This window comes from Lotus japonicus, chromosome 1 (genome assembly GCF_012489685.1).
Source record: "Lotus japonicus ecotype B-129 chromosome 1, LjGifu_v1.2".
NCBI lineage: Eukaryota > Viridiplantae > Streptophyta > Magnoliopsida > Fabales > Fabaceae > Lotus > Lotus japonicus.
Window position 1 is genome coordinate 52,316,519 of NC_080041.1, and position 72,089 is coordinate 52,388,607.

The following is a 72,089-nucleotide window of genomic DNA, read 5'->3' on the forward strand; positions in this document are numbered from 1 at the left end:
CCAGTAAGACCTAGAAATCCCCTTAAGCTCTTCAAGTCTTTAGGGACTGGCCACAACCACATAACTTCCAATTTCTTTGGATCAGCTGCCACAGTTCCAGCAGATAACACATGTCCTAGATATTCAATCTGGCCCCTTCCAAACACACTCTTCTTACCATTGATTTTAAGATCATGTTGGTCCATCAATTGCAAAACTTGTGTCAAGTGAACAACATGTTCCTCCATGGTCAAACTGTAAATCAAAATATCATCAAAAAAAACTAGAGCACACTTTCTCAAAACTGGTCTCAGCACCTCATTCATCAGAGACTGAAAAGTGGAAGGAGCATTGGTGAGGCCAAAGGGCATCACCAAAAACTCATAGTGGCCCTCATGGGTCCTGAATGCTGTCTTTTCCACATCCTCTGCCTTCATCATAATTTGATGATATCCTGATTTCAGATCAATTTTGGAAAACACTCTAGCTGGACCAATCTCATCTAAGAGTTCATCAATGACTGGAATAGGAAATTTATTAGGGACTGTGATTTTGTTCAAAGCCCTATAGTCTACACAAAATCTCCAGCTACCATCTTTCTTCCTAACCAAAATCACTGGACTTGAATATGGACTAATACTAGGTCTAATGATTCCAGCATTGAGCATTTCAGCCACTAACTTTTCTATTTCATTTTTTTGGTAATGGGGATACCTGTAAGGCCGAATGTTGGGAATGGATGCACCTTCTTTCAGATGAATGGCATGGTCATGTCTTCTCTGAGGGGGCAATTCAGTAGGTGCTGCAAACAGTGCTGGAAAATCTGACAAAACTGCCTTCAACAACTCTGGAGTTTCCTCTGCTTTAGCCACCTCTTTTTCTAACATTTGATATTGAAGCACATATCCCTCTCCCTGCTGTTGAATGGCTTTAACCAATGCATTCATGGAAGCTCTCTTCTTCAGCAATTCAGGCTCCCCTTTGAGGACTACCTTTTTATTTCCCAGTTTGAACTTCAAGGTCAGCTCTTCAAAATTGGCTTTGATGTCCCCCAATCCTGCTAGCCATTCTAGACCAAGCACAACATCCACTCCTCTTAATCCAAACAAAAAGAAATCTTGAGTTACCACAAATCCTTGAATCTGCACACTGAGATTCTTACACACCCCCTTGCTTTTCACTACATGTCCATCCCCTACTTCTACTGTGTAAGCTGGAGTTTCTGTAATCTGTAACTCCATTTCTCTTGCCAAGGACTGAGAAATGAAATTATGTGTTGCTCCACAATCTTCCAGCACCACTATGGCAGTTCCTTTCAATTTTCCCCAAACCTTGAGAGATTTCCTTGAAGAAATTCCCTGTATACTGTTTAGTGACAAGTGCTTTAACTCCATAGCTTCCTCAATTTCTTCAGTGAGAGGCTCTAGTGTCTCAATCTCTTCTTCCTCACCATCATCCCTCAGCAACATTACCCTGAATTGCTTATTCTTACAGATATGGTTTGGTCCAAACTTTTCATCACATCTGAAACACTCCCCCTTTCTCAACTTTTCCTTCATCTCTTCCCCAGTGAGTTTTCTGTAAACTCCTCCCCTGGCTGGCTTACCTCCTACTCTCTCATTAACACTACCACTAGATGATTGCACTGTGTGCCCTGAGTTACACTACCACTACCACTTTTCTGTCCAGTATCAATTTGCACAGATTTCTGAAAAGTTGTGGATCTAAAAGGTGGTTTGAAAGAGGAATTATACCTGCTAGTACTGCCAATTCCAGCCTTGCTCACAGCCAGGTTCTTCTGTTCCACCATCAAGGCTTTCTTGACCATGATTGTTAGGGATTTGGGCTCATAGAGCTTGATTTCTGCTGCAATTTCCTCCTTGAGTCCATTAACAAAAATACCCATGTAATGCTCTTCATCAATTCCCTTGAGCATTCCTGCAAATCTCTCAAATTGTCCTACAAACTCTTCAACACTACCTTCTTGCTTCAAGGCCAGCAAAGCCGCAAATGGACTAGAATTCGAGGTGAGTTGAAATCGTTCCAGCATGGCTTCCTTGAACTTGGTCCAAGTAGTCACCTGGTTGCAGGTTTCCCACCATTGGTACCAGCTCAATGCCTTTCCATCCAAGGCCACCATAATCGCTTGTACCTTCTCTTCCTCAGTCGCTCCCTTCAGTCGGAAGTAGCGTTCCAATTTCTGAATCCAACTGTACGCATCTTCTTCACCCTGGAAAACTGGAATGTCAAGCTTCCTCCAACGCTCTGTTTGTGCATTTGCAGTGCGCTGAAGATTCTCTCGCGCATCAGCTTCGTCTCTTACGCTTCCCGGTTGTCCTCCGTTCACGGTGCGCTCCTCCTCCATTCGTCGGCGTTCTTGCTCGCCGTCGCTGTCGCCGTGCTCGCCGGCTCGCCGGCGCGTCATCGTCTCGACAATCGCTTCCAGATTGCGAAACCTCTGCTCCACGCGTTCATGCTCGATCGCACGCTCTCTCCGTTCTTCGTCGCGAATCCTCCTGTCTTCTTCGCGATTCCTGCGTTCTTCCTCGCGATCGCGATTCAGAACCTCAATGAATCTCTCAATCGCTTCCACTCTGGCTTCCATTCTGCTCGCTACCATAGACAAATCGATACCACAGCTCCTGGATGGAGCTCTGATACCAATTGATGAACACACAGAAATGCTACTGGTTTATTGAAGAAAACAGAGACTCAATCCTCAAGTACTGAGGTTGAATTCTCAGGAATTACACAGAAGAATCAAGAACACTAACAAGAACCCTAGCCTCTGGAATTCGAGATCCAGAATCTCCCAAATCCTAACCAACTGAATAACTGCCTGTAACTTCCCCCTTTCCCTTATTTATACTACTCAGTAGTTCTAACAGAATCACAACTATTAACAGAATTAGCCAGCTGTACTCTAACAGAAACAACTAACCATGCCAGCTGTTTATTAACAGATCAACTAACAATAACAGTCACACTAAGTTGTGACTTTCCTCTTGTTTCTTCTCTCATACACCTTCTTAATTGAAGGTCTATGCTCATCACCTCCTTATGGTATTGGTAACATCCAATTCTGCCAGAAGATAAAATTAACTACTAATTACTAAATCAGTTTGCAAATTGAGTTTGATATGTATGCAATTAAGTAAACTAAAATTATCATTTAAAAGATAGTGTTCTGGAAAGGTTTCATTTACAGATGACATGGGAACCTTGTATTATGCATTTCTTGATTGCCAATAAATGCTTGCTGGCAATATTAACATAAAGTTGCATAGCATTTTCCTTGTTCCATCATAAAGTAAAAAAATTATAAGTATACTTTACAGATTTGAGTTATGATACATCCTCTGGTTGATGACAAGTGACAACTTTGCTATATGTAATGGAATGTTCCTACTCCCTAGCATGTTGGACATAATCACATGAACACGATTGCATGATAGATTACAGTATGCAGCCTTCAGATGAGATGTTACATAATCTAAAAATGTAGAACATTGTTGAAATATGGTTGCAAATTTCTGACTGCCGTGATTATTTCTAGTTGGACTGATCAACAAAGAGCTGCTGCAGCCAAGGAAGGTTGGGGATATAGATTAGTGTTTTCCGCACGCCTGGTAAATAATCCATTCTGTGTTTTCAGTTCTAAATTTTATTTCTCAATCCTGGCATCACAAGTTTGATTGTTTCTGTCATAGCTTGGAATCTTACTTGCCGCCGATGCATTATTTATCGGTGCTCAGCAAATCGGGCACTATCTTCAGGAGATTAGGACCCATTGAGGTACTATGGCTGCCTTGAAGTAATTGATTAATCCTCCTGGATACAATGTTCCTTGTTCTGGATGATCACATAGTGAAAAGTGGCTAAAGAACTCAATTTTGACTCTTGGCTGATGCATACGGCCCATCCTTTACTCAATGTGATTTACCAGCAATGCTTTTTTAGATTTATTTGTCACATTTGTCTCCTCTTAGTGCATGTTTGAGAATCCTTCTAAAATCGATTCTAAAGCTAAAATCAATTTTGTAAAGAAGTTTATGTGAGTAGTTTCTAGATGTCAAGAAAGAGAAACTAATCCGAACATGCTATTAGTCTTTGTCACTGTGGGATTGTAAATGCAAGTTTAGTTCGGCAGTTATTTTAGTTTAGGTTTGTTCCATGTGGCAAGACAGACACGCGTGATTTTGGCCCAATGCTTGTATTTTTCTTTTAGAATTTTGGTTTATAGATAAATTCTGAACTCTGATTAAACAGTTGCCAGCAGATTTGTTTAATGTATTGTTGTCTGTGTGTTTCTGTACATTTGTATCCACTTTGATTTCCTTTATTCCTTTCTTTGAAATTTGTTGTCTTAGGTATTTGCGTCTTTATAATTGTAATTGCATCTTATCACATAAGTACCATAGTTGAGACTCAAATGTTCCCATAAGGACTAATTAATCATTACTAGATTCAGAAAACTGTGTTACCTAATTCAAAATGAGTTATGTAATTTTACTTGAAAGTAAAAGGAAAGAAATTAAACAAAGTCTTCCCCAATTTGGATGATTTCCATGTCGTGATCCAAACTCCTGCTTTTGGTTTCTGATAATTTTAAACCATCGAATATAAAATTAATGGTTTGAATCTCGTATTGGGAGAAATGGGGAGAGAGATTTGGACGGAGAGTATACAAATTCTTTGTTGCATGTTGGGGTTTTAAATTGCAGTCCGCAACAACAATCACCGCTGCTAAGTTAAGGGAATTAGACTCCCTGCATTGGCATTCTGCATCAACACATATCTGCTCACAATTCCGCAATGCAGCCGTAACTGCAATTTAAAACCTTGTTCATGCTATATGCAGCCGTAACTGCAGTTTAGTTCCACATATATGAAATAAGCTCCTTCACCAAACATTTTCATAGAGATTTTAAGCTAGTCAAATAAGCTTTAACCTAGTCAAATAAGCTATAAGCTAGCTGAAATGACATGCCAAACATAGTCATCATCTTTGTAAGTTTTTGCAAAAGAGAGTTGTATCTACTTTACCCCTTACAAACTCATTTTTCAGAAGGAATGAGCTTAGTCTCTCATACCATGCTCTCGGAGCTTGCTTCAGACCATAGAGAGATTTCTTCAACTTGAAGACATGGTCAGGGTTCTTCTCATCTTCAAAACCAGGAGGTTGGTGCACATATACTTCTTCTGAGATGTATCCATTCAGAAAAGCACTTTTAACATCCATCTGATGAAGAATTCTGTTGTGATTCACTGAGAATGAGATCAGCAGTCTGATAGCTTCCAATCTTGCTACTGGAGCAAACGTTTCAGTATAATCTATCCCTTCTTGCTGACTGTAGCCTTGAGCAACTAGCCTTGCTTTGTTTCTGACTACTACTTCTTTCTCATTGAGCTTGTTTCTGTAGACCCATTTGGTTCCAATGATGTGAACATCTTTGGGTTTCTGGACAAGATTCCAGACATCATTCTTGGAGAATTGATTCAGCTCTTCTTGCATAGCCAAAATCCAGTCCTTGTCTTGAAGAGCCTCATCAACAGACTTTGGTTCAATCAAAGACACCAATCCTTTCAGACTAAGTAGAGTCTCTTCAGAGGGTCTGAATGCAGATCTGGTTCTAACTGGTTCATCTTTGCTCCCCAGAATCAACTCTTTAGGGTGTGAGGCAATGATTCTGCTCTTCTTCTGAAGCTATGGATCAAAGGGACCAGCTTCATCTGGATCATCTGCCTCTGGCTCAGCTTGCTCTAGAGCTTTGTCTTTGTCAGAAATAGTTATGCTCATATCTGCAAACTGTAACACCCCGATTCCCAGGTGTCACTTTAGTAACTCAAAAATAAACTTTACGCGGAAAACAGGTATATTTTTTTTTGTTTGATTCTTTTTCTCTTTTTAATAAAGCGGTAGAAAGTAAAGACATAGCCCAACAAACTAAACTAACCGATCTACATCATATAAACATGTACAGCCTCAGCTGCACTCCAACGTCACGCGCCCTCGCAGTGACTCCAAAGTAGTGTGCCCGTAGGCAAATATGTACAAATCCAGAAACGTGAGTGATAAAGTTATAAATACAATCCTCCAAGAGAAAGTCGGCCTCAAAATGGCCTAAGCAAAGACCCCTATGGTCCGACTGACTCACTGTGATCCCTCAGTAAGAGAACCACACAAAAAGCCATGCGTCGGGAACCTACCCTGTCCCAAAAGCAAAACGAATCAGAGCTCTACACAAAATATGACGCCTGCCTAAACCTACCCTCCCAGCACCGCTCAAAGCTCCTCCTCCTCATCCTCGTCGCTCGGCGAGTACCTGTCAACGTCGGTGTCGGAGTCAGAGTCCACCGTGATCATCTCGGTATCCAAGTCCACGACCTCCTTCCTAACTGTCCTGCGAACAACCCTAGTCGAGCCCATCTCAACATCTACCTCCTCAGAAAGGACATCCTCCTCCACCACACGAACCGGGGGTTCCACACGGTAGCCGCGTGATGGAGTAAACGGAAAACAGCGAGAGGCAGATGGAACAACAGGCTCCCTCTTCGGCTCCACGAGCCTCGGGGACGACGCAACGTCGGTAGGATCGACAGTAGTAGCAGGAAGTGGCGCGACAGGTGTGTCAACATCAGCCTCGATCTCGGATGGGTCCTCCTCGTCCGATGAAGATGAGGGTGGTGCAGGTGGTCCTCGGCCAGTACCCGGTCCACAGCGGACTGAAGGTGGCAAGTTGAAGCTCAGCTCCATGCGTCGTAGAACTCCCCTCGTCAGACGTCCACGCTCGTCAGTACGGTCCTCCATGACCCTTCCCCGGTACGTCGCCCGATGATCCACAGGATCGATCACCCAAGCGGTGGGGGCATGTCGGTCAACCAGCTCAAACCTGATCCCCCCCCCCCCCGAGGGAGAGACCATCAAAAACCAGTCCGCCATCGACATCTGGCAGCAAGCCGACCGCCCAAACACAAACATGAAACCAAAGCCAAGGCGCTAGGGTCAACTCACGGAATAGAGTAATTATACAGACAACATGTGATTGGGGGATATATATATGTTTATATATATATATAGATATATTCCTAGCATGTTATCGGCTCTAACAATAATTCGATAATTCAAACAGCATACAATTCCAGTCAGGGTGAATGTATGCGTGAAATGCAATTCAATATGATCCGGATAGTGTGTCGCTTATAACCCATGCATAGTCAGATCAGTCCCAACCACCCTAGGTCGTACCACTCTGCCCGCTATGCCGAAGATACACCCAAGTGTTCTCCGATGAAGGCCGTCCCAACCTTCGTGAAGCAGTCCCAACTTCACCGAGGCCCAATCTTTCGACTGTACCAACCTCGAATGTATGCATGATGCAATATGGTTAGCCAAACATCGAATCGTCCTCACAACGCAAGTGTTTAGCTTAAACCTCAATTCCAAAACTCAAGAGTTTAATGTCGACCCTACGACATAAACTCCAACAACAAGAGTACCAAAGTACTCGGTGACTTCCTCACGTCACCGTGGTTCACCCCCCCCCCCCCCCCCGTGGTGTCCACCAATTCTCAAGAACTCATGACAAAGTCGACTTTTCCCCGTCTTTCGCAATCATTTTCCCTTTTAGATTCCCTATGGTTTATTCGTTAATGAAAACGTTTCGAATTGAATTAGTCAAGTTATGAGTTTAATTCTTGAAGTCTAAGTTTCCTAAAGTCTCTAGTTTCCAAAATTCTATTCTTTCTAAGTTTGCCCAAAATCCACCAAATGTAATCCCGAGGAAAGTCTAAGTGTACAAACGATAGCTAAGTCTCAAACCTCGTGTTTGGACTTTCCTAGGGTTGTTCATCCAACCCGAAAGAACAAAAGGAATCAATTCAGTGATTCTTCGCTCCGAAATCGCGTCAAGGTGCACAATTTAATAAAACATCAATATCATAAGTCATGGAAATAACATATCAATAATTCATCATCATAACCAATATCAAAGTAATACACAAGTCGAATTTATCGACGTCTATCATGCAATCTTAGCTAATAGGTAAGTTGCCCTAACCTCGAGTTGTTCCAGCCTCGCGGTATAGGTTCTCCTCACAAAGTTGCTCCGTAGTACCCAAAGTTCCTTCAACTGAACCTCGGAGAAAACAAAGCAGAAATTCATACAAAATCGATTAGCTTGATCACAACACAACTAATTAATGATAGACAAAGCATTTAAAGCTTCAGAGTACAACAATCGAGCACGAGAGGACGAGTTATCGCAAAACGGAAACCTCCCCCCCCCTAAACATGCTCTCGGCCCTAAAGAGAAAAGGGTTCCGGCGTTTTTTCTTCGATCTAAATTAATTCCTAGGTAGTTTTAGGGTAAAACTAGAGTAAAGAAACTGTCGGAAAAATTTTAGAACGACCGGGTCGAAATACAACTAGTTAGGGGCATTTTGGTCCAAAATTAAAGCTCAAAAACTCAAAGTTAAAACTTCGGAAAACAAATTTGATGGGAACGTTCACAACGGCATTTGTAGCAACTAATCCTAAAGGCACTAAGTCGAATTGTGGCTTTTCGACAATAAAGTTTCAATATGTGCGAAAAAGGGTTTTTATACAGTTTTTCAGATCCTCGGCGACTCGATCGAAATCGGCGCACAACGGCGAGTGTTCTAGGTTGTTGGGTAAGTATAGAAGGTAGTTCAAAAGAAAAATCGGACAGTTTTACGAAAAGCTCGAAACTTTGAGCACAGAAAGAGATAAAGAAACGCGACAAAAAGAATGATCAAAGATAAGAATCAAGCAAGTTACCTCGATGCCGTGAAATAGAGACAAACAACTCGAAGATCGGTCGAGAAACGACAAAGTTCTTCCTCCCTCTTCTCTCCTTCAAACTCGCGGCCTCTATGTGGTGGAATGGTGAGATTTAGTGATTTTTTTACTATTTATAGGAGAGTGAAATCGCGGGAAAATGAATATTTCGCGATTCCGATTTTTGCAGCACGTTCATCGGTGAATTCTAAGCGAGATTCTGGCGACAGAATTCCAGAACTCAAAACAGGTTTCTTGAATTAGAGAAAAACGATCCAAAAGCGGTGTAAGTTAATTTGCCCCGAAAAACTACTTTTTGCTGTGAAAGTCAGATGACAAAACTTCATTCTGAAGAAAGATTGGAAACGTCGAAAGAAATCTGGCAACGCGGATGGAAACTTCGTTAAAAGCTCCGAATAGAAAAAGTCTTCATTCAGTGATTGAACTTACGGTTTTTAAAGCAAAGAAATTAGCGTCGTCGGACTTCCGAGAAGTGAATCCTAACGTGCGTACAGTCCAGGGTTCCGAAATGAAACACTGGTCGAAGGAAAAATAAAGAGAACTTCTTATTTTTCAAGGATTTAGAATTTCGCTTAAACATTGCTTTAAGAGCGGAATTAGCCTATTCTGGACACTCTCGCCATAAGGCGGGTGTGCAGACGACTCGCACTAACTCCTAAAACGACTATGGTACTATCCTCAAGCAATTCCTGAACTTTCTTCTTCATTAAACTTTCCCAAACTATAAACTCTTGTCACGCTTACACCGGTCCTACGCGTGAGTCGGAAAATAAACATTAAATCCAGTTCTGCAAATCCGGGTCTTACACAAACTTATTAGCTATCTTTGACTTGTCAGAGTCAAGGTTATCATCAAATCTAACATGAATAGATTCCTCAATAGTTTTAGCATCAGTATTATAAATTCTAAAACCTTTAGAACGATCAGAGTAACCAAGTAATAGACATTTAGAAGATTTAGAGTCAAATTTATGCAATCTATCCTTAGTATTTAGAGCATAGCAAACACAACCAAAAGGATGGAAATAAGGAATGTTGGGTTTTATATTCTTCCACAATTCATAAGGAGTCTTATTCAGAATTAGTCTGATAGAGATTCTGTTCTGAATGTAACATGCTGTGTTTACTGCCTCGGCCCAGAAGTGCTTTGCCATGTCAGTTTCTTGATGCATGGTTCAAGCCATCTCTTGGAGAGTTCTATTCTTCCTCTCAACAACACCATTTTGTTGAGGAGTTCTAGGACAAGAGAAATCATGTGATATCCCGTAGGAATCAAACAGACTCTCAAACTTGTCATTCTCAAACTCTCCACCATGATCACTTTTGACACGCACAATCCTGCAACCCTTCTCATTTTGCACTTGGGCAACAAAGGTAGAGAACACAGAATGAGACTCATCCTTGCGGGATAAGAATTTTACCCATGTCCAAAGGTTATAGTCGTCAATAGTGACCATCCCATATCTCTTGCCACCTATAGACTCAGTTTTCACTGGTCCAAACAGGTCGATATGCAGAAGTTCCAACGGCTTTGTGGTGGAAACAACATTCTTAGCCTTAAACGAGACTTTTGTAAATTTGCCTTTCTGACATGCTTCACAAAAAGCATCTGAAGAGAACTTCAAAGTGGGTAAGCCCCTGACAAGGTCAAGCTTACTCAGCTGAGAAATCTGTCTCATATTGGCATGCCCTAACCGTCTATGTCATACCCATTTCTCCTCATTAACAGAAAGAAGGCACTTTACTTTCTGAGTTTCCAACTCAGATAATCTGATCTTATAAGTGTTGTTCCTCCTCGTGCTGTTAAACAGAACAGAGCCATCGATCTGACTTACAACCCTGCAAGACTTTTGATTGAAGATAATATCATAACCCTTGTCAGTTAATTGACTTATATACAATAAGTTATGATTTAAGCCATCTACCAACAGAACATTATCAATGCATGGACTATTATCAACACCAATAGTACCAGAACCAACAATTTTACCCTTCTCGTTGCCACCAAAGCCAACTTTGCCATTAGCAATTGCCACGCACGCTATCGCCACGGTTTAACAAGTGGCGAAAGGGCGTGCGGAACCGTGGCGAAAAGCCATTTCTGTAGTTTTTTTTTATAGGCAAATGTTAGTTGTTAGAAATGTTAGTGGTGACACCTACATTTAGTTGAGCTCTACGAACTTGCATCACATTCGATGGAGGAATATCATGAGCTTAAACTTATTGTGGTACAACTAGACATTTTTGGTCATTAGAGAGGAATTTCTCCACTCAAAAGCTATATGTTTGCCTCTTTCTCCTTTGGTCCTACTCTACTTATTTCGTTCAAATTCTTCAGGGTCAGGTGAATAAAGACCCCAAAAGCATATAAAATAAGTCCAATTCTGAGTTTCAGAGCAAAAGTTATGGCCTAAAGGCTAAACCCTTAACCCTAAACCCTAAATACCCACATTTAGTTGAGTTCTACGAACTTGCATCACATTCGATGAAGGAATATCATGAGCTTAAACTTATTGTTGTACAACAAGACACTTTTGGTCATTAGAGAGAAATATCTCCACTCAAAAGCTATATGTTGGCCTCTTTTTCCTTTGGTCATATTCTACTTATTTCGTTAAAATTCTCCAGGGTCAGGTGAATAATGAAGGTATGAAAAACGATAGAAATGGGGGTTTGAATAGCGTTTTCAAATAAAACTTTTCCCACTTGAGATTTTAACAAATCTCTCAAACAAAGAATGCAAAGTGCTGAAATAAGAGTTGAGGAAAGCACACAAAGATTTTATCCTGGTTCACTTGATAAATCCCTCAAGCTAATCCAGTACACCCGTTAAGGTGATTTCCTCCTTCTTAGAATGAAGGCAATCCACTATTCAGAGTTTGTTACAACTGCACTAGCAACCTGCTCAGTGACTAACAATACAATAAACTAGTAAACACTAAGATTCACTCTCCTAGTCTTCTCAAGGATCTGACCAACATTGGTCCCTTAAGGAAAAACAAACTACTTGTTTGAATGTTTGGGTTTACAATGAAATGCTTCTCAGAAAGCTAAGTTAAACACAATAAGATCGGTTTGAAGAAAGATTGCTAAGAGAATAAAAATATTGCTTGAGCTTGAACAAAGTTTCTTAGACGGCATCTTTCATCTTCAGCCTCTTTATATACTCCAAGGTTTAGGGTTGTATCCGTTGCATGGATTGCTACCGTTGGAGGGAAAATCTGTAACTTTCAGATTCTACTGTGGCTGAAATATCTTAGGTAAGGTCGTCAGGATAGTACAATTGCTTTTGTACTTGGACAGCGACGTGACCTTTATCCTAGTTGACTTCTGATCTGAGCGATGCTTCATGTTGGAACTTGTGAAGCTTGGTGATCAGAGTCAGAGGGAAGCTTGGATCCTCTGACCTTCGTAACTTCTGCTTCTGGACCTCAGAGTAGAAAGAACTTGGTCTTCAGAGCCAGCTTACTCTTGGACTTCAGAGTCTTCACTTCTCAGCTTCTGGACCTTCAGAACTTCTGGTCTTCAAAACTTCAAGTGATCTGAATTCATATCAGAGCTTGTAAAACTTCAGATCTTCTGAAGCATATACTACTGTTCAAAAGAACATAGTGAGTGCGAAAGCGTTGCATAGGTAACTCTTTGGGCATAGTACTTCTGATAAGTGTGAGTATTGACCAGAGTTAGAAAACAACGTTAGAGTACCATAATTGTTCATACACAATAGTTAACATGTAATCATCAAAACATAGAGTTGTACTACATGATCAAATCTTGATCTTACAAATAAAGACCCCAAAAGCATATAAAATACGTCCAATTCTGAGTTCCGGAGCAAAAGTTATGGCCTAAACCCTAAACCCTTAACCCTAAACCCTAAACACCTACATTTAGTTGATCTCTACGAACTTGCATTACATTCGATGAAGGAATATCATGAGCTTAAGCTTATTGTGGTACAACAAGACATTTTTGGTCATTAGAGAGGAATTTCTCCATTCAAAAGCTATATGTTGGCTTCTTTCTCCTTTGGTCCTACTCTACTTATTTCGTTACAATTCTTCAGGGTCAGGTGAATAAAGACCCCAAAAGCATATAAATACATCCAATTCTGAGTTCTGGAACAAGAGTAGCTTCTTCTACCCTAAAAACATATAAAATACGTCAAATTCTTAGTTCCGGAGCAAAAGTTATGACCTAAACCCTAAACCCTTAACCCTTAATCCTAAACCCTAAACACCCACATTTAGTTGAGCTCTACGAACTTGCATCTCTATATATCAAGTCATATTTGGGATATTATGATAAATAGTAGATTTTTACAATCACTTTCAAATAAAATATGAACAAATAAAAAGTATAAAAATATAATGGGAATTGTTATTCAGACCCCCCACAGCTATTCAGACCCCTCATTAATGTATGAAAAGTCCTAAATACCCTTAATGAAAAAAATATAAAAAAATCTTCACTCTCTTCACATTCTTTCTCTCTCCTCTCTCCTTGATAAAAAAATATCAAGTCATATTTGGAGATTCTAACTGTATATTTGAGCTTAGAATGATCCTATTACCTTAACTAATAAGTAACAGTCCAAAATTCCTTCCGGAAATTAAACAGGGAAAAAAAAAAGAAATATATGTGTTGCGCTCGCACTTTAAAAGTGTGTGACTATCGCACTTTGAATCGCACTTTCAAGGTGCAATAGTGACAGACTTTCAAAGTGCGAGCGAAAAAAATTTATAAAAGGTTTTTTTTTATTTTACAAATTTATCAGGTATCTGAATATTTTTGGGAAAGTCTGAATAACAATTCTCAAATATAAATATAAAAACCCGTGCACATTGGACGGGCTACTTACTAGTTGTAGTATACTCGAGGAACTAACAACAACAAAATAAGAAAGAAAAGATTGTATCTCGTTCGATGCCTCTGCACTGTTAGGCGTCGTCCTCGTCGTACAAAAGTAAGACTGGCTCTGTCAAACCAAGCATTTCCAACCACCAAGCTACCAGAATGGCATTTTCAAAAAAGTACTCTCCGCCAAACAAACCACTAAATTGGAACTGCGATTTTAGATCATCCCAACTCAAAACTACCAGTACGGAGAATTGCTTAAAGCATCAAATCAAAAAGGGAGAACAAATTTTAATAAACCACGATTGTGCATGGCCGGGAAAACATGTCAAATCATCACGCAATAAAAAATGGGTCTCATTAAAAATGAAAAACGCGCGTGGTCATGTTTTTCTCCAAACAAACAAAACATTGACAAATTTCATGGAACTAATATTTATTTCGAGCAACTCTGACACAACCCGGTTCAGGTGTCTGAACCAGAGAAGCAATGCGATCAAACACCATGACCATGGCATTGACCAGACTCACTCCTGTGAAACAAATAAAAAAATTGCCATCACGTGATGCCCAAGTAAGTCCCGAAACATCACGCACACTCAATCAATCAATCAAGATAATGCCGAAACTTGCTTATTTTCCTTGTTTCCCTCCTAATTTTTCTCTATCGAAAAAAAAAACACTCCCTGCGGAATTTTTTTTTCTTCAAATACTATCTATCATATTGCGATTCATTCATCTTAGAGTTCAATTTTCCGTATAACATATATTTATTTTTTATACTCCTACTTTTCGCTTGAGTCACTCAGTTCTCATGTGTTTGTTTAATTTTGCCGAAAACAGGTCCTCATTCTTTTTCACAGAGCCGTCGGTCTCTGCTTCATTCGATCGAAATTCCCCGAAATTAAATTCCGTATAATTTTCATTCATGTTTGATTAGGGTTTATGTTGTTTGCTCTGCCTCCGGAAGTGAAATTCACTAGCCGGAACATTTGATTTGATTAATGTTGTTGGGGAATGATAATTAAGAAGAACCTGAAATCCCAAATGCGGAGTCTGAAGCGGCACAGACTCGGCAACTCGGACTGTGCCGCCACGGTGACTTCGAATTCGAAGAAGAAGAAAAAGGAGAACAACTACGGACACTTCCCGTCGAATCTCCTCGCCGCAAGCCTTGATAAGGAATCCATGAGGGAGCGCGGCGGCGAGAAGAGGCCGCCGCTGGTCCGGACCTCGCGGGGCCGCATTCAGGTGCTGCCGTCGCGGTTCAATGACTCCGTTTTGGGCGATTGGAGGAAGGGAGGGAAGAGCGCCAGCGAATTGGAGGAAGAATTTGATTTCAGGGAGCCTTGCGGAAAAGGGAAGAATCTGCCACCACACGGGTATTCGGACTTGACTTTGAGCGACTTGTTTGAACAATCCAAGGGCAATGAGGGAGTTTTTCAAGTCTTCCATACCTGAGGCTACATGTGTAATGTTTCTTCGCCGCTTTGGGAATCAAAATCAAAGGGTATATTTTATTTAATGATAAGTTGATAACTAGTTTGTATAGATATTGGGTTGCTTCTTTTATGTTTACTAATCTGTATCTTTGTGACATAACATAATGAATGACCATTTATTGTTTGTTTTATGGTACTGAGCAGGACTATGCATGGGTCAAGTGTGGCATGATTTTTCCATTTTTGGATCATGTAGAGAGGTGGGGACTTGTTGGATCTCTATTTGTTTTTAGTTTTGATTTTTATTGTTTTTTAAGAGTTTGGATTTACTAGGCATAATAATGTTATTTGAATTAGGTTTCAGGGACAGTCTGAATTGAGTTACTGTAATCCCTCTGAATTTCAAACGGCAATAGAGGAGGCATATTTGGCAGATCAGGGCTTTATAGAGAACCTGATTGCAGATGTAAACTCAGCAGCTTGTAAGACTTCCGGTATTCCTATTCTCAAAGGCTTTCAGGAGGTCAATTATTTCAACCAGAACGCAGGATGTCACCTTCTAAAGCAGGTAAGTCTGCTACAGAGCATATTATTTAGAGGATAATTGAGGAAAGCTGATAATGTCAAACTTAAATTTGCAAATGTAAATTGACTATGCCACTACTTTGTCCTTGTCCGATTATAGTAACCTAAGACATACTTGTAGATTTAACACACTGATTTTTTTGCTTTGGTAATGCAATTAAGAAAGACACGCTGCCTTGTGTAGGATTTAAATAACAATTTATTGTTCGAATTCCGTGTGTAGGATTTATTTGATAAAAAGAAAGACACGCTGCCTTGTGAAGCATGTGGATTGAAACTTCATGTGAATCCTTTCAAAATGTCAAAGAAGCAAAAGGACTTGAGTGGTGGCCTGTTCCTATGTAAAACGTGTGCTACGGTTTGTATAACTTGCCTTATTCTTCTTACAGTTTTATATTTATTTCTGTAATGGAAACATTATAATTGAAGTATGATATTTGTTTTAAGAATTTTGTTTTTTAGTCTTTGAAAACGATTTCTCTTTGGACAGTTGACAAAATCAAAACACTTTTGCAGCATATGTAAGAAAACTTGGAATCATTCAGATAGCGGAAGTTGGGTGAGTTAGTGAGATCCAGTCGGCTATTTGAAGTTCAGTTGTTTTCAGCTCAAAACCTTTTCTTCTTGTAGTATTAATTACACTATACCTTGTCGTGATGTTCGCATTGAATTAGGTGCGCTGTGATGGATGCAAAGTGTGGGTGCATGCTGAATGCGACAAAATCTCCAGCAACCTTTTCAAGGTTTATTTGTTACTCTCGATGTCTAAATGTTGTCTTTCCTCAGAATTGGAAGCTCATAAAGAGACACTTTGTTTTATTCTGATTGATATGTTGTGTTTTTTGAAGAATCTTGAAGGCACTGATTATCTCTGCCATACTTGCAAAGTGAAGTTTGATTTTGAGTTATCTGATTCAGAAAGATCACGACCAAAAGTCAAGTAAGTTTATATGGTTCATCCTTTTTCTCTACTCCCCCTCCCACTATTTGTAGCTTAATAATTCCATATAACTTTCTCATTTCTTAGGATTCAACTTCATCTACCAATTTATCATATTTTGTTAAGCTTTTTTGAAAAATTTCGGATATTTTAGCTTCTTGTGATTTGTATTTCTGATCATAGTAGACGCTTTTTGTATAGATGGAAGAAAAACACTGGCCAGCTGGTGCTTCCAAACAGGTCACTGTTCTCAGCAATGGTGTAGAAGGCGTATATTTTCCAAGCCTTCACTTGTAAGCATAAAGTCCTTTAGAAGTGTTTTACATGATCTCATTTTTTGTCATTATTTTTTTTTTTCTGTAGTTAATTATTACTTATAATTTGTTTCGTTTATTCATAAAAGGTGTACCAAGTAGTAAAAGATTAACACCTTTTCTAGGTTAGTAATTAAATGCACATTTCTATCTCATATTTTGATTTTGCTTTCCCCCCCTAAAGAGGGGAAAGATGGCATTAGTTCATTAATGAGTTTTTGTTTTTTCTAAAAAAAGGTTATGGGAATGCTTAAGTTCTTTGTTGTAGTTCACTGTGATTATTAGTTTGAAAGAAAAGTTACATCCAAAGATTATTCTCTATTGTTTCGAGGGAAGGAGTCCTAATTTTCATCAATTTGAATGTTGATTAGATTTCCACCCAAAAACATGTCAGACATTGTTGTTTTAAACTGGTTGATGCAAATTTTTAATGGGATTTTATCATCTCTGAATGGTTCATTTCTTATATGGAGGATATTTTATTTTACATGTGTTTTTCCATTTTCTCTTATAGAGTTGAGTGCAAGTGTGGTTTTTGTGACACTGGAAAGCAAGAGCTTCCGGAATGGGAACGCCACACAAGTTCCAAATTCCGAAATTGGAGAAAAAGTATTCAGGTTAAAGGGTCCATGCAATCGTTGGAGCATTGGGTTCGTATATGAATAAATTTATTTTATTTCTCATTGCCATTAAAAGATACTACTTTTTTATTCAGATATTCCAGTATAATATGACAGTTCAAGTGTCCAATCATCTACATTCCTGACTTGTTGAAATTTGATACATTTGACTTACTTAAAAGCGGGCTATATATTAGTATTGTTAATGATTTTTCCAACTCATTGTTAATGTCTCATATTTAATATAACTGTTATTCATCAATACTGATATTTTGTTCAAACTATGAAGCCTTCCTTGTCAAAATACCAATAAAATTGACCTAGTGAGAATCCGTAGGAACTTACAGTATTAGTATTTTATGATTTAGCATATGGGACACAGAAAAAGAAAGATGAATGTTTTAGATTTCTGGGGGGGCAAGGTTTATTGTTAGACATAGTTCAATTGTAAGTTCAATTGTAACTGATACAATCCTTTTTAACTTCTCAGATGCTGCAATTGGCAGAGTTTCATGCTAATGCTGTAGTTTCGGGCAAACCTAAACAACCTTCGTTAAAAGATAGGAAACACAAGTTGCTTACCTTTCTGCAAGGTACCTTTCAAATCCTTCCTTTTTTACACGTATTACAATATGATATGATGAGTTCCCTAGATAAATTTCTCAATGTCATAATGGTAACGCCAACTATTTTCTGACAGAGCAATATGAACCAGTTTGTGCCAAGTGGACTACAGAACGATGTGCTGTATGCAGATGGATTGTAGATTGGGACTACAATAAAATTATTATCTGCAACAGGTATTTTAGCACCTTCAGTTTGATATCTGTTGATTTATTTTAAACATTTTAACTTGAAAACCTAGAGATGAGAAGATTCTGCGTAGATCTACAGATTTTTAGCTGATAAATGTAGAAACTTCGTGAATTTTTGGAAAATTAACATTGGATTTAATTTATATCTACTTCTTGAAATCTTATAAAGCTTAAGTACCTCCAGTATTATGATATGATGCATTCAAGAAGAATATGCACCATCTTATCCTTTTCATTTATATATATGGCATTCTTTTATTCTACTTTGCTTAATCATATTTACAGCCTTTCCATCCTCACTTTGTTTCGTTGGTTTTTTTTTTTCACATTGCTATTAATATATTGATTCATTATATATTTTATTATAGATGTCAAATAGCTGTTCACCAAGAATGCTATGGAGCAGGAAATGTTCAAGACTTTACATCATGGGTTTGCAAAGCTTGTGAAACACCCGACATCGAGCGGGAGTGTTGTCTTTGTCCAGTAAAAGGTGTCTTTGATTGATATCGCATAGGAAGTTAGTTAGCAGCTTTATTACTGTTAGCATTTCAGTTAGAGGACTATTACCTTAAGGAGTTTGCTAGTCTGGAGAGGATATTATAAATAAGAGTTATTGAGAGTGTTAGACATCTTTTTGATCATTTAGGAAATTGGGACTTGGGAGAGAGTAGAGCCTCTCGAATGCTTTACAACTTTGTACATTCTCTCTACTTCCCATTTGGGAATTAGGGTTCATATTCTATAATATCACAGTTTCCATCTTCTTTTTGGCTGGGTTCTATCAATTGGTATCAAAGCTCCATCCTTGGAGCTGTGGGTACCCATCATGAAGATGATTCCTGAATTTGATGGAAGAGAGGCTTACGGATGGCTCATTATGGTGGGTCCTCATGTTAGAGTATTATTAGCTTAAGGAGTTAGTTAGTATGGAGAGGACATTATAAATAAGAGGGTTATTGAGAGTGTTTGGCATATTTTGGATCATTTTGTAAAATAGGAGGCTTGCCAAAATCCAATGGCAAAGATACAATCTTAGTGGTGGTGGATAGGTTAACAACATATGCTCATTTTATTCCATTAAGACACCCTTTTACAGCTCCTGAGGTGGCAACTTTATTTCTTCATGAGGTAGTGAGACTTCATGGGTTTCCAATAACCATAGTCTCAGAGAGAGACTTCTTATTTCTCAGTAGTTTTTGGAAGGAACTGTTCCGAGTGTCAGGCACACAACTGAAGTTCAGTTCAGCTTACCATCCACAAACTGATGGCCAGACTGAAGTGGTCAATTGATGCCTTGAAGTATATCTGAGATGCCTCACTGGATCCAGGCCAAGGAAATGGGTTACTTGTCTTCCTTGGGCAGAATTTTGGTTCAATAGCAATTACAACTGATCTGCCAAAATGTCTCCTTTCCAAGCCCTTTATGGTAGGGAACCACCTATGCTTCTCCAGGGCACTACAATTCCTTCCAAGATAGCTGCAGTAAACGACTTGCAGGCAGGGAGAGATGAATTGATATCAGATCTGAGTGCTAATCTACTGAAATCTCAGGACATGATGAGGACATATGCTAATAAGAAGAGAAGGGATGTGGATTACCAAGTTGGTGATGAGGTTTTCCTCAAATTGCAGCCTTATAGAAGAAGGTCTTTGGCCAGGAAATTGAATGAAAAACTGAGTCCTAGGTATTATGGACCCTATCCTATTGTGGCTAATATTGGGGCAGTAGCCTACAGGCTTGAGCTACCAGCTCACAGCAGAGTGCACCCTGTCTTTCATGTCTCTCTCCTCAAGAAGGCTGTGGGGTCTAATTTTCAACCTCAACCTCTACCAGCAGCCTTGAATGAAGATCATGAGCTACTGGTGGAACCTGAATCAGTGTTGGCTGTCAGGGAAACCACAATGGGGCAGATTGAGGTGCTCATTCAGTGGCACTCTCTTCGTTCTTGTGAGAACAGCTGGGAATCTGCTGCCCAGCTCCATGAAGCTTTTCCTGCTTTTCCCCTTGGGGACAAGGTGAAGCTTTTAGGGGGGTGGGTATTGATGAGCATAGACCTCCAATTAAGAAGGTGTATGAAAGAAGAAACAAGAGAAAAGCCACAGCTTAGTGTGTCTGTTATTGTTAGTTGTTCTGTTAATAAACAGCTGACATAGTTAGTTGTTTCTGTTAGAGTACAGCTGGCTATTTCTGTTATAGTTGTAATTATGTTAGCATTACTGAAGTAGTATAAATAAGGGAAAAGGGGGAAGTTACTGGTAGTTATTCAGTTAGTTGGGATTTGGGAAGAGACTGGACTCTCGAATGTCTAGAGGGGAAAGCTTGGGTTAACTTCCACCATTGTTGTACTCTGAAGCTCTGGTTCTCAGTTGAGAATCTGAGTCTCTGTTTCAATACAAACTATCATCTAGTGTCTGTGTTCATCATTTCCCCAAAGGATTCTTGTAATGTTTTATATGCATATGAATCAGTTGTACTCTTCTTCTGCTCTTTTCACTATGGCATTTAGGATGCCATCATTGAGTTTTGATGAATTTGTTTTTCTATTTGCTCTGTTATTAATATATGTAATCTTATCTTGTGTGATATATTATTGGACACTCAGGTGGTGCTCTAAAGCCATCTGATGTTGACACATTATGGGTTCACGTAACATGTGCTTGGTTTCAACCGGAAGTCTGTTTTGCTAGTGATGAGAAGATGGAGCCTGCTTTGGGTATTCTACGTATTAAATCAAATTCATTTCTGAAGGTGGGGAGTTGGTAGCCATTTATTTTAATTTATTTTTGTCTATTTAGGAAATGTTTTTTTTTCAAAAGAAAAGGTATAGTTTAGTAGGATCACTCTTTGCTGTATTTTTAACGTTTGAGCTCAAATAAAAAATAAGGTGTCCCCTGCTAATCAATGTTAGTTACCAATTGATCGATTTTATTCTTTGCTTATTTTAAGCTATGTTACATAGTTCATTTATAACACATCATAAATATTAAGAGTAAGTTTGTTTTACATGTAATGATCTTGACTTCAACCCAAATTTCTTATTATGACTTTCATTTGGATGTCTTTTTGTCCTGTCAGTCATGCCATTTTTTAAATCTAAAGTCTGCATTAATTGAATTTCAGATTTGTGTTATTTGTAAGCAAATTCATGGCTCGTGCACTAAATGTTGCAAGTGCTCCACCTATTTCCATGCCATGTGTGCATCAAGGGCTGGTTACCGCATGGAGGTGAGGATACACTTATATTGATTTGGCTTCTATTTGTGCTATTGTTGCTGATATGTTCTGATTTGAGCTTTCTTTTAATTTTAAACAGGTTTAATGTTAGTTTTTTTTTTTATTATCTTGGTTTTATGGACATATATTTTAGCTTTAATCATAACACTTGATTGCGGTTATTCACCTATCACCTTTGCAGAACTTCATCTTCTATTTCTTGTTTGTGCTTTAATCAGATAAAAGATCACACTTTCATGCTAAGAAGATTAGCAAGGATTATAATCTTGATGGTTTTGCTGGAAAATATATTTTGACCTATGAACTAAACTTAATTACATATCTTCTATAACCATTGCATGCGTTTTAACATCCTTTTTTGGCCCTGCTGTTGTATTTGTGGTACAGTTAACACATTCCCTCATGTACTCCAATGTCATGGCATACAGTCCATGAAGCACGAACCGGTGTTGGACACTGACACAACACCGACACTCGTACGACATCGACATGACATGTGTAAGACACTTCACTGCGGTGTCCGAAAAAAAGTTTATTTTGCGGCTCAGACACTTGAGCCACACCTCTTCTTGGCTGGACACCTCTAAGACACTTATATCTTTAAGAAAATTAATTTTTTAAAAGTAAACCATGAAAGAAATTGCTAATTTGTCACTGTATGAACTGGAGCTAATGATTATACTTTTCAATGATGATTAACAAGGAGGAGGAGAAAACCATTATATAAATTTTTTTTTTTTGACAAAGTGGTTACTTTGTAAAATTGTAGTTCTGAGTATTTTTTCTGAAGCTCTTGTCATAGAGCTTAGGAAAGGTGTCCTACCTTTTGCTGTGTTGGTGTGTTAGTGTGCTGGTGTCGCAGTGTCGTGTCGTAATCTGTGCTTCATAGGTTAACATGCTCTTTTTAGTTAAAAGTTCCCAGTTATCACTGATAAAATTAGAACTTTTAAGCATTTCAAGAACGTTATTGCTTTATCTTAGAATTTGAATTACAATAGAACTATATTACTGTACTATAAAAACCATGTTGAAAATGTACATGTTGTTCTTTCAAGAGTAAAAGCTGAAATTGGTCTTTTAAACTTGGTCGTTGAAAAATGTTAGTCACCAAACAGGTCCATTTATGGTCTAAACATCACTAAACTAGTCTTTTGAAAAAAATTCCTCCAAATTAGACCCTTAAAAATCTAAAATGTCACCATATTCATCTGATGAATTATTATAATGGTAATACAGAAAAGACTAAGTTGGAGATGCAGAAGTATGAATTTGATGATGACTTGAATATTTAAGTGACTAATTCGGTGACAGTTTTTGCAAGACTGACATGAAGTTTTACATTTTTGAGGAACTAATTTGGAAACATTTTCTTTGGGGACTAATGTTGTGATGTATGTAACTTTGAAGAACTAACGCCAGGGTTTAGTCTTTTTTTAATAACATATATGAACCAAAGGTTATTTGCAATGAATTTGTACAAATGATTTGCCATGAAAGAAGCAGAATTATCTGCTTAAAGCTCTATTTATATATGAAATTTGATGTATACTTTCATTATGCAGTCTGAGTTTCAGTATTGTTCTCTGTCATTGCTGACTTCAAATTGATATAATGCTTTTTTTTTCTTATGGATAATTGATAATCTGTGAAATAGTTACAAAATTTTCTCCCCTTTAAACGCAGTTACATTGTTTGGAGAAAAATGGTAAACAAACAACAAAAATGGTCTCTTATTGTGCTTACCACAGGTATAGAATCCTCAATTAGTAACAATATGGTTGCCCCTTTATCCCGTTATACCGTCTCTTGTACAGTATTTTCTTTTTGCAAACACTTTTGCTCTGTTTGGAATTGCCCTGATTTCGGTTTATTTGAAATTCATCTTAATCTTATTTTAGCTGTTGATCTTAATTATATCTAAATTTCTTGCAGGGCTCCCAATCCGAACACTGTTTTGATTTTGCGAACCTCCCTTGGGGTCATTTCAACCGAAAGCCTTATCCAAAGTAAGAAAAAATCTAAGTCAATGTTGATTTCATCCAACGGAATAAAGGTAGAAGATGCTCGTGCAGATAACACTGCACACGAGTCATTCTCCGCTGCTAGGTGTCGTATCTATCAAAGAACAAACCTTACAAAAAAGGTAGCTTGAAGAATATTCTTGTTTTCTCTTCCTGAATGTTTATAAGATAATCGACATAACATTGCTGTTATTTATTTTATGTTTTATTGTCTCATTTATATATCTAGTGGAATTTCTTTTGGGGTTAACCATTAAAGATAGCAGTACTTGATTAATGTAATGAACACTGTATTTTGTAAGAGTCTAATGCTACTTTGCCGAGCATGCTTGCTGGCTCTTGCATAGATGCAGACATGTTTGTGATGTAATGGTGAAATGTCATGCTTATTGATTGATTCCTTCACTTCCATGTTTACTATAGAGACCTTGTTGTCCACGATTGCCTGTAATATGTTCTTTTGTATCTTTATCAGCTTTTTAAAATAACAACTATCTTTTTTCCAACTTGCTAGAGAGCAGCAGATGATGCGGTTTCTCGTCAAGTGAGGGGTCACTACCATCATCCTTTAGATGCAATAAAGAGTTTAAATACATGCAAAGTAAATCTTTTATCTTAACCAAAATAAACAGGATTTTTTTTTGTTTAAGATTGAACACAAGGTTTACACTGCACACAAAAAAATCCCCGCCTCACTTTTTGTGCATCCTTTTCCCTCAATCAGGTGTTAGAAGAGCCTCAGGCTTTTTGTTCTTTCAGGGAACGCCTTCGCCACTTACAGGTAAATCTTATTTTTCTCAGTGTAGGTTTATTGGCTTTGTTGATAAATTTTCTAATTTTCAATTGTCTTATGGGTATATGTACATGAATCCAGAGAACCCAAAATGAACGGGTTTGCTTTGGTAGATCAGGCATACATGGATGGGGTCTATTCGCACGCAGAAATATTCAAGAAGGAGAAATGGTATGAATGTCATACTCAAATATGGAAAGATTGCAAAGACCCTGGTGGTATCTTCACCTATTTGAAAATTCACTTTCTGACATGATCTATTCTACTGGTTGTACATAAAATTTGAGATGCACATAATTCCCACCTTTGGATCAGCTCCAGCATTGGAACACCCATCTCCAAAACATGTTTTCTGAAGGCCTTGCATCCTTTGTTGACATAGAGAATACTTATATAATGTTTCATAATTCATTTCATTCAGATTTGGTTTTCTGAATAGCTTCACTTTCTTAGTAATCAATTAGTTTTACATAATCTTTCTTGCATATGACCTGATGCAGTGGTTTCAAAATGATGCACAGCATGACAAGTTTACTTTTCACTTCCTTCCCTCCATATCTTTCCTCTTTTTGAGCTGCTTTGTCTTCAAAAGTACTTTTTTGGGTTGGTTTCTTGTTTAGATCTTTGATAAAATCTAATTCTCTTTTGCTTCCACTATGGAATGAAATGTTATTTTAATACTTATGCAGTAACAAAAATTCATTAATTCCAATGATCAATTGTGTGTCATCTTTCAATGTAAATAAGAATACAATCTTTACTGTAGCGATAATGAGCATGATTTGATCCAAAACAGGTTCTTGAATATCGTGGCGAACAAGTGAGGCCCAGAATTGCAGATCTAAGGGAGGCACGCTATAGATTAGAAGGGAAAGACTGCTATGTGAGTTAATTCTTCTACCGGGCTTTCCTCTTCTATATTATTTCTCGCTGTTGAATTTTTCTCTGCTCACATAAAGTTGTCCTGGTTTCTTATTTTTCCCAGTTGTTCAAGATAAGTGAAGAAGTGGTTGTTGATGCCACTAATAAAGGAAATATCGCTCGGCTAATCAACCATTCTGTAAGTCAAACTAACCCATTCTATAGCATGCGGCTAACTTACTGTGGTTGGAACTTAATGAGATTGTTCCCTTCCAAAAAAAGAGTGAACACTCAATTTGTTCCCGGAAATATTTTGGATTCTGGTCATCCTGTAGTTTATAGCATGTTTAATTGATGTTTTGTAACACAATTTTCAGTTAAAAAAGTAAAAAAAGAAAAAGAAAAACTTGTTTGATATGAACAGTTTTTAAAAATAGTTCTTATACTTAGGTTTTAAAATTGAAATCCCTGTTTTTTATTTCTGTTTTCAATTTTTAAGTCACACGTCTTTCAGTTTTGAAAAACATGTTGCTCAAACAGTTTTTTTCTTTTCTTCTTTGAAAAATATTTTAAAAATTTATTTTTGTAAACAGTTTTTAAATTAAGAAAAATGATAAGAGAATCAAATAAGCCATTGGCCCCTGGAAGATGAAAATCCTTCTTCTTTGTTTCTCAAATAGATGAAAAATGTGATCAATTTAGTCCTTGTGAGGGAAAACCATTTAATTAATGTTGCAAAATGTATTAAGTTGAACCCAACTGAAAGCTAACGAAGATCTTGGGTTGCTTTCACATTTGTGTATGGTAACGTGAGTTCTCAAATTTCAATGCACTGAATGTGGTTGTCAACTCAACCAAACATTTAAGTGATCGCTTTTTTCATGTTTGGGGGACAAAAGAAATAATTTTCATCTTTCACGCGATATCTTCCAGGAAAAAATGACAGTAAATCCTCCCAAAAAATTAAAAACACCAGATGGCAATCTTCAGAGAGGGGATATTTCCATATATTAGCAGACAAATATTGCTTGTATTTATTTGTCAAGTCATTTTACCAGTTCTTGGCTCATGTCAATACAGTGTATGCCAAACTGCTATGCAAGGATCATGAGTGTAGGTGATGACGAGAGTCGAATCACCCTCATTGCTAAGACTAACGTATCTTCCGGCGATGAGCTAACGTATATCCTCCTTCTATCTATACTTTCTGCTCTCATGTGCATGTCCATTGTTTTCATTTCAAGCATGCATTTTCTTCTATCAAATCATTTATTTTCAATTTATATTTGATTGTAACTTTTGTAGGTATGACTACTTGTTTGATCCTGATGAGTCTGAAGAATTTAAGGTCCCTTGTTTATGTAAAGCTCCAAATTGCCGGAAATTCATGAATTAGGAATATTCAAGATCATTTTTTTGAAACATATATTCAAGATCATTATTTTCACAAGTATTGTTTCTCCTGAAGGAACCTCACAGCTGTAATTCAATTTTAATCAAAGCATAAGAAAAAATATGGGAAAAAAATAGTTGTGTAACAGTTTTATTTATTTATTTTCCCACCCAAAGTGCTTACTTACAGGTTGACTCTATTGTATTCTTCAGAGCCTAATAAAAAGTATAGATTTAGCAGCTTTTGGATCTTTGTAAATTTGTCATAAAAGAAAATACTACTTTGTTTTCTAAGCGAAAAACATATTATTGAACGATAGATAGAGAAAATACTTCAACCAAGGAGAAAAACATCCAGACAAACCCGGTATAAAATAAAAACACTCAAAGAAAACATTAGGAAAATAAGTTTTAACTTATGCAAACCAATGGGAATCTAAGAGGTGATTTTATAATTCACTGGCCGATCAAGAAGAGAAGAGATGATGGTTTTCTTCAATGAAGAAGGAGATTCTCTGGGGCAGAAACCATGTTCACTGTTCCATCTAGGCACTAGGTGGAAATGCCATGGGGACTTTCGTGTGTTTGGATGAAGACATCGCCTCTCATAGACGTATGTTATAATTTAGCAAGAATGCTTATCATTTCCTCCTTACCTTCTACCTGTGAACGTCAAAGTACAAGGCAAATTATAGTTGTATGTGCAGATTCGGTTGAATTGGATTTATCCCAAGATTCCTCAGATCCGCTCAGGCATTTCTGCAAGTTCACCTCCTCCGATGGCCAGTCAACGTATGAATCGAGTGGTGCAGGTTTCTTGGGGAACGAGACCGTTTTGGGACCAAACAGGAATCATAATTTGGCGCTAAGGGGTGAGAGATGTGAAATAATTTCAAATTCCTCCTTGTTACAACAGAAGGAGCATCTATGCAGAGGGAACAAAGTGCTATCTCTATCTGCATGGGTAGAGCAAAACACATGATAATGGGAATATGAAACAACAAGCTCAGATTTATTTTTTTGTTTGCTTCAATTCAAGGTGAGATTTCTCGCAGAGTGGACATGCAGGTCAACTACTGGGTTGATACAAGCTTTCCAGTCTTTGGGTTTTTTAAATCAAATTAAAATTGGACGGGATATAACGAAGTTATAAGATGGTCTAATTATTGTGGGATTTGGTTTTCGGGCCCAACTAAATTGGGCCTTGACCCGCCTTCTTTGATGGGTGAACCTAACAACCTAGTTGGGGAAAATGAAGATTTGTGTCGGGTAATCACTTGCAAACTTTCCCATCCCCAAGTCAAGAGACGAGGGCGGCCTTTTGAAGACCTCAAGCTCAAAAGTCTATTCAACTTATGCAAGGATAAGATATTTGACTACATGTGCTACATCGTCAAATTAAGCACTTGCGAGGACAAAGATCAAACTACAGAATAGAGAAGCTCAACAGAATGAAAGAAGAAAGAACTTGCTGGAACTCAAGTTAATAATTCATCCAATTCAAGTATGCTTAAGCATACAAGACAAAACAACAAGTTTCTCAAGCTCTAATGTTAGTATACTACCTACATACGCCCCAACGTCTAAACTTAGCATACAAAAGAAACAGATAGAAGACAAAAGAGATCCTATATAAACTGCAGTCGTTACTTAGCATGCAAGTCAAGGCAATCGTCTATTAAGCTTCAATGTTTATTCTATTTAAGATCAACACAAGCTACATCGTCTACTCGATCAACTTGTACCAATAAGGACAGACGCTTGGAAAGACAATGAAAAAGTTCTATGGAAAAGCAAGAGGCAAGTACTCATGCATGCTCCTAATGACTAATCATCTACTAAAAGAGAATATGCACAACCTAGAAACATCCATCGTCTGAAGAGGTCATAAAGTACGATCAACACAAGCTACATCGTCTACTCGATCAACTTGTAACAATAAGGCCAAACGCTTGGAAAGACAATGAAAAAGTTCTACGGAAAAGCAAGAGGCAAGTACTCATGCATGCTCCTAATGACTAATCATCTACTAAAAGAGAATATGCACAACCTAGAAACATCCATCGTCTGAAGAGGTCATAAAGTACGACCCAATGAAGAATCAATACAAAGAAATGTCTAGAAGGTCCGGATGTATATTCTTTTTAAGACATAATCCACTAAAGGAATCGTACATTATTTAAGAAAAACGTTCAAAGTCAAAGGTAAATATTTCTTTAAGGAATTTTCATACACATGCTTTACCTTGACAATAAACAGAACCATAAAAACGGAAACAGTCAGTCAAGTCAGATGTCACTACAATAAAGTCACTTACGCTGCTTCAATCTTCAAGGCTACTGTTCAAATCGCAATCTTTAACATAACTTCTGTCATAAGCTTTTAAGCGTCAAATCAATGATACATAAGGGACATGATGGCACCAGCAAAGAAAATAGTCGTTGAAATTGAGCCGTTGAAGAAGCTCAAGTTCACTTAGACAAGGATTGATCATAGTATATATAAAAGGAGTGACTAAGACGAACTAGCTGAGTGTTTGAGACGGTCCAACCATTAAAAAACTTAATTCTTAACCACAAAAAAAGATCAAGAGCTTAAGAGTAAAATCTATATCCGAGTATCAAATAATATACTTGTTGAGCATGGAGAGGCATGAGAAAGAATACTTGGATAAAGAGAAGTCCTGATAATACTTTTGAAGTAGAAGTCCTAAAACTACTTGACTCAATTTGAGTGAAAAATCTTGGCGAGTGATACGATATCCGCAAGTATACGGATCAATCGATGTAATATAAAAGATTGTCAAACCACAGGTATTGTGTGCTAAACCAATTTGAAAGAGGAAGTAGTTGTTTAGAACACAAGAAAAGAAAAAGCAAAATATATTCAGTTTGATGTTGAACTTGATTAAGAAGAAAAGAAATGATTATGATAAAATACTAGCACTTGAGTTTTGTTTCACCAATTCAGGCTATATTCAAGACAACAAAGAGTGTATCTCTTGAGACAAGCAAAGCTTTTTGATAAAATACTAGCACTTGAGTTCAGTTTCACCAATTCATCTATGGTTGATTTAGCCTAAGTTATTATAGGTTAATTCCTGACAAGCAAAGTTTTCAATTCAATCTCATTAGTCTAATTCCTTAGTACCTATGAATGATTCAATTGAAGATTAGAGTTCTTTATCAGGCCACCAACTAATAGTCCTACCCTTATTTCTAAGGTGCAAGCAACAAGTCAATCTAATCTTAGGTCCCTTATTCTAAACCAAACTTCCATTTGTTGAAGATAAGAAGTAATAAACTTGTGTGACCTCAAGTTGAATAAAAAGAGAGAAAATATTCATAGAAGAAAGACTTTGTTCATACAAACTAAGAAACTTAAAAAATAAAAAAGAAAATACTCCAAAACTCTGAAATAAATCCCAAGTGCTAAAAGAAACTTAGCCAAACATGGCTAACAAAGACATAATTAAACCTGAAATAAAGCCCCTAGAAAGCTCTAAGAATAATACTCCAAAACTCTGTTTAGAAAAAATCAAGATATATAACTTTACAAAATGACCAATTTATAGGAGAAAAACTAATGAGCTATGCACCAAATGTCACCCCAATAACTAGCCACGCATGTGCGTGGTTTTTTTGCACGCACATGCGTGAGGCGCTGACATTTTTGACTTATTTTTGTAGAACGAGTCGTGTTGATTTTTTAATCATCGGTTCGAGCTGAAATTTTGATATGTTATTTACAGCACATAGATCTTCAATTTGACCTGTCAGATCGTCCAGAAAATATCTGTGTTATGAGAACCATCCCACGTAATATGCAGCTCTTCTTTAACTTTCATGAGCTCAAGCTGCCTTCAATGCAATTAAGAATCATCATTGGCCTTCATTGGTCTTCAATCCTTTCATTCCAATTTCTGAAACCACTCTTCAGCCTTTACCCCTTATCAACCTATCAACCTTTGCTCTTCATCATCAAAAGATTCAAAGACAGCATTAATAAGCTGCACACTTAATGACACTTCATCAAAGCAAACTTGTAACTTACAAACATCAAGTTATGCAACATAAAACCAAGAATTCAGAGCATCATATTCAACACATGTTAGATTTTCATATTTTCATTCTTGCTCTCACTTCCTCTAACATCCCAGACTAGGGGCTAACAACTAAGTAAGCAAAACTAAAGCCTCAAAATGCAATGAAGATACTAAGAAGGACTAAAATACAAATAACGATGCTAAAAACATAAAATGACACAACAGAGAATAAAAACACTAAATGAGACTCAAAATGAAAAAAATAAAGAAAAAAGAGGAAAGATATAACCTAGTAAAAATACCATATAAGGACGAGGTGTAGTCCGTAGTGCGAGAAGCAGGATAAATGTTTGTGTGTTCTTCTCTTCCCTGAAGGACTAGATTTGATGGAAATTTTTTGTAGGATCGAAACAAATGTAAAAAGTCAATGTGGAATCCTACATGGATCAATAATTAATAAATGAAAATGTAAAATAAGCATTATGAAATAATAATAGTTTTTTTCTATCAAACAATATTTGCCAGGGATTAAAAAAGAGGATTTAACTTTTCAAGAATTATTTTAGATTATGGTGTATACGTTAAGGACCGGAAATATTTTTAACCCATCATAATTGTCAAATTCACAATTCTAGATAAAATATTTATGTGAATGGGTCCTCATAAATTCTCATTTTATGTATACAAACTTTAGATGATATATAAGAAAATTCCATGCTTATTAGGCATATGAGACAGAAACGTAGGTAAACAGATAGATGATGAAATCAGGCGGGACATCCCCATGAACTTTTACTCCCACAAACAAGTGAAACTTAAAAAAAACTAACGCATAAATGCAACATTTACATAAATGAAGACAAACAACACAAAAACAACACATACACAAAAAAAAAACACAACAACATTTGTAAGTTTATAATTAATGAATACAAATTTATGCATGCTGATTTAAAATTAATTATATTCTTTCAATACATAAAAAGTCTTTAAGGAAAAAACACACATTTTATAAAAATACATACAATAAACATAAATTGGTAATCCCTCGTGCATTGTAGTCGTACGGGTCAAAAATACTAGTATATATTATAAAAGGAGGACCAGTGGTGCTATGAACCAACAATTACAAAAGAAAAAAAAGCAAGGTTATTAAAATCGGATCGATGATTAAACCGGTGAGGGCACTGGTTCAAGGTTCAACCGTAATTGAACCGTGGTCGAACCGATATTACCGCTATAAGTTAAATAATATTACTCTAAAATAAATATATAATATATAAGGTAATATTGAAGAAAAATATAATATCTATAACTTCATATTATAAAAAAAATTACAAAAAAATTACACAATAAAAACAGTAGGTCCAAAATAACAATAGACATGTATATGTTTATAATTCACATTATATCTTGCTTTCAAAAGAAGAAAAAATATTATATAAAATAATATTATATCTTCTATGAAATAAAACATGGGCTTGCATATAGCCCACCCGTAAAAATTAACAAGGCTAAGAAAAAAGGTTAAAAATAATTACATATATTATTTATCAAATGTTAATTTGTGTGCGATTGTAAGTATTTTTTTTAAACTATATTCTATTGTAAGTTGGATATGAAAATACAGAAATATGAATAAATTTATTTTAGTTGAAAATAATAAATACATAAGAAAAAAATTGAACAAATTAAAGTGCCATAGCCAATTTTGTGTCCTTGTATATGCTCATGCGGGAAGAAGAAAACAAAAAATTCACCTTGGTCAAACTTTCTCTTTTTAATGTTTTAATTTCAAATTCCATTTAAAAAAAATCAAATTTCAAGTTTTCTCATAAATGTGTCAGCTTAAGAGCATCTACATCCATTATACTCACTAAAATATGTAGACTTCATTTTTTACAATTACCCACAACATTATCTACACTACTTTACTAACTTTTTACTCCAACCCAACAACTCTTAAAAGTTTCTATAGTGGATCTTACCATCAACATCACATTTGTATATTTTATTATTTATCTCCATTTTATAATCTAATTATATTAATTGTGAATTCTTGTAATGAATACAAGCTCACTTTTCAAGTCTAGTGTAGAGTATCTATTCCCACATACTCATCTTTACCATATTGGAATTGAATATGTACTCCAATGGTAATAGATACTCATATGAATATGTATTTAACATTAGATACTACCATTGGAGTTGCTCTAAGATGCATAATTGGTCAATTTTGGAACTAGAGTCAATGGAGCATGTCAGCCTCGGGAATCAGAAAGGTGAAAATTGATTTTTTTTTAATATGATTTTGTGAACTGGTCCAAACCGAAAAACCACCAATTTTCACCGGTTTTAACTTGTTTTACCGGTTGTTGATCGGTTTTCTCGCAGTCTGGTTTTAGAGTTATTTCAGACCGGTGACTGGTCCGGTTCCCAATCCAAACAGTCGAACCGGCCGGTCCGGTCCGGTTTTAATAACCATGAGAAAAAGAGACAAAAAACTAAGCTGCCATAGATATGACAATGAGCAGCTAGAGGCACGAAAAGCCATGCTCGTGACAACCCCACGACATTTGAGGAACCAAGACTAAATTGCAAAGAGCAATCACTAGCAAACCAACACAACTAGATAAAAAGTTATCCCTGCATACAAGCAAAAAATCGGTCGCACCACTTTGTTGTACTACAGGTAGAAACAGATTGGGGCAAGCCCAAACATAAGGAGTAAGTATCCAAAACCATTTTCCCAGCCTTTCCGATTATTCTTCGAATGATGCAGGCAGAGAAATCAGGTTTGTAAACAGAGTTACCAGTTTGTTCCCACCCCCAAGCACATTCTCATATTTACTGACCATTCATATGAAGAGCAGCTAAAACCCTTTCTTTTGCATCTTAGAAACATTAGTATCTTATAATTTGTAAGTTTATAGAAATAGAAATAAAATCTATAAAATGATAAATTAGCATAAATATATTATACTGATAATTTATTTATTATCATAAATAGTTATAAATATCTGAATTTGAAAATAGAAAATAAAGCAATATTCCCTTCAGTTTCTTTTAAAAGTTTCTCCACTAGTGGAGGTTTTGGGAAGGAGGTGAAGGGGATGGCCTATTTTTTTATTTAAATACGATATTATCTTATTTTGATTAAAATATTGTATTTAAGATAATTTATCTTTTAATAGATTTATTGTAAAAATTATTAAATTAAAAATAGTTATCTCCTCACATTTCGTATAAAACCCCACCTAAAGGCTTTCTTTGGCATTTTAGGAGAGGGGAGTTGTAGACTTTGATTGAAGGGGAGGAGAGGAAAATAAGGTATGTCATTCCCTTGTTTAGAAGTCCAAAATCCGTCAATTTGGGGGAACTAAAAAATATAAATAAGAGAGAGCATTGGAAGGATCTTGAAGGGTTTTCAGAAATACCCCAAACCCTTCCCCCTCTTTTAATTCTCTCAAACAAAAGGAGGTCTTCTTATAACCTTTCATCTTCCATTCTCTCCCCTCCTAAACTCAACTCATAAACACACCCTAAACAATTTCTTATGGTGTACATATTTTTGAGTTGAGCTTTGGGGGGAAAGCGAAGGGAAGAGTGAGACTTATGAGAAACCTACTTTGTTTGGAAGACTTTATAAATGAAGGAAGAATTTGAGTTATATCTACAAACTATCAAAAACTCTCTTTTAGTAATATTTTTCAATTTCCTTGAATCAAAAATGTTGAGAATTTGCAACCCTAAAACAAGGGAAGAACTTACCCTCTTTCCCCCCTCCCGAACACTCTACTCCCTTCCCCACAAAGCATTTCCTTCTCCTCCAATTATATCTCCCACATGCTTTGTTTAAGAGGTTTTAGGGATGAGAGGGGAAGAGAGGGGAAAGAGGCTAAGCCTGTCCCTCGTCCCTTGAGGACTAAAAAATATAATTAAGAAAAGGGTTTTGGAGAGTTTTTCATAACCCCTCAAATAAGGGGATAACTTCTCATAAGCATCTCTTTCCTCCTCCCCCCCCCATTCCGTAAAAAACTCAACTATAAATGCACTGTTAGGAGGATGGTTGACTCTTTACTTTGTAAAAACCTTTCATTAGTACTACATCCGATCATATTTATAAGAGAAAAATTAGCCCACATAGTTTAAGAAGTTAAAAGTGGTTAACTGTAATAAATTTGTTCTAAATTAATATCAATCGTCTAAAATTATCCATGTCATATGATGTGTAACTAACCTAAGAAAGTGTAATTAATGTTGATGAGTAAGATGAGAGAAAATATAATCAATGAACTATACATTTTACTACTTCAAATTATTAATGGCAAGAGTCCAAAAATCTATAATCTATCTATCTATAATCTATCTATCTATAATCTATCTATAATCTATATAAAAGAGAAGTTTTTGCAACTTTGAGGGTAAAATAGTAACTCAATAAATCAATGCACATGAGTGAGTACTTTTTTATGGGCATATATGTAAAATTGTGAATAATTAGTTACAAAATCAATCTTTACCGTTGATTTCTTCTAATCCTAACCGTGCATTCTTTTACAAAACCCTTTAAACAACATTTTCACATTCTTGGTTGTTTTGTAACTCTTGATTGTGGTTACAAAAATCAGCAATATATAGTCTCTTCATATTTCTCCCATATATGAAACGTCTTTTCATTCCCCTTTCAAATTCTTTTAATATTTCTCATCTTGATTTCCAAAGCTTCTATTTGTATGCAAGAAATCTCACTCATCTATATTCTCCAATAACACGGTCCTTGCACAAGAAAATCTTCCATCAAGTTAGAAAAATTCCTTCTTAATCTCTTCTTCTTCATCAATCACTTCTTCTTCATCAATTTTCATTTCTAGGGGTTGATGTTCTTCAACATCATCATCCATCCGGTAAGATCCTCATTTTTCTTTTCCTTTTCTCTCTCTCTCTTTTGAATTATTTATTATGATTTCAACATCATTTCTTCTTCACATTTGTTCTGTCTCAACATGTCTTCTTTTTCCATTCATTCTTCTCATTCCTCATTTTTCACTACGGTAAGAGATTCAGTGTTTATTTGTAATATGTATGTTGTTATCGCTAATTTAGTCGGTGAAATTTACCAATTTTATGTCACTTTCGTCATTGATGAATGTTTTGATAATTTAATCTTTAGTTAGTGTAAGTTTCTTGCTTTTTTTTTTCTATTATTTTATTATCAACTTAATCAACCAAACGATTGTCCTTTCTTCTAATGTAGTTCAATGGAGTCTTTGTTATCCTCTTACATTTAACTGATTTCGTTTCCATTTTTTTCTTGTAGGTTTTACAGCTAATGTTTCCATTCTTCCAATGTATATACTATCTTGAAAACATGTAAGTTTCTTGCATTTTTTGTACTTTTTATTGTTTCATTGTCGAATTGGTCGACCAATGAGAGATATCTTTATTTTATTTAACAATTTTATGTGGTGTTGTCATCTTCACCGAGGTTCTTCTCTTCTAATACATTGAGTTTAATTCCACTTATGACATTTGTAGGTGCCACTTACACTATGAATGTGGTCACTAATTTTACATTATTTTTTCAATTTTTGATTTTGTTATGCCTTCTTATTCCTTTTATCTATCAACACTATTTGGTGAGTGTACTTAATTTTTGTTTATCTTCCTATTGAAATCAAATCCTTAATTTTTTTTTAAAGAAATTGAAGGAATAATGACATTCAAGTTAAATTATTTAAATTGCCCTTCAATTAACCATGACTCATGAATATATTTTTTACCGTGGATATTTTTGTAATTGTGTAGATTTATTTTATGGAAGACCAATCATGATCGTTCGTTAGTTTTCATCTTGAACGTTCTTTGTAACCTTAATTAAAAAACCAATTAGGAGTTAGATAGAAATTGTAAATTTCAAGAATGAATTTAAAATGTCAATTTAAAGTGTCAATACATCATTAAAAATAAAGAACTAAATCCATGAGGTAAAAAAATTTCCCTGCCCAACTCCATAAAACATGTGTAACATTTACATAAATTTAATTAATATCTAAAAAAACATTATAATCTGACAAGTGTAAAATAAAAAAAAATTAACAAATTAAAAAAATAATCTCATTTTAAAACTTAACAAAAGGAAAATTTCATAGAATTGTGCTTCATTTATGTTCGTGGATAAACAAACATAAAATACATATTTTTTTACATATCTGTTAATTTAAATTATAAAAAAAATAATAATTACAAATTATGAATTTGAAAAGTACAAAAATGAAAAATATATCAAAATGTTATTAAAATTAATGTTAAAATTTAATATTGTGAAGGCTTTAGAAATTTACATATCTATTGATTACAATATATAAAATTAATGGTTAATATTATGCATTAATATCATTTAGGAGTTATGTAGAAGCTCAAAAGGTAAAAATATTAAAGATTGAATTTAAATCAAATTTCAAGTGCTTAATCATGACACAATTCAACGTTTAAATTCATGAGGTAAAAACTTTTCTACTTCTACAAGTCCATTTACATGTGCTTACTATTATACATAATTCATAAAATTAAAATATATTCTTAACGTGGTACTTCCTTTTATTTGTGAATTAAAAAATAAAATTGAACAATAAATTAATCTCAAATTTTAATTTAAAATTTAAAATATAGATTGAAATGTTTCTGAAAAAATTCATCTAAACAATATATATTGGCTACACATCATTATCATAAACATAAATAAGTATTCTTTGCTTTACTAACAAAAAAAGGACGGTTACATATTATGAGTTAATGTCATTAAGTAGTTATATAGAAGTTGAGAAGTTTATAACTTTCAAGATTGTATTTAAATCTCACATGAAAGTATCAAATCATGACACCAAATTTAAGGATTAAGTCCAAGGGGCAAAAGTGATTTCACTTTTACATCTTCATTTTCATTTGCTTACTATATAAATGACTGAGATTGTTCATCCATCTCAATGTACGTATAAACTTCGTGCTCTCTGAAAAAATAATTCTCTCATATGAATTATTTATCAATTCAATATCTATAAAAAAACTTTTAGGATTTAAATAAAAATTAAGAAATTTGTAACCTTCAAAAATGAATTTAAACCTCACTTCAAAGTGTCTAATCATAAAAAAAAGGAATTAAATTCATGAGACAAAAAACTTTTCACATCCATAACTCCATATGACATGTGCAATATTTACATATATTTCAAAAAAAAAAAATGTTCCATATTATGCATTAATATCATTTAATAATCATAGACCAAAGACTTAATTGCACTATTGCTCCCTGATCTTTCACCTTTGTGCGATTTACCTCCCTCATCTTTAAAATGAGCGAATTCCCTCCCTCTTCTATTAATATGTGCGATTTAGGCCCTTCCGTTAGTTAGCCGTCCAATTACTAACGGCGGTTGCTATTTTCACCCTCACTTTTACTAACCACACCCCCATATCAGAAATAAAAATAAAAAAAAATAATAAAATGGAGGTAAATCGCACAAAGGTGAAAGATCAAGGGGCAAAACTGCAATTAAGCCAAAAAATAAAAAAATAAATGAAATAAATTAAATAAATTAAATACAATTAATAGAAAATAAAAAAAAACTGAAAAAAATATTTTTATAAAAATCAAAGAAAAAATAATAAAATAAATGAAATAAGTTAAATACAAATAATAGAAAATCAAAAAACATTTTTATAAAATAAAAAAAAAAACTGAAAAAAATATTTTTATAAGAATCAAAGAAAAAAATGTTTTTATAGAATCAAAGAAAATAAAATATTTTTTTTAATTGAAGATAGAAATTTAAAAATAAAATAAAATAATAATTATTTTTAATTTAGTGTAGGTGGTGCAAATAGAAACAAATTCTTCTTTTATTTTATTTTTAAATTTCTATCTTCAATTAAAAAAAATATGTTATTTTCTTTGATTTTATAAAAACATTTTTTTCTTTGATTTTTATAAAAAAAATTCAGTTTTTTCTTTGATTTTATAAAAATATTTTTTCATTTTCTATTAATTGTATTTAACTTATTTAATTTATTTTATTATTTTTTCTTTGATTTTTATAAAAATATTTTTTCAGTTTTTTTTAATGTATAATTTTTTTTATTTTCTATTAATTTTATTTAATTTATTTCGTTTATTTTTTATTTTTTTATTTTTATTTCTGATAAGGGGGTGTGGTTAGTAAAAGGGGGGTGAAAATAGCAACCACCGTTAGCAATTGGACGGCTAACTAACGGAAGGGCCTAAATCACACATATTAATAGAAGAGGGAGGGAATTCGCTCATTTTAAAGATGAGGGAGGTAAATCGCACAAAGATGAAAGATCAGGGAGCAAAAGTGCAATTAAGCCTAGACCAAATAAAAAAATTATATTTTTACGAGTTAAAAAAAAACGATCCAATAAAAAGTAAACAATGTCATTTTAAAATAAAATAAAAACAATTCTTATAATGATGTTTTATTTTACAAGATAGAAACTTACTATTTAACGTAGAAATGAGTGCATTTAAAACAAAGATTATATAAAAACAACACTATTTATAATGCAATAGTTTTCTTACACTATCATTTATAATGTTGTAGATTTAAAACTTACTTAGGAGCAAATAAAAGTTTCCGTATTTGCAAGAATAACCACTTTATTGCAGAGCAACAACATGTCATTAGACGACTTCCCCTGAATAACTCAAATTGAGAACAGAGAGAACTTTTATTTGGAGAACATTAACAACAGTTATAAGATCACAGGACGAAGAACCCATTACTCACAAGCATTATTTTGAAGTTGGAGACTGAATACTCAGAGATATTATAATATTTAATAATAAGCACAGTTTCAACCAACCTTTTGGAGGAGAAGTTGTTGTTGTGGAATGACAAAAACAACTGAAAGTTTCAACCTACATGAAAATATTGTATCACAAATTTCAAGAAAATATTAATTCAAAACAAAAATATGGACGCATATTGTATCAAAATTGACCTTCGCCACATCTGGAGGATGTCAAGCACATGCCGGGGAGGAAGCTCCCTGGAGGTTTTGACGCATATGAGGTATTTGTTGTCACCAAATATGGACACAATGCAGCAGCATGTCACAACAAAAAACTCAATGTGACGATACATATTATTTGGATCCTCCCTAACAGTGTAGAAAAAAGACATGAGGATACCTGCACTACCAACATCAGCCAAAGTAAAAAAAAAACATATAAAATCTTGCATATAGGTAATACAATCCAATATATATATTACCAAAGCAACACACAAACGACAAACGACAAGGGTTGTTTTTTTTTATAAGCAAAATTTGTATTGTAAAGAAGTACAAGAGGTACTTCAACCCAATACATGACAAGGGTTGTAAAATAAGACAAGTTAAAAGTATGTGTTATGTCGTCTTAGGGGAGACAAGACACCACAAACACGTTAAATCTATTATCATGCTACAACCAAACAAAAAAAAAACACATCTATCAAAAAATAATTATAATATAAAAATAATATATTAATACGAAAATATATTTTATAAAATAACGTAAATATCATAAAAACCCACAAAATAAATTAAAATGAATATCCTCCATATCCCCCATGCATCGCACGGGTAAAAGTACTAGTAATTAATATGCCACAAGTCCACAAGTTTCAATTTAGTTTTAGTTCTTATAAAAAGAACTAAAATAAACACTTCATTTGGTTCTTATAAATAGACCGGAGGTTTTTTTTTTTGGGTAAGCAAATGAAATATATTGAAATGAAGTATAAGGGGGTACTTCGACCCAATATAAGTAATAGAAGTTAAAAAGAAAGCCAAAAAAAAAATTTATGAAGAAAAAGTTCAATTCATAAAACTTCTAATTTTTTTTGAGTTTAATTTCTATGCATCGACGGTGTAAAGTTTTGTACACCATCAACTAATCAGATTTCAATAATGTGAGAAAATATCTTTTTTTATTTAATTTCATTAATTGACGTGACACATCCTAAAATCTAATTAGTTGACGGTGTAAAAAAACTTTACACTGTTAATGCATCATTTTTTTTCCCATTTATATCCAATTAATATATGTTACATCTACAGTACCAAAATCTGTCATGGATCTGGCATCTGGGGCTTGAAAACCGAACCCAGGCCCAAATAGCTTAAATAATTGTAGCCCTACCCAGTCGGTGCATTTCCCATAGCCACTGGAAAATGCAGAATTGTCAACCTGAACCTTCAATTTTTCATCCTTCATCATCGTCTTCATCTCTGACCAATCTTCATTCCTTTCTTCTGTTCCTTTCTTCTTCTTCTCATTGAAAATGATCCTAAAAAGAATCAGAAAACTATCGAAAACCAAAGTGTAATTCTTTTTTTTTTTCTTGTTCTGCTGCGAACGCCATCCCCATTCCCCGAGAAGGGTTCATGATTTTCCATGATTAGTAGTCATATTTCTTCTCATTTGTTCTGAGAATCTTTGGATATGCTGAAGCTGTGGAGATGGTACCAGAATTGCTTGGCTGTTCACCCTGTTAAGACACAGGTCATCAGTTCTGGCTTGATTTGGGGTGCTGGTGACATAGCTGCTCAGGCAGTTACCAACTACACAGCCAAGACCCGTTCTGCAACCGAGGTATTATAGTAAAGATTTCATTTTGAGAAAAATGGCTGTGTTTCTTTTGCATGTGTTTCATTAACAATGTTTTTGTGAATATCAGTTTAAATTGAAATGGTGAACCTGCATTTATCTCTTCAATGCTTTGGATTGATGTTGAATGCCGTTTTGTTGGTTTTGCTATATTTATCCGAATCATATTTTGTTGGCCATAGAATCTGATTAACTTACATATTTAGGGTTTGTCTGGGAGATTAAAGAGAACGGAAGCGAATGAATCAATCACTTATTAGAACTTGCCAACACACTTTTTATGTGTTCATTCTATTAATTTTCATCTGTCAAACATACCCTTAGTTTTGTTCTTGAACCATGGTATGATGGAAAGAGAGGCAGGGAACAAGAAACTAAGTTAATGCAATGGCTAAATGTTGTGGTGCACTGATTACCACAATTGTAGGCAACTGCACTTCATACAGCTGCAGACTCTCATGTGAAAACTCTCTCATGCACCATCATGTGGAGTTTATGTGTCTATCTCTCCTATCTTTGTATGTATTAAATATGTGGTGTGAGTGTGTGACCATTGAAATATTTATGAACAGAGAGATAGACTAAATGTTCTACATGACATGGGTTGCCATGTCTTGTGAAAGGATCAAAATCCAAATTAAGGGTATGTTATTTTGCCTTGAACCAGAGAAAGAGTGGTAGGGAGAAGGAGTCTAGATTAATGCAATATATTCAAATTTGGAAACTTTGGAAACCTCTAAAACTGCAATATTGTTGGCTCAATTGTTGTTTTGGACTGCAATTTGAAACACATGATGCTCCTTAAAATTGAGTCGTAAAATTTTATTCAAAACACATGGGTTATACAATGACTATGAATGCGAGATTGAACTTTTTCATTCCTCCAAAATAGTATGACAGGGATTATAATTGACCGGGTCCCTATTTTTTAGCTGCAATGGAGCTGAAATGACTTGCTTTAGAGGTTGATATTGGCAATATTGTGGAATGCATCTGATTACTATTTAGTTAATATCCTCACTTGTGTTGTGGATTAACTTATCAAGGTTATTAAACTCTAGTTTTAACTCTTACGAGTTTACGATCCTAGGTAACCAAAACAAGTTAAATCGCAGAAAACTCTCTTTTTTATAAACTTGGGTGAACTCGAGTAAACTCGATAAACTCAGCTCGTGAGTTTACTTACGAGTTCACGAGCTTAGCAAAAAAAAAGGAGAAAAATCATTTATTTATCAAAATGACAATATTTCATGACAAAGTCTTTGCAATACTACTTTTATTATTCACAAATCAATCCCGCTTTGTGTCTCTTTTCCTCTTTTTTCTAACATTTCTTTGTTTGTTTATTGTGTACAAGAGTGTGCTACTGCAATATTTCTAAAATTGTCAATTATTTTGTTATTTAAGCACATATTTTTAATTTTATTGGTTTTTTTAACATTATTGTGATTTTATAAATATTATTTTTGCATGAGGTAGAGGTAAACTCTTACGAGTTTACGGGCACTCCACGAGTTTACGTAAACTCTCGAGTTTATATCACGTAACTTTTCTCATTCTAGAACTTGGGTATTTCTAACACCTGTATTTTGGTACTTTTAAAAATCTAGTTTGCATTCTATTATTACGTTCTTTTTTTGCTACTTCGGAAAACATGCATACTATTATTATATGATGTCACATGTAATTCTTGGTAAGCACTTAATTCTTTCAAGCATAATGGCATGAATTGTGGTTGTTTTCATTTTCCCTTCACAATGTAATCGTGTTATCTAGTTAGGCAAATGAGTATCTCTCTTTAATGCTTTGCGAGTTTGCGTTAATGATCAATGTTTCCAAGTGAATTTTGTGTGTTTCTGATTTTTTCCGATGAGATTTTACAAGACATATAAAGTGATTATAATACATACTTCTGGTATGTTTGGGAGATTGAAGTGGATGGAAGGGGACTTATAATAGTGGAATTGAATGGAACAACATTGAATGGCATGGAAAGATATGCACCAGTCTCCTATCTCACTGAAATTGGTGTCATTCCCTTCTTGAACCCCCCCCCCCCCCCCCTCTCCAATTCGAATGATAAAAAATGGGTTTGTGAATGGCAAGGAGGTGCCATTACCATTTCATTCCTTTGAAAGAACTTGCCAAGACACATTTATATTGTCTTTCCTTCCATCCATATAATATAATACCCTTACTTTTGCACTCGAACCATTGATTGAAAGAGGGGCATAAGAAAGAAAACTAAGTTAATGCAATGGTCTTAAATTTAAATTGTTTTGTGATTACCAAATTGTGCAAATTGTAGGCAAATGCAACCAATGTAGCTGCAGTAGCGATTGTGGTTCAGTTTTAGAGTCCTCCAAAACTGCAATATTTTAGGCGCAATTGTGGTTGCACACCACAATTTAAAACACTCATAATGCTCGAAATTTATGCAACAGAAAAGTTGTATAGAAAGTAGAAACATTTACTTTATTCAGCGACCTCGCATAGCAAAATTTCACTCCTTCATTCCTCTAAAAAAGTGAGATGGAGAAAATACTTATCATGTTCAGTTTTAAGGGCTAGGGTGATTCTGCAAACGATTTTTAGAGTAGATATTGGCAAGTGGCAACATTGTAGAATGCAACTAAGGTTATTTTATCAACTCTTCAATTGTGAAATAAGATATTGTAGCTTTGCTCTTTCTGTGCATGGCTTAGATTACAGATACAAACACATTATCGTATTTTTAAACAATTTAGTTTGCTTAGTTGCTGTCTAATTAGCTTATTTCTCTTGTTTAATAACAATCTCTCGCAGGATGACAACAGAGAATTCAGGATCAACTGGAAACGGGTGTCTACGACCAGCTTGTTTGGGTTAGCATTTGTTGGACCTGTTGGCCACTATTGGTAAAAAGCATAGCCTTTTATAAATTCTATTGCGTGGTTGTTTGTTGACACTGTTATTGTGGAAGGTCTCTGATAGGTATTCACATATCACATCGTTTAGTTTAGTTAGTTAAGTGAGGGAGTTATCACATAATTAGGTAGTTAGTTAGAGGGTTAGTAAGGCTTGTTGCCTATAGATTAGAGGGGGTTAGAGATCATTAATCATTTTGGATATTCATTTGGTTTTGGGGTCTAGAGAGAGAGAGTTGGGTATCTCTCTTGTATCTTCCCAAATTGGGAATTAGGGGTTTCATCATTGAAATAATATCAGTTCTTGGTTGAGTGATAAGCACAGACCTTTAACTAGGAAGGTCTATGTTAGGAGAAAGAGAGGAGTAGCAGGGAATAATAACCTTGTAATTAACTCCAGTGAGGCTTAGGTAGTTTCAAGTCATCGTGGTCCTGAACCCCAGTGAGGCTTAGGGACCTGAAGGGAATAATAACTCTGTAACTAACTCCAGAGAGGCTTAATATTCTGTTAGCAAATTGTAACTGTTAACTACCTACTATAAAGGTTGGTTAGCAGGGTAGTTAGAGTTAGTTTTGGGTTGTTTAGAATTGTGGAGAGACTGGTCTCTCAAATAACCAGTGACTTGTTCTCTAAGCTTGTGAGTTTCTGTTACGGTTGAAATCAAGAATTAGGAACTGAATTGAACTGAAACTGAGATGATACAATGGTTCTGGCAATTCGAGAAGCCAGTGTCTCCTAACAAGATCAATCTAACTGAATACCTAACCCTGTAACTGCCTTTCCTTTATATAGGCAGTTAGCTACAGTTCCTTATGTCTTAGCTGGCAACTAACCACCAGAGTTAGTTATTCCTCATGTCTTAACTAGCAACTAACCACCAGAGTTAGTTATCATTCACTACCCTCCTATTTCTCCTTTGGTATACTTTGGTAACCAAAGGCTTACAAATTGATCTATCAGTTTCCTCTGTTTCTTCTTCAGATTCAGAGAGAATCAATAAAATTCTTCTCAGTTTTCTCTCTGGTTTATCATTGAGTTCTATCAGTCTCTTTGCTGATTCTCAGATACTGAATCAGCATTCCAGCCACAGGGCGGAAACAAACGCTGGTAGTCACTTTTATCCTTTTTATTATTAAAGGATTATTTTTATCAAAAAATTACTTTGATTATTCATTATAGCTCTCATGAGATAGCATTGCAATGCTGCAGTTGTGGCTTCCTTCCTTCCCTGTAATACGATGACGGCTAGTTATTATTTCTAAGAATAAAAGTAACTGCTAATGGAGAAACAGGTTACTGAGTATCAATTCCAAAGCTGCAAATCAATATAAAGGACTTCATCTCCACTGATCGGATTGCAATCATTTTCCTTTTACCATACAGATTTTAGCTACATATTTAAGATGAAACTTAATAATCATAGGTGGAAAGACTTCTGTATCAATTTACTGCCTGATGAAATGGGACTTAAGTTGTATTACCCTCCCATCTGTTCAAGGTGTCCCAGCTTTATTTTGGGCTCTGAACTAATGAGATCTCCTGCTGTCTAAAAAGGAAGGCTTCAAACTTTTATGTGTGCTTACTTATTGAGCATTTAACGCCTGATCATTAGCGTTATCTTGGTTGTATCTTTAATTTTTCACCTCTTTGTCTAGGATTTGTTCTTCCACTAGTTAATAAATTCACAGCTGCTGATACGCCCCAAGTTGATGCAAGGGCTGCAATGGATCGTCTAGGATCGATCTTGGATGATGAGAACTCTGAAATGTGAGAGAGAAGAAGAAGAATTTCGTGATGGAAGGGAAATGGACAGAAAAGAGGGGAAGTTTTAGTGAAATGGAAGATGAAGACTTCACACAAAGGTGGTGACAAACCCTTGATAAGCCTAATTCTTGAATCACTCAAGAACTATGAGAATCACTCTCACAAATCTGAATCACTCAGAAAAGAAAATACTAATTCATTCATAATCTGTCTATTACATTGAAGGAGTGGTCCTTATAAAGAAGAAGGAAATTCAGCCTAGTTACAAAAAAATGATGAGGTGTAATTTCTCTAGAAGAATCCTAGGCTAGGAGTTACAAATTAAAAGAGGAAGATAGTGATATGCTTCAGCCCTGAACGTGTTTTTAGTGGCTGATTGCTTCATGTAACTCCCTTTCTTGATTGTTATTCTGACCAGGGAATATAGCATTCAATGCTCTTTATGAACTTAATTTCCCTTTCTTTGTAACTCCATTCTTGGCTTTGAAAGCTCTTCAATCCTTTGACTTTGCTGATGTAACTCCTCCATTCAGAACTTATTGAAATTCAAACACATTCAAAGAGTTTTAAGAAAGGAATGGATCCCTCCTTTAAGCCCTTCATGCGCCACATGCAAACACACACCACTTGAAGTGGATTAAACACACTAAAATAAAATTCAGCAACATAATGCATTTGGATCCAACTTATTCAATTGGTCCTTTGCATTTTTATTGAAATAAAATAAAACAGAACATCACATGGCAGCCCCTATGCGTGGGCTGGCTCTTCTTCTTGGGCCTGAATGATCATCATGATTTTTGGTTCCATCTCTTCTACCACTTTGTCTTCAAGAATGGTTGCCACTACTTGCTGAAGAGTCTCTTTGGCCTTTTTAGCTCTAGCCCTTGTCATTGGTCCTCCAAGTCCTTTTAGTGCTCCATGACCCTTGTCCTTGTCCTTGTCCTCATCATTCCCTCCCTCTTGAAAAGGATTTGACCTCAAATCAAATTCTCCGCCATCTGCATCAAAGAGAGATAAATCAGAGACATTAAAGGTTGAGCTGATGTTATACTCACCTGGAAGCTCTATTTTGTAGGCATTGTTATTGATTCTCTCAAGCACTTGAAAAGGTCCATCCCCTCTAGGTTGGAGTTTGGATTTCCTTTGTTCTGGAAACCTTTCCTTCCTCATGTGCACCCAAACCCAATCTCCGGGTTGGAACACCACCTCCTTTCTTCCCTTGTTAGCTTGCCTAGCATAACTCTCATTCTTTCTCTCAATTTGAGCCTTCACACGCTCATGCATCTTCTTGACATATTCAGCTTTGCCCTGTCCTTCCTTGTGCTTGAAAACAGAAATGTTAGGCATAGGCAACAAATCAAGAGGAGTCAAAGGGTTAAACCCATACACTACTTCAAATGGAGAGCAATTGGTAGTGCTATGGACAGCCCTATTGTAAGCAAATTCAACATGAGGCAAACACGCCTCCCAAGCCTTTAAATTGGCCTTAAGGACAGTCCTAAGCAAGGTGCCTAGGGTCCTATTAACCACCTCAGTTTGCCCATCAGTTTGTGGGTGGCAAGTGGTAGAGAACAAAAGTTTGGTGCCTAACTTCCCCCATAAAGTCCTCCAGAAGTGACTTAGGAACTTGGTGTCCCTATCACTAACTATGCTTCTAGGCATCCCATGAAGTCTTACAACTTCTTTAAAGAACAAATCAGCAACGTGACAAGCATCATCAGCTTTCCTGCAAGGAATAAAGTGAGCCATTTTTGAAAACCTATCAACAACCACAAAAATGGAATCCTTACCATTCTTTGTTCTAGGGAGGCCTAAAACAAAGTCCATAGACAAGTCAACCCAAGGGTATTCAGGGATTGGCAAAGAAGTATACAAACCATGTGGCATCACCTTAGACTTAGCCTTCTTGCAAACAATGCAATGTTCACAAAACTTGATCACATCATGTTTCATTTTGGGCCAATAGAAATGTTCCTGTAAAGTTTCTAGAGTCTTTTGGACTCCAAAATGACCCATTAATCCCCCAGCATGGGATTCTTTAACAAGCAGTTCTCTAATGGAACTTTTAGGCACACACAACCTGTTTTCCTTAAATAAAAATCCATTGTGCCTATAAAATCCATTTTGAGAAACTTTCTCACAAGCCACAAAAATTTCAGCAAAGTTATCATCTTTTTCATACATTTCTTTCACATGTTCAAGTCCTAGCAATTTAGTCTCTAACATGGAAAGCAACACGTGTCTCCTGGATAAAGCATCAGCCACAATGTTACTTTTCCCTTTTTTGTGTTTTATGACATAGGGAAATTGTTCCAAAAATTCAACCCATTTGGCATGCCTTTTGTTCAACTTACCTTGCCCCTTCAAGTATTTCAGCGACTCATGATCACTATGAATCACGAATTCCTTGGGCAAAAGATAATGCTGCCAAGTCTTCAAAGCTCTCACCAAAGCATACAATTCCTTATCATAAGTAGAATAGTTAAGGGCAGCTCCGCTTAACTTTTCACTAAAATAAGCAATTGGGTGGCCTTCTTGAAGCAACACAGCACCAATACCTACATTTGAAGCATCACATTCAAGTTCAAAAGATTTAGCAAAGTTAGGTAAAGCAAGTATAGGTGCATGGGTAAGCTTATGCTTTAGGGCAGCAAAGGCCTCTTCTTGATTCTTTCCCCAATGAAAACCCACATTCTTTTTCACCACTTCATTTAGGGGTGCTGCCAAGGTACTAAAGTCCTTTACAAACCTCCTGTAGAAACTGGCCAAGCCATGAAAACTTCTTACATCACCCACGGATTTAGGAGTGGGCCACTCTTGAATGGCTTTGATCTTTTCCTCATCAACCTGCACTCCTTTCGAACTCACAACAAAACCAAGAAACACAACATGGTCAGTGCAAAAAGTGCATTTCTCAAGATTGGCAAACAATTGTTCCTTTCTAAGCATACTCAAGACGGATCTTAAGTGCTCAACATGCAGCTCAAGAGTAGTGCTATAGACCAAAATATCATCAAAGTACACAACCACAAATTTCCCAATGAATTCCCTCAAAACATGGTTCATTAGTCTCATAAAAGTACTAGGTGCATTAGTTAAACCAAAAGGCATAACCAACCATTCATACAAACCATATTTAGTTTTGAAAGCAGTTTTCCATTCATCCCCTTCTTTAATCCTTATCTGATTGTAACCACTTTTCAAATCAATTTTAGAAAAATAACATGCTCCATGCAATTCATCAAGCAAATCATCAAGTCTAGGAATAGGGTGCCTATACTTAATGGTGATGTTATTCAAGGCTCTACAATCAGAGCACATTCTCCAAGTCCCATCTTTCTTTGGTACCAAAATCACCGGTACAGCACAAGGACTCATGCTATTTCTTACCCACCCTTTGTTCAAGAGTTCTTCCACTTGTCTTTGAATTTCAGTGGTTTCTTGTGGGTTGCTTCTATATGCTGGCCTATTAGGCAAAGAAGCTCCCGGAATGAGATCAATTTGATGCTCAATTCCTCTCAGTGGTGGTAGACCACTTGGAACACTTGTTGGAAACACATCCTCATAATCCTGCAAAAGAGATTTAACACTAGAAGACAGCTCAAAATTTTCAAAAGTGTTAGTGTTCAAAATCTGATTTTTGCAAAACATCAAGTATAGGATCTGTTTTGAAGCTATCATCCTTTTCACCTCTCTCTTTTTGATCAAACAAATTTCTTTTCTCTCAAGTATTTCACTCTTTTCTTTTTGCTCTCTCTCAAGTGTTTCACTCTTTTCTTTTTGCTTTCTCTCAAGTGTCTCACTCTTTTCTTTTCTCTCTTGTTCAATCTTTTCTCTCATTTTCTTTTGATCCTCACGCACCTCCCTAGGGCTCAAAGGTTTGAGCGTAATTTTCTGGCCATGATGTTGGAATGAGATCTTGTTGGTGCTTCCATTATGATCAGAGTTGGTGTCATATTGCCATGGTCTTCCCAGCAGTATGTGACTAGCCTCCATGGGAACAACATCACAAAGAACCTTATCCCTGTATTTGCCAATGGAAAAGTCAACTTCAACTTGCTTACTTACTTGTATTTCTCCATAGTGGCTGAGCCATTGAAGTTTGTATGGCCAAGGATGTGGTTTTGTGACCAGGTTCAGCTTCTCCACCATTCTTTCACTAGCCACATTAGTACAGCTTCCGCCATCAACAATCATCAAGCAAATCTGCCCATTGACAGAACATCTTGTGTGAAAGATATTCTCTCTTTGGCTTTCTTTCTTTGGCTTTTGTTGGCTACCAAGCATTCTTCGGATCATCAACAGTTCACCATTCATGGCTGCCTCCTCTTCTTCTTCACTTTGTTCTCCTTCGGACTCACTGGTGTAGTCTCCATCATCCTTAAGAATCATGGTCTTTTTGGAGGCACATTCATAAGCATAATGTCCCATACCTTGGCATTTGAAGCACTTGACCTCTTTGCTCTTTTTGGATGGTTGTTCAAGAGGTTTTGAAGAAGCTGAAGCTTGTGGTTTGGTGGCTGGTTTGCTAAGGGTGCTCGGCCCTTCATTCTTCATTCTGTCTCTCCAAGATGAATTGGAATTGGTAGAACTCTTCCTTGCAAGCCCTTTCCTTTTGAGTTGTTGCTCAACTTTAGTGGCCTTGTGCAGCAATTCTTCCATGTCTACATATTCCTGAAGTTCTACAATATCTACATCATTAGATAAACCATTAATAAATCGAATCATGGTTACCTCTTCATCCTCCTCAAGATTGGCTTGCAACATAAGCACCTCAAGTTCTTTGTAATACTCCTCAACACTCTTGCTGCCTTGGGTAAGTTTTTGAAGTTTAAATTTTACATCCCTAGCATGGCTTGAAGGGACATATCTTTTCCTCATGATTCGTTTCATTTCAGCCCATGTTTCCACCGCTGGCTCCTCATTTCTCAATCTCTCTTTTGCAAACTTATTCCACCAAACAAGAGCATAGTCTGAAAAGTGAGCAGCTGCAAGTTTCACCTTTTGGTCCTCCTCATAGTTGTTGCAAGCAAAGACATGCTCTATTTTGAGTTCCCACTCCAAGTATGCCTCTGGATCACTCTTTCCCTTAAAAGGAGGAATTTGGAATTTGACTCCTTCAATCCGAGCAGGTCTAGGATTTTCATGAATTCGTCGTGGCCTCCCGCCTTCACTGTCACTATTGTTCCGGTTCTCCATTTGATCCAGCCTTTCGTGGATCTCTTCAGTTTGCCTCCTCATTAAGTTTTCCAGATGTTGTGTAAGAGCCCGCATTTCGATGGTCGAGAGCCGCACTGCTGGTTGCTCCTCCTCTTCTCCTGACATCTTTGACAAATGAAAAGATTCAAGTAGAACAAACAAATGTTAGTGTTTACCTCACTTCTCTCGTGTTTCCCTCAAATTGGCTTTTCTATGATGTGCACTCTTGCCTTTTTCCACTCAAAAATTCTCACAATCTCTTGAGTAAATCAAAGTTAAGACACACAAAGAATTATGCCACCAAATTTGTGTAGAGTCACACAGATTAGAATAGACTTTAGAATATGAAACAAAAGAAGACAAGACAAATCACCACAGAAATGGAAAGGACTCCAAATATTTAGAGACTAAAGAAGAATTCAAGAACAAACAGAAAGAAGAAAATAAATTGGAATGCTAGCAACAAAATTACCTTGAACAATTGAATTTGGCTAATTAAACAAGAACCATTCAGCCATTTTTTTTTTGAATTTTCATTTTTTTTTTTTTTTGAATTTTCGTTTTGTAATTTGTTTTTGATTCTGAACAATTAACAAGGCTTAACTTTTGCAATGGTTCAGCCAAAAGAAACAAAAACTAAAATCAAGGTAACAAGAAATGACAAAGAGTTGCTAACCAGAATTCCAGATAAGAAAAGAAACCAAAATCCTAGAACCGGAGCTCTGATACCAAATGATACGCCCCAAGTTGATGCAAGGGCTGCAATGGATCGTCTAGGATCGATCTTGGATGATGAGAACTCTGAAATGTGAGAGAGAAGAAGAAGAATTTCGTGATGGAAGGGAAATGGACAGAAAAGAGGGGAAGTTTTAGTGAAATGGAAGATGAAGACTTCACACAAAGGTGGTGACAAACCCTTGATAAGCCTAATTCTTGAATCACTCAAGAACTATGAGAATCACTCTCACAAATCTGAATCACTCAGAAAAGAAAATACTAATTCATTCATAATCTGTCTATTACATTGAAGGAGTGGTCCTTATAAAGAAGAAGGAAATTCAGCCTAGTTACAAAAAAATGATGAGGTGTAATTTCTCTAGAAGAATCCTAGGCTAGGAGTTACAAATTAAAAGAGGAAGATAGTGATATGCTTCAGCCCTGAACGTGTTTTTAGTGGCTGATTGCTTCATGTAACTCCCTTTCTTGATTGTTATTCTGACCAGGGAATATAGCATTCAATGCTCTTTATGAACTTAATTTCCCTTTCTTTGTAACTCCATTCTTGGCTTTGAAAGCTCTTCAATCCTTTGACTTTGCTGATGTAACTCCTCCATTCAGAACTTATTGAAATTCAAACACATTCAAAGAGTTTTAAGAAAGGAATGGATCCCTCCTTTAAGCCCTTCATGCGCCACATGCAAACACACACCACTTGAAGTGGATTAAACACACTAAAATAAAATTCAGCAACATAATGCATTTGGATCCAACTTATTCAATTGGTCCTTTGCATTTTTATTGAAATAAAATAAAACAGAACATCACATGGCAGCCCCTATGCGTGGGCTGGCTCTTCTTCTTGGGCCTGAATGATCATCATGATTTTTGGTTCCATCTCTTCTACCACTTTGTCTTCAAGAATGGTTGCCACTACTTGCTGAAGAGTCTCTTTGGCCTTTTTAGCTCTAGCCCTTGTCATTGGTCCTCCAAGTCCTTTTAGTGCTCCATGACCCTTGTCCTTGTCCTTGTCCTCATCAGCTGCTGTCTGTATAATGGTGAATCAGAAAAAGAAAGATGTGTACATATGTGCTTTTGTATCTGCTAGTTTCTCTTTCCTTCTTCTGGGGGTAGTGCTATGTATGTTGTGATCTACTTTTCAATTCTTTCTTTTCTTCTATGTTATTTATTGTAGGTATGAAGGTTTGGATCGGTTTATAAGATTGAGACTGATGCTTAAACCCAATTCCTTCCGCTTCGTTGCTGCTAAAGTTGGGGCTGATGGGTTTCTCTTTGGGCCATTGGATCTACTTGTGTTCTTTACTTACATGGGTTTTTCTACTGGAAAGAGTGTTCCTCAAATAAAAGAGGATGTGAAGAGGGATTTTCTCCCAGCCTTGATCTTAGAAGGAGGTATATGGCCAGTTGTTCAGGTTGCGAATTTTCGGTATATACCTGTAAGGTATCAGCTCCTTTATGTCAACTTCTTCTGCTTGTTGGATAGCTGTTTCTTGTCTTGGGTTGAGCAGCAACAGGATGCTCCATGGAAAGCATGGGTGAAATCGATTCTACCTTTGAAGTAACTGAGTTTCCAAGTTTGATAAGTGCTTTCAAATCTCTCTTAATTGATTCCCAGCCTTTCCAATTATGGTGGAAGTTCATGTCAGAAAACAAGTGACTAGTTTAGATTTGATTGCATATAGACTCCATCTAGACTTTCAGAATAGAAATTCTGATAGTGATGAGTTTTTCTTTTTTTTTTGAAGCTGGATAGTGATGAGATTGCTTTCACATGATATGATTAATGATTTTCATCTTAAATACAAGTTTTGACCTTTGCCATTAAATAAATGAAAGCTACATGTGCTCATTGCTTTGTTGTCTTTGTCTAGTTGCCCAGAAAAATACCCCTCTTCATCTTCACCACCATGCCCAGAAAACACAAAGAAAAAATCTTTCTCTCCTATACAATTCATCTTCTCCAATTTTTTCCTAGAAAATCAATATTTTTCAAGCTCAAAAAATCAATCAAAGAAGAAAACCCACCACCTCTCCCTCTTCTCTTCCCTATCACCTCAGACTCTCATCAATCAACGGTTCGTCCTCAACTTCAATGATGTTTGATCCAGCTAGAAGCAATCAAAGCGAATCTTTCCGTGATTGGGAATGTCTTCCAAGGTCAAGCTGACAAGGAAGAACTCGCATTGCATTAGTTTTTGATGTAAAATGCTCCTGGGAATAGTAACCCAACTCCACTTCCTACAAAAAGTTACGGAGAAAAAAAATTAGAAGTTTTTTTAAAGAATCATATCCAAATCAAATCCAATTCATTATTCCTGTAAGACCCAAGTTTTTAGATATAGATTAAATAAATTAATTTTCTATTAACGCTTAGGTTTCAGTGTATCGTGAAAGAAACCTGAACAATTGTTTCCTGTTTTGAATAACTTTTTTTTATAGGCAAATGTTAGTGGTTAGTTATTTTTTTTTATAGGCATTCATGAGGTGCTTTGAGATCTTCTGCGACACCATTCAATGCCATCGCCCACCCACTTTTTCTACTTTGATGACGTGGACACAAAGTCCTTCCAGTCACGCGGCTGGGTATCTCTGAAAGGCAGGCCTGACCACAAACGCCTCAACCCCTTCAAGTCCAAAGCCAAACCCAACTTCGCCCGGAGGTATTTTAAAATTGGGGTGACTCATGATTACCCTGAGGTCTTCACACTGAGGGATGGGACTTCCCGCTTTCCCTTTTACTGGACGGAGGAGCCCAATAGCATCCTCGACCCGCTGGAGGACTCCCTAACTGATACCGCCAAGATTATCATCAGTTTCTTCGCAAAACTCCCAATCCTCAACTGTGCCAAGGGCATCGAGGCCGCCGAGGTGTCACTGAACCCCAAGTACCTAGGTTGTTATGCCCGCGCCGTTTGCTTTCCCCACCTTAATTGTTTTATGACATTGTTATTTTCGTCGCCTCTTTTCTTGTGCACGTTGTTTATTTTAACCTTTTCGATATAATTTTTTACAGACGACATGAAGTTCACCAATGTTGAGCTTTTGAGAGTACTTTCCCGAAAGAGGGTTGCCCAATTCCCCCAACTGTTCAACACCGTGGGTGGAAAGAAGAAACCAAGCTCGCTAGAGAAAAAGAAGCGCCCTTCACAAGATCATTACGGTGAGGGGAGCTATATTAAGATCTAAGATTCACAAGTATGAGGAACTAACTCATAGTTCTAAGGTTTAGTTAGTCAATTCTCGTGCACATGCATACAGAAGCTTTGGAAATCCATTCAGTCGAACCCTAATAGAAGGCAGGACGAACACGACTCCACAATTGGGGTAGGACCTGTCCATCGAACCGCTAATCCTCAGCTCCACGATCGAGGTTGGCCTTCACCAACACACTGTCGTTGTAACACCCCGATTTCGGTGGCGTCACTTTAGTAACCAAAAAGAAAATTAAGCGGAAAAACTTGAATATTTTTTTTTCGATATTTGTTTTAAGTAAATAAAAGACTCGTCGATATAAAAACTTTACAACGAAAGATAGACATAACTAATGTACAATATATTTACAGCCCCCGCCGTAAGTAGTGAACCACGTCACGAGTATCCTCCAGTGATGGGAAGTAGTCGAAAGTAGTGCCCGTAGGCAATATGGACAATACTAAGTGAAAGGTCAAGTGTTTGCAATACAGTCCTCCAAAATGAAAGTAGGTCAGCCCAAAACGGCCTGAATAAGACCTCCTACTCCAACCAACTCTTTGTGATTTCCATAAGAAAATCACACAAAAGCTAACGGTCGGGAACCTACCCTGCCCCAAAATACGAACATGAAGACCAGAGCTATAACTCTACTCCTACCCTAATCCTGTCCAGAGGAGTACACCCCAGCACTCACAACTACATGCTAGCGTGATCATCGTCCGAATCAGAATCCAGGACGACTAGGTCAATGACTGTGACCATCCCTCCTCTCGCTGTTGCTACAAGCTCCTGTGCTGGTCTCTCGGGTCTAGAACTCGAACCAAGGTCAGCAGCGACGGCAACAGTAGGTGAGCTAGAGCCCAAAGAAGTCCCTCCCACAGGCTCCTCCTCCGAGGGGTCCTCATCGTCAGAAGACGACGGTGGTGGTGGTGCTCCTACTCCGGGTCTGCAGTGTACGCCGGGTGGCAGGTTGAAGCTGACGGTATAATGCCTCAGAACTCCCTCCGTCAAGTGTCCCAGACTGTCGACACGATCTTCCATTATTCTCCCCGAGTAGGTCGCTCTGTGGCCAGCAGGGTCGACCACCCAAGAGCCGGGGATCTCCTGATCTAACATCTCAAACCTAGTCCCCCCCGAAGGGTGGACCATCGTGAACCAATCCGGCATGAACATCTGACAAAAGGCGTAGTCCGCCCAAACACACACAGAAGGCGCGAGGGTCAACTCCAAAGTATTACATAAGTAATACATCCAGTAGGTAAAGATTAAGGAATAGCTACTTAGGCTTAGAAGTTTGTGATAGCATTATAAATTGTATAATTTCCAATGAATATAAATGACAAATAATGACAATTAGCATGTATCAAATAAGATTAACAAGTAACAATCACACTCGGCAACTAAGTCAGTATGCATGGTGCATGAATGAGATGCCGAGGAACAAGATGCAATCCGGAAGGATGGGCACCATCGAGTCAGCCCTAACACCGGCCAAGGTGGGACCATTTCTGCTCGGGCGTCTCTTATACCAAACAAAATGTAGTCAGATCAGCAGTGAACCCGTAGGTCTGCCATTTCCGTCTGCTACTAAGAATCACTGTAGTGTTCTTATATTGAAATCCGGGTCTTAGGACCATTTTGGAATCCATCGAGGTCCGACTTCCTGCCGTGTATACCTCAAAATGTGTGAATGAATGCAACGTGATTAGCCAAACAACGTCTCCGACCTCACTCGTCACGTCGTCACGTGTTCTAGCTAACTTATTGTCTCTAAAAAAGAATACCCTGAGGTAAAAGTCGATTCTGCGACAAAAGACAATTAAATATAAAAAGAGTGCAATCACTCATGATAACTTCTCGAGTCATCCGACTCATCTAATTTGATGGTCAAAACTGCTCAGCGAGCGAAGAGTAACAATGTACTTGGAAACTTATAGTTCCCTGACTTATCCTTTAGATAGTCAAATAAATAAACTGCTCATCGAGCAAAGAGTATAAAATACTCAGAAACTTATTAGTTTTCCTAAATCTTGGATTCGGCGACACTTCTCATTTTCCAAAACTAATATTCAAGTCCTAAGCTCTCATTTGAGATTGTGATCATTATTTAAAGGTTCAGAGGTTGTTTAGTGTCTTATGAATTTTCCTTGTAAAATAGTTTCCATTTAGTTTTTATCTCTAATCTTATGAGTTCAAAAGATCCCATAATCCTAAATAATTCCCAAAGAAGGTCTCGATCCATTAAAACAATAACAAGGGCCCGAACCTCTGTTCGTCCTGTCAAACTTTCCCAAAATCTCATGATAAGTTCTGGCATAATTGCCCGTTTATCCTCTCTGACGTACAACAGATATATGTGTAATCTCATAATCAAAGTAACACAATCCAACAGTCATGGCACATATATCAACACATCCTAGATTAACCATTTAGCACATAGCATGTAAATCATTATCAACACATCTTAGATTAACCATTTAGCACATAGCATGTGAATCAATATCAAAGACAATTCCAGCAATAAATGATTATCATTTGTCAGCCGTAGCCTCAGAAAACATTTTTCCCAGTCAAACACAATCAAGTGCATAAACATGAAATCAAGTCGAATTCGTCGACACCTAAAGCATTATCTAGTATTCAGTGAGTAGCCCTCACCTGTAGCTCTTCCAGCGTGTTCCTCAAGCTTTCCCTTCACAACCTTCTTCTTCGGCTCCACAGAATTCCTCAAACGAACCTTAGAGTAAAATCACATAATTCAATCACAATGAGTCAGAAACTCAGCAAACAATAAGTACTAGGGTTACACGAAGCATTATAAACTCCGAAGTACGATAATCTAACGCGTTAAGACAAGTTTTCAAAAAACAAAATTTTCCTCCCCCTATGGAGGTGCTCTCGGCCACACACACTATTGTGTGCGCCGATTTTTCTTCGATCAAACTTGGTTCCTAGGTTATCATTAGTCGTAACTAAGGCGAATCAAAGCTCGGAAAAATTATCGGATCGAAAACTGTCGCAGGGGTATTTTGGTCAGTATTTTTAGCTCGGAATTTCAAAATTAGAATTTCGAAAAACAAATTTGATGGGGACGTCACCAACGACGTTTATGACAACTAATCTTACTGACACTAAGCTAAGTCGAGAGTTTTAAACCGAAAGAACGAAACTTTGGCTAAAAATGGGTTTTTCAAGCAGAATTGGAATTCGGCGGCATTTCGGCGACATTCGGCAAAATGTAATCCGCTAAAAATGCTCTTGGGCATGCAGGGAATAAGTTTAGACAGAGAAATCGAGTTATTTGGACAGTTTTACAAAAAGCTCAAAACTTTGAGCACAGAAATACATAGAGAAAAACGACAGAATTGACGATCAGAAGTGAGAGATAGCATCTATACCTCGATGTCTTCGAGTAGCAACGAACGGTGCAGCGATCGGGCAAGAAACGGCGAAAAACTTTTTCTTCCTCCTCCTCCTTTGGTGCTCGCGGGTTTGGGTTTTGAAATGGGGAAGGTTTTTTGAAAATTTTTCATTTTCTTGCTATTTATAGGTTTTGGAAAATGCGAAAAAATGAAAATTTCGCGATTCCGATTTTTCCTGCGCATTCCTATGTGAATTCTAAGATAGGTTCTGGCGACAGAATTCCAGAACTCAAAACAGGTTTCTTGGAATTAAGGCAAACGATCCAAAGTCGGTGTAAATCGATTTTACCCGAAAAACTACTTTTTGCAGTTGATGTCAGATGAGAAAACTTCGTTCCGAAGAAAGATTAGAAACATCGAGAGAAATAGGTGTATGCGTGTGGAATCTTCGTTTAAAGCTCCGAATAGAAAAAGTTTTCATTGTCGGTTGATTTTAGGTTTCTTGAACTATTAGGGATTTAGTTTCGGCAAACCTCCGAGAATTAGAATCGGATGTTCGTACGTTTTAGGGTTTCGTATCGAAACGCTTGTCATGGAAGAATTAAGAGAAGTTCTAACATTTCTCTGAAGATTTTTGGAATTAGTTTCCATTGTGTCTTTAAGTGTAAATTAATCGTTTACTATCGCTCTCGTCCTAGGTATAAGCGAATACTACTTGCGCTATAACTTATATCGACTTTAATACTTTCCTTAGCCTTTTCCTGAACTTTCTCCTTCATAAATTAATTCCATTCGATAAACTTGTTCAGGTTTTCCTTCACGTTACATCAAACCAATCGTGAATAGGAATTTTATTCGATTTATTCTAAACTTAAAAACTTGGGTTTCACAGTCGTATCATGTTCGTCCTTGTTCAGGTTCATACCCTGAACGTCACCACCGACTAGCCCAATCTAGGTCACTAGTTGTGGCCATTAAGCCCAATCTAGGTAACTTGGCCAAAGATGCGTGCAAGTCAGTTATCATCTCTAGGCCCTAATGTTGTCATGTTAACCACTTGAACATAATCTCGTAACAGAAATATTGTAACGCCCCGATTTCTCGAGTGTCACACAGTAAACCAAACATCACCATTTTCGTAAAGAATTTTCGTCGTTCGATTATTAATCTTTATTTAATGACAAAAGTTCAATTAATGCGAAACTCTTGAAAACTTTACGATATAAATTTGCGGAATAAATAAGACATGCATTTCTGAATAAAATGACTTTATAATAAAAAGAAGGGTTAAAATCTATAATCGTTCCTGTACTTTGAGCGAGTTTTGAAAACCGTCCCTCGCCGGAAAATTATCTGAAAACCATCCTCAGACTATTAAAAATAATTTCAACCCATCCCTCCGGCCGCCTCAGGTCCGGCCAGCTCCTTACGTGGTTGTCCACGTCGAGTCTCATTAATTGACGTGGACGGCCAAGTCAGCGATTGCCGGACCTGAGGCTGCCGGAGGGACGAGTCAAATTTGTTTTTAAAAGTCTGGGGATGGTTTTCCGGCGAGGGACGGTTTTCAAAACTCGCTCAAAGTTCAGGGACAATTATAGTTTTTAACCCTAAAAAGAAACCACCATAAATCAAGTACATAAATGGAAACCTTGGGCTAAAGCCCTACATCAACAGTACATCAAAACCCCAAAAACAAAACTGATAAATAATAGTCCAGCACTACGAGTCACTCGACCCCCCAACAAGACAACATTAATCACTCATCGAGCCAACCACACTGTCTTTGACGCTTCTTCACTGGAGCCTTGGCTTCTGGTGCAGCAACCTCCGCATGCTCAGAAAGAACTGGAAGTGACTCCAAAGGCGGGACTGGAATGTCGCCAATACGTGCCCACCAGTCCGGTACCTCGAGCGCCCGTGAAGCATCCTCCTCTACTGCAACTGTAAGACCCAGAATTTTAGAATTAAATAAATAATTAATTTCCAACTCACGCATAGGATTTTGTGTGAGCGTGAGAGGAACTTGACTCGTGTTTAATGTTTGGATTAGCGTTATGAAGACGAAAGTTCGCAGTATGTTTAAGGATGACACTTTAGTCATTTTGATTGATAGCACGAGCCATATTCGCACCCGACTAAGGTCGAGAGTGTCCGAAAAAGGCTATATCCGCTCCTAGAGCATTGTTTAAGAGAATTTTAGAATTAAAGAGAGAATAAGAACCTCTGAGTATTTTTCCCATGACTAGCTTTCCGATACGAAACCCTGGACTGTACGCTTGTTAGGTTTCGCTTACCGGAAGTCCCCCGAAGCCAGACTTTAACGTCTCGGGAACTTTAACTAAGACCTTGAATGAAGGGTTTTTCTATTCGGAGCTTCTAACAAAGTTTCCATCCGCGTTGCCTCTTTTCTTTCGACGTTTGTGATCTTTTTCCTGAAGGAAGTTTTCTCATCCGACGTCGACTGCAAAAAGTAGTTTTTCGGCATAAATCGATTCACACCGTCTTTGAGACGTTTTCCTCAATTAAATGAACCTTGATTTGAGTTTCGACATTCTGTCGCCGAATACTCAATTTTTATCAGCAGACGAAAGTACCAAAACGACCGGAACCGCAAAATATCGATTTTTCGGATTTTCTCCTCTACTATAAAAAGGGAAAAAATGAGAAAATATCTCATTTTCTCCCAAAGTGGCCGAGAGTTAGAGAGAGAAAGAGAGGGGTGCAGAGCTTTTTCCGATTCTTGCCTGATCGTCCTGATTTCAGAAGCTACGCGTAGGCACAGAGGTAAGGATGCTTAATCTTACTTCTATTTCTGCTTTCTGTCGGCTTATTCTAGCTATTTCTGTGCTCAAAGTTTAGAGCTCACTGTTGGATCGTTCGGATTTTCACCGAGTCGCCGTAGATCTGAAAAACTGACTAAAAACCCATTTTATGCTGAGGTTCCGCTTTTTGAGTCAAAAACTCTCGACTGAGCTTAGCGTCAGTAGGATTAGTCGTCATAATCGTCGTTGGTATCGACCCCATCTAATTTGTTTTTCAAAATTCTGATTTTGAGTTTCCGAGCTAAAAATATTGACCAAAATACCCCTGCGACAGTTTTCGACCCGATAATTTTTCTGAGAGTTTCCCTGGCCTAGATATCGCCTTAGAATACCTAGGAATTGATTTAGATCGAAGAAAAAGTTCGGAAACCCTATTTTCTAAAGTGGCCGAAACCTGTTTGTTAGGGTACCGTGTCCAAAAATAATTTTTGGGTCTCTATGACCTGAGCCATTGCGTAGCTCTTTCAATTGTCGAAATTTTGGCGTTGGTTTCGTGTAATTCCGAGTTCTGTAGCTCGAGTTATGCGCATTTTAGCGAAAACCTGTCTTATTGTCCATTCGTGCCTAAATGTCGAACTCTAGAGCTTCGAAAGCTTCTTTTCGGGTTTTGATAGTGTTATTAGTTGTTTTGTTTCTTAGCGACTAAGCAATGATACTTTGCTTAAGGTTTGGAACGAGTTGAGCTGAGGTAAGAGATTTTGGAGCAATTGGTGAGGTTTCACAACTGAGGAGGACGCCCGGGGAACTTGCTGGGTTCGGGAGCTTTATTTTGGATTGGACTGGGATGTTGAGCTTGGATGGAGAAATTGGCTAAGGTAAGGGTAACTCAGTTTTAGCGCGTCTTTGAGTCTTGCATGCTTTTATCGCACTGCATGCGTTTGAGATGAAGGTGTTTAATTCGATTGGCAATTGATTGAAATATTTGCATGTTTTGCAATGTTGTATGTTTGCTTATGTTGAATGTTTTCTGAGGCTTGTTCTAAATGTTTTCTGAAGGCTTCGGCCGAGTGAACTTATTGAGACGTGTGTCTCCGTTTTCTGAGAGGCTTCGGCCGTTTACTGGTTTCTGTCATTACTGCTTTCTAGTGGATAAGACATGGTTATTGTTGATATCTTGATTGTTGTTATGTTGAATTAGTGAGCTGAGTTAGTATGCATTTTGATGAGACGTATGTTTGTTGATAATATGAATAACATGTGATTTTGTTGATTTGGTTATTGAATTTGAGATTGTTGTTTGAGTGACCACTGAGTTGGATGAGATGTTTTGGTTTGCTTGAAGTGGCGATGAGGTGGGTTTGTCCCACGAGATTGTCCCATCTTTCGAGGCGTTATAAAGTGACATTCAGGGGAGTCCGTTCTCCGTCTGTCCCGTCTTTCATGGGCGTTATTAAGTGGCAGTGGAGTGGATATTTTCACATGACTGTCCCGTATTTCATGGGCGTTATTAAGTGGCATTCAAGGTAGTCCATTCTCCGTCTGTCCCGTATTTCATGGGCACTATTTGGTGATAGTTTAGGGGAGTCCGTTCCTCGCTCTGTCCCGTCTTGCGAGACATTATTGATCGATCCATTTTGGTTGCAGCATATAGTTGCATTATAGGGCAATAATATTTGCTTCTGATGTTTTGGTTGATAGCTGATTTGATGTTATATTGTTGAGGTTATTGATATCTGATTTGATGTATATTGTTGAAGTTGTTGATATCCGATTTGATGTTATATTTTTAAGGTTGTTGATATCTGATTTGAGGTTATTGTCATATGAGTTGATTCTATGTTGTTGAGGTTGTTTATATCTGGTTTAATTCTATGTTGCTGCTTCTATTGATATCTATCTTTGATTATATTGTTAGCGTATCTGTTTGTGGTATCTATGTTGCTAAGTTGTTGATATCTGAGTTAAATTCATATCGTTGATTTTGCTGATATATGATTTGATTTCATGTTGTTGGATATATGTTGTCATTTATCTTGAAATAAGTTGCTAGTTTATGAGCCATGATATGCACTTAAATTTGAATAACATGTTTTTCTCTTTTCTACGTGGTAATTGCATGGAGTTAACCTTTTCTGTTTGTTATTTGTTGTTTGGGCGCTTAACGCTATTAGGCGATGGAGAATCTTCGAAGGAGCTTAACCTTTGTGCAAGTAGAGATGAGGACTTGAAGGATAGTGGAGTACTCGACGAGTAGAGTCTGGTTTAAGGCTAGAGCCTTGGGTTAGAGAGCTTACCGTTATTGGTTTAAGCTTGCATAAAGATTTTAGGAATTTATATTTGAGGTTTCGGGTAGGTTCCGATGCATTGCTTTCTTGCGGTTCCCCGATGTGAAGATCGTAGGGAGTAGTATGTCGGATTCATGGTGTCATTGCATAATAGTTTTGTTGAGTTGTTTCTATTGGTTAGGCTTGGAAATACACTTCGAAAAGAAAAAAAAATAATACTCGTGTTTATACATTCGTTTGGAAAATATTGCATATTTACTTTGATAGGTTACTAAAGTGACACCCGAAATTCGGGGCGTTACAGCAACCAACTAGGGAGAGTTCGAGCAGGAACCCTCATCTCCTGGGTGCAAAAAGCGACATGGTGCAAAGGGCATCTTGACCTTGCCCCATTCCATCCGCTGAGTTTCAATGATGTTCTTGTGCCGGTCGCGTCCCGTGATCGTAGCACTGCCGAAATAGAGGCGACGTACCTGGGCAAAGTCGGACTGCCATGCATTGTCCTTGTGCTGGTCATGTAAGTCGATCGTCCAAGAGGTCACAACACTCTTGACCTTCACCATCTGCCCCCCCCCCAGAATAAACACATAAACACATAACAGGGTCAGATCTCATGTTCTCATATAAACTTTCACATAATCATGTAATTCTCATAAATAACAACATTTAATAAGGAAAATCTTTAAGGTATATCACAGTTAGTCACCTAAGTTCAGTTAGACTAACGACCTCACCATTCACACAACCACCTCAACACGAATGGCCAAATCACGATCATCCGCAGATGAACAATTCTCGGAGGGGACACACAGTACAACCCTCATTCACGTGGAGCCTCAATGATCCACAAAATCACAAGGTGACCGCAGTCAACCAAAACACGTGGAGCCGCAATGATCCACAAAAATCTCCCTCGCGTGCAAGTAACCGTTTGTCTCTAACGGTACCATCGTTCTCATGGTCCATAGTCATCACTAGACCTATGTTCCAATTACATCACATTTTACTTGCAAGCGATTAAGTCTCATTTCTCTTTGTTAGGGCTCTATTAGGTCAATCCTAGAGTCTTAACATTTTCACTAAAATTATGCAACTTAACCATAGTAGTAATCACAGCTCCAAAAGGAATTACAGCTAGGTGAGCAACCTTTTGGCAATATCTAAGTTAATCAACATATAAGCTATACCAAGGCACTTAGACATGTTTTCATGCATATCAATACTTAAATCATGGCAACCTCATCAGTCAAGCTATCACATTAACTTGTGCATGAAACGGAAGAAAGAAAACTCGCCAACAACCACAAAGTGGCTTGGCCGAACCCTAAAGGGCTCATGGGTTTTCAAAAGCTCTTTCTTTCTTCCATCACAACTTCACAAGCCAATATACAACCAACAACAATAAGCATATTATCACAAAAATCCAGAACTGATCAAGTTACAATTTGCATGTTAAAATCATGTGATAATCTAGTCAAATTTGGCATAAAATCATAGTTTCCATACATGAAACCTAGGGTCATTTTCCAAATATTAACCTACTGATCATGGCATCACACAAGCTTCACAAATATGGTAAAAATTCCAGTAGCAATTAGAAACAACTAATACATCAAAAGCTAAAGAAAATTCCAACAAAACCCACAAATTGGGCATGGCCGAGAGCACCTTTGCTCTAGGGTTTTGATCCCTTTTTGTGAAAAACATTTTGGCCATTCTCTGGGCCATTGCACAGCAGTAAGACATCATGCTAAACATCATCATACTCAGCCCTAAGCATACAAATCAACACAGAATTCGTCCTAGTAAAAAACATGGCAAAGTAGACAAGTTTGGCAACTATGGCATGCAAGCATGGCATCAACTTCGATCATGTTTGTGGCTGCATATATCAAACTCCTAAAGCATGTGTTCTACCCTCAACCTTCATACATCATCAATCTAACCAGATTCAGATCATGGACATGCTAATCAAGAAAACCTTCAACATAAAGATTCCTAGACACTACCCACTAGATCCACCCCTTTACCTTAGTTGTTGGATTTGGAAAGATGAAGGATTGGTGCTGGAAAAGATGAATGGGAGAGCCTTCTCCTTGCTGCACTTACAGCCTTGTCTTGTTCTCCTCATTTCTCTCTTGATCCCTCTTGCTCACTCTCCTTCTTCTTCTCTTTTCTTTCTCTCTAGCCGCCACCCCCTTCTCACTCTTTCTCTCTTGTTTTCTTTCTTTTCTCTTCTGAATGTGTGTGGGAAATGAGGATGTGAGGTTGTGCTTCTATTCAGCCTCCTTAGGTCTCCCAAAAGCTGCTGGTTTTCCCCTTTTTACCCCTATACCCACGGCCAAAGCAAGCCCAACAAGTGTTTTGCACACTTCACAAATTTTGAATGGAGACAAAGCATTTATGGCTCTTCATTTCCCTTTAATCCCTTGTCTAAAATCTGATCAGCCAAGGCTTGGAGCCTTAAACCCTAACTATTTTCCCATAACTCATGCAAACTAGTCAACAATCACTCTCCTCTCCACCTCCCTTCACCCACTCGGCCAAAACCCTAATTCTTGGCCTCCAAGCAACCAAACTCACTCATCCTTGAGTCCTTGACTTTATAAATAATTATACCCTAGCCCTCAAGTATTATCACTTCCATGTTAATAATACTTCACACTTCAAAACATCAAGAAAATTCACAAATCATAAGCATGTCACACTTTATTATTTATTCAAAAATAAATAATTTTATTCATCAAAGTAGGGTCTTACAATACCACCCCCCTTAAAATAGTTTCGCCCTCGAAACTTAAGAGTTTACAAACAAATCGGGATGTGACTCCCGCATCTTATCCTCTAGTTCCCACGTAGCATCGCATGTCGCTTGTTCCCAAACGACCTTCACCAAGGACATCTCCTTGTTCCTTAAGCGTTTGGTGCTTTTATCAACGATCTTGATGGGTGGCATCACTATCGTAAGATCATCCTTTAGCTGAATGTCATCAGGTTCAATCACATGAGAGTCATCAGCCATGTACTTTCGCAGTTGCGACACATGAAGCACATCATGAATGTTGGATAGGAATGGTGGTAATGCAATCCTATATGCCATTGGTCCAACTCGCTCCGTAATTTGGTACGGTCCAATAAACTTTGGAGTCAGCTTCTTCGACTTGATCGCTCTTCCGACACCTGTTATCGGAGTAACTCGCATGAAGACATGATCTCCAGCTTGAAATTCTAGCTCTTGTCTTCGATTGTCGGCGTAGCTTTTCTGACGACTCTGCAAAATCCTCATCTTTTCCTGGATTAGCTTCACCTCTTCTGTAGTTTGCTGAACCAGCTCCGGTCCAATGACCAGATTCTCACCGTCTTGATGCCAGCTTAAGGGCGTACGACACCTCCGACCATACAAAGCTTCGTAAGGTGCCATCCCTATGCTCGCATGAAAACTGTTGTTGTAGGTGAACTCAATCAGCGGCAACAACTCATCCCAGCTCCCCTGATGATCTAGCACACAAGCCCGTAGGAAATCCTCCAAGGATTGGATAGTCCTCTCGGTTTGCCCATCTGTCTGTGGATGATAAGCGGAACTCAATCTCAACTTGGTTCCTAAAGCTTGCTGCAAAGCTCCCCAGAAACGTGAGGTAAACCTCGGGTCTCTGTCCGACACAATGCTAGACGGCACACCATGCAGACGTACAATCTCAGCGATGTAGATCTCTGCTAGCTTCTCCACTTTGTAGTTTAGATTGATCGCCACGAAGTGAGCAGTCTTCGTCAATCGATCAACCACTACCCATATTGCATCAAATCTCCTTCGTGTTAGGGGCAACGCCGTCACGAAGTCCATAGAGATGCTGTCCCACTTCCACTCAGGGACATCCAACGATTGTAGTTTCCCTGCTAGCTTCTGATGTTCCACCTTAGCCTTCTGACATGTCAGACATGTCGACACATACTCAGTTACTTGCTTCTTCATTCCAGGCCACCAGAAATGAAGTTTCAAGTCTTGATACATCTTGTTCATTCCCGGATGAATACTCAACCTGCTCTTGTGGCCATCATCCAAGATCAACCTCCTCATAGTTGCGTCATTGGGAACACAAACTCGTCCCTTGCAACGCAAAAGACAATCGTTTCCGATAGTGAATTCCGGTGCTTTTCCTTGAGTAACAAGTTTGCGCCACTCAATCTATCCTTCGTCGGTCTCTTGCTTCGACTTTATCTCATCCAAGAGTCCACTCGACCCCGTCACCATTCCGAAGCACAACTTTCCTGGCGCGAGCTTAACATCCAAGCTCAGATCTCGGAATGCCTCCAACAGTTCTAACTCTTTGACCATCAACGAGGATACATGTATAGCCTTTCGACTAAGAGCGTCAGCTACAACATTGGTTTTCCCCGGATGATACTGTAGAGAGCGAACTCATAGTCTTGTAGAAATTCCATCCACCTGCGCTGCCTCATATTCAGATCCTTCTGATCAAACAAGTACTTCAGACTCTTGTGATCACTGTAGATCGTGAACGTACTACCATATAGGTAATGCCTCCAAATCTTGAGAGCATACACTATAGCAGCCAACTCCAAATCATGCGTAGGATAGTTCTTCTCATGAATCTTCAGCTGTCGCGAAGCATAAGCAATCACTTTCTTCTCTTGCATCATTACACAGCCCAACCCATTATGTGAAACATCACTGTAAACGTCGTATGGTTCACCCTCTTTAGGTAAGGCTAGTATTGGTGCAGTAGTTAGTCGCTTCTTCATCTCCTGAAAACTCTCTTCACATTTCTCCGTCCATGCAAATGGTTGATTCTTCTTTGCCAACTGAGTCAACGGCGAAGTCAACTTTGCATAGTCCTTCACAAAGCGTCTGTAGTAGCCAGCAAGCTCAACAAAACTTATGATGTCGCTTGCTGTCTTAGGTTGTTCCCATGACATGATCGATTCAATCTTGCTGGGGTCAACAACCACACCCTGACTTGATCTGACATGACCTAGGAACTTCACCTCTTCCATCCAGAATTCGCACTTCGAGCCATTAGCATATAGCTCCTTCATCCAGTATTCATGACGTAAATGCTCTTCGTGTTCCTCTTTACTCTTCGAGTAAATCAGAATGTCGTCAATGAACACCACCATGAACTTGTCCAAGAATGGTTTGAACACACGGTTCATATAATCCATGAATACTGCGGGTGCATTGGTAACTCCAAACGGCATTACGACATACTGATAATGCCCGTATCGAGTTCTGAATGCGGTCTTCTGAATATCGGCCTCCTTGACACGGATCTGGTGATATCCTGACTTCAGATCTATCTTCGAGAAAATAACAGCACCCCGAAACTGATCCATCAAATCATCTATCCGAGGCATCGGATAACGATTTTTCACTGTCACCTTGTTGAGTTGTCGGTAGTCTACACATAGTCTGAACCTCCCATCCTTCTTCTTCACCAGCAACACTGGTGCACCCCAAGGTGACACACTTCGTCGGATAAATCCCTTGGAAGAGAGATCCTCCAACTGCTTTGCTAATTCCGCCAACTCTGCCGGTGCCATCCGATAGGGCGCCATTGATATTGGTCCCGTACTGGGCATGATATCAATACAGAACTTCGTCGCGGTATTCCAGGCACATCCTCTGGAAACACATCCACAAATTCTTGCACTACCAAAATGTTGCGCACGTCGCCGTCGTTCTTCGCCTCAGCTACGATAGAGTTCACGAATGCTGGTGAACCCTTTCCCAAGTGAAGGTATGAAAAACGATAGAAAAGGGGGTTTGAATAGCGTTTTACAACTAAAAACTCGACCCACTTGAGTTTTAAATAAATCTCTTCAATCACCAATGATAAACGTGCAGAGATAAGAGATAAGGAAAGCACACAAATGATTTTATCCTGGTTCACTTGATAAATCCCTCAAGCTAATCCAGTCCACCCGTTAAGGTGATTTCTTTCTTCTTAGAATGAAGGTAATCCACTAATCAGGGTTTTGTTACAACTGCACTTGCTACCTGCAAAGTGAATAACAATACACTGACTTAGCAAACACTAAGATTCACTCTCTTAGTCTTCTCTAGGATCCGATCAACCTTGATCTCCTAAAGGTAAATCAAACAACTGTTTGAAGGTTTTGGGTTTACAAATAAGTGCTTCTTCAAAAGCTAATAGTAAACACACTTAGTTCTATTTGAAGAAAGATTGCTAAGAAGATTTGGAATATTTCTTGCGCGTGAACAAGTTTCTTCGACGACATCTTTCAATCTTTAGCCTCTTTATATACTCCAAGGATTAGGGTTTGAACGTTGCATGGAGATGCTACCGTTGGAGGACATATCTGGAATTTCCAAGTTCTACTGTGGCTGAATCAGTTAGGTAAGGTCGTCAGGAATGGTACAATTGCTTTTGTACTTTGGATAGCGACATGACCTTCAACCTTGTTGACTTCTGATCAAAGTGATGCTTCGTCTTGGAACTTGTGAAAGCTTGATGATCAGAGTCAGAGGGAAGCTTGGATCCTCTGACCTTTGTACCTTCTGCTTCTGGACTCAGAGGAGAAGTACTTGGTCTTCAGAGCCAGCTTACTCTTGGACTTCAGAGTCTTCACTACTCAGCTTCTGATGCTTTAGAGCTTCTGATCCTTCATAGCGTCTGATCCTTCAGAGCGTTTGATCCTTCAGAGCTTCTGATCCTTCAGAGCGTCTGATCCTTCAGAGCTTCTAGTGAGCTGAATCCATATCAGAGCTTTATAATCTTCAGATCTTCTGAAGCTTGATCTACTGTTCTGATTGAACATAATACGTGCGAAAGCGTTGCAGAGGTTACTCTTTGAGCATTGTGCTTCTGAATCATGTGAAATAGAACCAGAGTCTTGGCCTGTCATTTGAACACTCAGAAAACAACGTTAGAGTACCATAATTTTTCATACTTAATAGTTAACTTGTAATCATCAAAACATAGAGTTGTACTACGAGATCAAAACTTGATCTTACAATCTCCCCCTTTTTGATGATGACAAAACCAAGTATTTTGATGAACAATTCTTAAACAATAAACTGAATTCACTCAGAGTTTAGAGAATAGAGATAAACTTATCCTGAGGTGAATGGTTTATGTTGCTCATTTTGAATCCAAGTCACAGCTTCATTCTGAGCTTAGCTCCCCCTGAATCTAGGACTTAATGAAAATATTAGTAATATCTAGATTCTGAGCTAAATAATAAAAGAGTTCAGAGTAAGAATGTATGACATAGATAAGATGAAATAATCAGAGCGCATAAGTATTCAGAGTCATGAGCAGAGTAAAGGTATCAGAGTCAACTAGTATCACTTCAGAGGAAGTGAAAATGTATTCCTTGTATTTGCCTAGTGACACATCTATGGTCATAAAAGTGGAACTCTTAAATTCTCTAAAAGAAAAAGAAATCACACTAGCACAACTTACACATCAAAAACTGGGTTATACTCCCCCTTTTTGTCATAAGCAAAAAGCACAGGGTGTGAAAAACTTAGCTTGAAGTACAAGGTACTCCCCCTTAGGAAAGGTCTAAGTGTAAAAAGATGGAGAAAAGAAAAAGAAATTAAAGAAATTTTTTAAAGAAAAACGTTTTTAATTAATGCATATGCAGAAGATTAAATAAAAAAGGATGAACGTTTACCACCAGCCAAGGAGTTAAGGTAAACTTCTGTTACCAATAAATAATCCTCGAGAAACTGCTTCAGCATTAACTTCTGTAGACTGAACTTAGCTTATAAATAGCGGTTAAACCATATCAGTCTTCACATCTCATTTTCTCTTGATCTTAAAATTGCAATGGCATCCTTCATAGCATGCATCGAGCAGTTGAGGAAGAAAGCCTTTGATGAAGATCTCTTCATCAACGTACGCCATCCAGAGGAACCGAGCGTCTATACCCTGACAAACCGGCTATTAGGCATGAGCCTGAGTCCAGAAATGGACAACATCCTCAGACGCTTCCTCAGATTCATGGAAGAAATGCAATTTTTCTTCCAGAAGGAGCTGGAACTATATGAGGAAATCAGAGCAATAGAGGCGGCTCTGGCGACGTTGGCGGAGGGTCCTGAGAGGCAGGAGCTGCGCCAGAGCTTAGTCCTCTTAGAGCATAGGCAGCATCGTCTGGAGCTTGAGAAGGCAGCGATGCGTAGGCAATGTAGAGAATTGAGGAAAAATCCTCCCTTTTAAGTGTATCAACCATTGTATGAAGTTTTTTTTATTAATGAATAAATAAATAAAAATTGTTTGTTGGTTAATGTGTAGAGTGAAAATTAACTGTATGATGAACAAGTATTATGCAACACAAAACGATAATTAAATAAACAGAAGATAGATAAAGAAACATAGTTCAAAAGGAAAACAGATAAACATAGTAAAGAAAAACATAGTTCAAGAAGAAAATAAATAAGCATAGATAAGGACAGTAGAGAAGAGAGTTCCTAAAACTAGGGTTTGGGTGTCCTTCTTAG

The 72,089-nt window shown here is 37.4% G+C and overlaps 3 protein-coding genes across 4 annotated transcripts in view; all 3 read left to right on the forward strand.

The window, feature by feature from the left end:
• Positions 1–4,294, forward strand: part of LOC130712615 (rhodanese-like domain-containing protein 11, chloroplastic) — a 14,444-nt gene extending 10,150 nt beyond the window's left edge. Inside the window, exons 10-11 of one of the 2 annotated variants that reach the window (XR_009010897.1) lie at positions 3,536–3,608; positions 3,690–3,748. Coding sequence is in view for 1 of the 2 variants with exons in the window: in XM_057562461.1 (XP_057418444.1) it covers positions 3,536–3,608; positions 3,690–3,773 (157 nt within the window). In the remaining variant the exon portion in view is untranslated. Of the gene's footprint in view, positions 1–3,535; positions 3,609–3,689 lie in introns of both variants that reach the window. The other variant, XM_057562461.1, reaches the window with a different exon arrangement.
• Positions 4,295–14,303: 10,009 nt separating this feature from the next.
• Positions 14,304–26,920, forward strand: LOC130712706 (histone-lysine N-methyltransferase ATX5-like). The gene is given in 24 exon segments (XM_057562548.1): positions 14,304–15,167; positions 15,304–15,359; positions 15,457–15,667; positions 15,908–16,042; positions 16,175–16,243; positions 16,359–16,427; positions 16,533–16,624; positions 16,826–16,860; positions 16,863–16,917; positions 17,453–17,588; positions 18,049–18,151; positions 18,259–18,358; positions 18,742–18,866; positions 20,980–21,125; positions 21,498–21,602; positions 23,295–23,359; positions 23,544–23,754; positions 24,147–24,233; positions 24,357–24,413; positions 24,507–24,596; positions 25,222–25,308; positions 25,411–25,485; positions 26,367–26,467; positions 26,592–26,920. Coding segments are annotated over 24 exon segments (2,382 nt in total). The 5' UTR covers positions 14,304–15,086; the 3' UTR covers positions 26,683–26,920.
• Positions 26,921–40,927: 14,007 nt separating this feature from the next.
• Positions 40,928–53,808, forward strand: LOC130712833 (protein sym-1-like). Its single transcript, XM_057562672.1, has 3 exons — positions 40,928–41,377; positions 44,198–44,289; positions 53,178–53,808. The coding sequence occupies exons 1-3, from the start codon at positions 41,228–41,230 to the stop codon at positions 53,563–53,565; spliced, it is 630 nt and encodes a 209-aa protein (XP_057418655.1). The 5' UTR covers positions 40,928–41,227; the 3' UTR covers positions 53,566–53,808.
• Positions 53,809–72,089: the final 18,281 nt, after the last annotated feature.

Bases quoted from the DNA above. Each gene is read 5' to 3' on its own strand.
- LOC130712833 (XM_057562672.1), top strand. From the start codon at position 41,228: ATGCTGAAGCTGTGGAGATGGTACCAGAATTGCTTGGCTGTTCACCCT. The intron at 41,378-44,197 runs GTATTATAGTAA...AATCTCTCGCAG, and splicing joins AGACCCGTTCTGCAACCGAG to GATGACAACAGAGAATTCAG. The intron at 44,290-53,177 runs GTAAAAAGCATA...TATTTATTGTAG, and splicing joins GGACCTGTTGGCCACTATTG to GTATGAAGGTTTGGATCGGT.